General features: G+C 44.3%; 2 protein-coding genes across 4 annotated transcripts in view; both read right to left on the bottom strand.

Moving 5' to 3' along the window:
* ENGASE (endo-beta-N-acetylglucosaminidase) overlaps positions 1-6,112 on the bottom strand; it is a 17,444-nt gene extending 11,332 nt beyond the window's left edge. Inside the window, exons 1-4 of one of the 2 annotated variants that reach the window (XM_083355411.1) lie at positions 5,974-6,112; positions 2,018-2,094; positions 1,722-1,923; positions 509-657 (exon numbers count right to left, since the gene is read on the bottom strand). In XM_083355411.1, coding sequence (XP_083211537.1) covers positions 509-657; positions 1,722-1,923; positions 2,018-2,094; positions 5,974-6,092 — 547 coding nt within the window. In that variant the 5' untranslated portion in view covers positions 6,093-6,112. The remainder of the gene's footprint in view (positions 1-508; positions 658-1,721; positions 1,924-2,017; positions 2,095-5,973) is intronic. The other variant, XM_083355412.1, reaches the window with a different exon arrangement.
* Positions 6,113-30,648: 24,536 nt separating this feature from the next.
* On the bottom strand, positions 30,649-48,264 carry C1QTNF1 (C1q and TNF related 1; the record flags this gene model as incomplete). Of its 2 annotated transcripts, XM_083357316.1 has the most annotated exons (4): positions 30,649-30,713; positions 32,203-32,765; positions 38,199-38,326; positions 48,134-48,264. In XM_083357316.1, 3 exons carry the CDS (start codon positions 48,262-48,264, stop codon positions 32,215-32,217), a joined length of 810 nt encoding a protein of 269 aa, XP_083213442.1. In that variant the 3' UTR covers positions 30,649-30,713; positions 32,203-32,214. The 2 variants fall into 2 exon arrangements, with proteins under 2 accessions (XP_083213442.1, XP_083213441.1); XM_083357315.1 differs by lacking the exon at positions 30,649-30,713 and having other exon boundaries at positions 31,381-32,765.
* Between the last annotated feature and the right edge of the window lie 23,825 nt (positions 48,265-72,089).

The raw sequence follows: 72,089 nt of genomic DNA, 5'->3' as shown, positions 1-72,089 counted from the left end.
CAATTTGCCTCTATTATTTTTTAAAATTGCATAAATAATAATTATAGATACAAAATGAGAGCTTTTTTTTCCCCTGGGAGTTCGAGGTGGGTTACCTAGTTACCTCTTCTCATTTTATCCCAATAACTCTCAGGTTGGGTTGAGAGAATAACAGGTCTTGAGACACCCGGTGAGTTTCTGTGGCTGAAGATGGGCTTGAATTCAGGACTAACCAGACCTAACCCAGGACTTTGACCAGGGCCAATGACAGTTCCTATGCTTTGCAGGAACTTCCAGAAAGAGGAAAGAGTAATAGGAATACAATCATCCAGCAACAGCTAACAGCACAATGCCAAGTACGCAATGAATGGCAGGAGAGCGATTCCATTGTTCCAGAATAGAGCCCTCCATCTCAGAAGGAAGGACACGGAAGGATTCCAGAACATGAGCACTTCCTTATTGCATGTGCTAAATATGTCATTTTCAGAGAAGGGCTCCACTCAGGCCACTCACCATCTCTTAAACCTACCTAGCATGAGGACACCGTTGCGGTGAGCAGCGTTAGTCCACACCACTGGAGGGATGGTGACCAAGTGATGACTGAAGTAAACAAAAATGTCAATGTAGCACCAGTGGTAAAACAAATATGGGTCACGTACCTTTGCACCTTGGATGAACCTGCAGAGGCATTGGGGGTGGGGAAGGGGGAAACAGAGAGAGAAAAACTTAGCAAAAGTCCAAACTTACTCTGAATACTTTATCAGTCTGTTCAGGCTACTCAAAACAGCCAAAGCTGTTTTATCATTTATTTTACTCCACCTGAAGCAAGGGGGAGGGTTAGTTCTCATGCTCCCTTAGGAGATTTTAGATTAACAACTGGATTTCCCCTGATAATTGCAGAAGCCAAATTTAATTCCCTGTTCCCTTTTAATGCAAGCATTCCAAAGCCAATTTCAAGGAGTACAGGAAGCCAATAAAACAGGAGATTGTTTTGAATGACAGATAATACAGCTAACGAAACTGCTTGGGGACCAGATCCCTTGAGTGGAACACAGATGCCAGAAAGCAGACTGGGGAGGGGAAGGGAGGAAGGGAGGGCAAAACTCTTGAATCATTTTAGCATCTCACTGTACCTTTCACCATAGATCACTCCAGACTGGAGAACCCCCACAAATACCTGTTCAAAGTTACAGCCCTGGGGTGGGGTGAGTGTTTCGCAGATTTATTTATTTTTTAATACAAAACCTACTTACTATTTACCTCAGCCATCCCCACAATTGCCTTGCAGATGTATGGACCTCAGCACCTGGAATTCCTAGGCCAACATGACATACCTGAACATTCTTGGAATTGAAATTGAGGATGTGCATAGGAAGATGTCAGGTTGGGAAAGACTAACTGACATCACCACTAGTTTGGTCACACATAGTTTGGTTTTAAAAATGTCATCTGGGAAGGCTTTATTCAAACCTCTACCTGAACACCCCTTCTGCACATTCCATTTTCCATATGAAAGTATTATATTCTGTGGGACCATTGTATCAATTATAAGACTATAATGTTATAAGGCTATATGAAATGTTTTGATGAATCTTGGTTTGAATGCTTCATCTGGCCACCCCAACTAACCAGGAATCCCTGGCAGGTGACATATGAAATCCTATCCAGGATAGCCAGGAGGTATGGAATGGTCCCTGCAACTTTAGCAGAGAATCAGTTACAAAGCCTGCTTCATTCTCCACCTGTCTTCAAGATAGCCTCCCCTCATGTCATGGCAGACCAGTGTACGGGGCCGGGGGCTGTCAAGAGGGGGCTGGCGTTTCGCCAACGGTTCAGTAGACACATTGAAAGCATCGTCCTTGGTGGGTTTCCAAGCAAGCAGCTCTTCCAATCCAGAGAGGTAGAAGCTGATTGGTTCAGTGGTTTGCCTGTCATATTGCCTGGCTGGAAAGAGAGGTTCAGAGGTTATGGCTTCAGGCAGAGAAGTATTCTGGTTCCCTGGGAATGAGGATGCAAGCCACCCAATAGCAAATCATACCAGGGAGTGGATCAGGAGCAAAATTGACCACTCTATGGAGAACAGAAGATCTTTGGCTTTCCACATCCTGTTGCAAACTGAAAAAAAGGGGGAAATATCAGAAGGATCATAGAAATATAGAACTGGAAATAATCTCAGAGGAATCCTTCTTAATACCTAATCTGAATTTACTTCCATGAAGTTTCAACACATTGATTCTGATCCTGCCCTCTAGGCCAGGGGTAGGCAACCTCGGCTCCTTTATGACTCATGGGCTTCAACTCCCAGCTATGCTGACTCCAGAATTCTGGGAGTTGGAAGTCCACGAGTCATAAAAGAGCCGAAGTTGCCTACCCCTGCTCTAGCCCAACAGCAAATAGGGCATCTTCCTCCTTTCTATGACAATTTTTGATTATCTGAAGAATTATCATGATGCTCTTTGTCTTTGCTTCTGTGGACTCCTTCAATCAGCATTCATAAGACTTTGTTTCCAGTTTCCTCTCTAATTTGGCAATTCTCCTCTAAAATTGGTCCAATTCCTCTATGCCTTTTTTGGATTGTGGTACCAAAACTATACACATTTCAAATTGGGCCTAAGGCAGAGTAGTGATTACTTCTTGAGAATTGGATGCTCTGTTCCCATTAATACATCCCAAAAGAGCAATTTGTCTTTCTAAAAGTTCCCTTCCTCGCCCCACAAATATTCCTCATACTGTGGGAAGACAACTTTATTACATAAATGGCCATATTTATTCACTACATTCAATACATTGCGTCCAGACACATGCAATAATATGTGCCTGGGTGCAAACAAAATAGTACAGAATCATTAAACAGAAAAACATGCGCAAACTCCCTTACTAGTTAAAAAACTATTTCTCTCAATACAGAGATATAGAGACAGCCTGTATAAACAAATATTTGATTGTCACTGAGAAGACACCAAAGCAGGCAACTTTCTTGGTGGAGAACTTGATGAACAAAGTATTTCCAGTAAAATGTTATTAAAAACACCGAGTGTCTGCTTAACACCCAGTGATATTCTTATCTGAAGGATTTAAATGAATAGGAACGTATTTTCTTCAGAGATTTAGATTCTGAAAACACTGCAACAGAATTTGGCCTACTAGAGAGACCAATGATAAACCGAGTTCAGTTCTATAGCTATGTGACCCTGTTGTAAGCAAAGATTTTGCCAATAAACTCAGGGCCTTATTTGCGCCTCCAATCTCTAATCAAGGTCACGTCCCTGCTTGCACATAGCCGTGGCACAATCATTCTTGGCTAGAGGAATGAAGAAAACATCATGAACCTGTCCACAAGGTCACCAGGATTCAAGTTCAACCTGAAGAAGACTATGCCACTTTAAAAATATCAACAAGCTGAACTATGATCATAATTACATAGCTTGCTGTATAAACCCATCAAGCAATCTACAAAGTAGCATCAGCAAAAACAATTAGTATATTTTTGCCAGAAAGCAACAAGGGTGTGGTAGCTTTGTGGTCACCATTTCAAACTCAACTGGATGAAGACTTTAGGGTTTTTTTACGGAAATAACAAGTGGGAGGAAAGAGTACCATTCATTAGCACTCAATCAGATTGGCACAACAGCACTTATATTGTAGATGTGTGGCCTTTTCTGCTTTGGTGTAAGGCTGAAATAGCGTAACAGCAAAATGATAGGAAGGAGAGAAATTCTAAACAAAAGTAATCTCTCCCATGAAATCATTCCATGCCTTATCTTGGTTCTGATTCTTCCATGCTTTATTAAACTTGTGTTATAACAGTTATTTAAATAATATAAGTGAATATTAATACAAATATTAAATTATATGTAAAAATATTAAATCACGTACTGATAAAGAATATTTGTAGCTCAGTGTTGAAATGAGGTGTCCTTGGTGCTTTCTGAGCTAGGTTGTTTTCTTGCAGACATTTTAGTGCTAATGAAGCTTCCTAGTTTGGATAATGAAACATCTGTAAGAAACAACCAAGCTCAGAGAGTACCATGGACCCCTCATTAAATTTTATATCAAAAATACAAATGAAGATAATTATTAGAATGAATAAATTTACTAAACTTGTGTTATATTATTAACAGGAGGTACCCAGAGATGACAGATTCTAAGAACAGACTTTCTCCCCTTTCAGCTGTGGTGCTGCCCAGGTTAACTAGGTAAAGAAGTCAAAACATCAAGGAAGGCAGGGCTTTAATTGTGCAATTCTGACACCACATTGATTTTCTTTTCTTTTTTTTTAACTTTTCCCTGCAGATGCCCCTGATGCCATGATTGATACTTTGCTTTGCAGCTGGTAATGTGCTAAAGGAGGAGGGCAGCAGAACTAAACCAATCACTTTGTGGATGCCATAACAGAGTCAGGATAAGAATCAAGAGTAGGAACAGAAGATTTCAGGTCAAAGCTGGTTTCGGCTGACTCAGAATGCTTTAATTTTGTAGTAGGCAAGTCCTACTTCATAATCCCAGGTGTCTGCAATTCCACTATTTCTGGAATGCAATTCCACTTGTTTCCAATGTTGAGATGCTAAGATTATAATCTCTGCACAATTTCCTGCAAAGATGTCCCGCAGGAGTTCATGTAGATCACGCTTTCATCTGTATAAATAATGGTGATACAGGTAGTCCTTGACTTATGATCACAATTGGGACCAGAATTTCTGTTGCTAAGCCGCACAGTGAGTTGTGCCTGATTTTATTACCTTTTTTTTGACAGGGTGTTAAGTGAATCACTGCAGTTGTTAAATAAATCAAGTGGCTGTTAGAGAATCCAGTTTCCTCCACTGATTTTGCTTGTCAGAAGCTGGCTAGGAAGGTCACAAATGGTGATCACATGAACCTGGGATGCAGTAACGGTTATAAATACATTGCCAAATTTTGATCAGGTGACCATAGAGATACTATGATGGTTGTTAAGTGTGAGGGTTGGTCATGAGTACTTCAAATGGTTGCTGAACAAATGTTTGTAAGTTGAGGACTACCTGTATGGACAAATCCTGCTGATTAAGGATATGTAGACTTACTGGTTAAGCCATCCTAGATGTGTGAGGGAGAAGCTCCATTTGATCCTCCTAGCAACAAGGTAAGGCTGCCATTATTACAACATCAAGGTGTCCCTTAATATTGCTTCAAATTCTGAAAAGGATTCAGATCCCTTTGAACCAGGTTAGATCTGGCTTTTCTAGAAACCATAGGATGCTAAGGGCATGGCAAGACTTGATGGGAAATCCATGGTTCATGCGAAGCAGATTCGGACATATTCCCCATCCCCAGGCAAGGCTGCTTTCCTATGGTAGCAAGGCCCTCAGTCTAGATGGGAAAACGAAGGGGCTGGATGCAACACATCAGGAGGTCACCAAGTGAGGGGAAGCAGAGCTATGCCAAGGGACCTGCTCATTCACAGTTCCCATCAAAGCTTGACCTGGAAATTCAGGATTCCCAAGTGACAGGAGTCTGCTTCCAGATATGGGAAACAACATAAAACCAAGAGATGCAGAGTTGAGAGAAACTTCTAAACCATCTCTGAAGACTCCAGGAAGTCTTCAGGCTTGCTTTCAGCTCTGCCTCCGAGAACCCCATTTTCCAGCCCAAAGTCGGAAGGGCTAAAAAGGGAACTTCCAATTAAGCCAGTGAAGCTCGCCATGCAAGCCACCTACTTTTTTGGGGGGGGGTGGGGGGGTGGAGAGAGAAATGCCACGAGGGAGCGTGCAAAATCCACTAAAAATTCCTCCTTGGACTCTTGGGCAGCACCACATTGCCCTTTCCCACTGCTAAGCCAATTCGATCTACAGCATTCGTGCAATCGAGCCGCGGTATACCCTCTGAGCGTGTGCAGAATGTCCTTCAGAGCAACAACCATCATCATTCCGGCGACACGCTTCCAATCAGCACTCGCTTCAGGCTGCCCCGTTATATGCCCCCCACCGCACCCCCGCCCGGCTCCCATTCCTTCCTTACCTCAGCCCGGGCCTGAAGCGCCCCTTGGTGGAAGTCTGGTCCTCTTCCAGCCCGCGCCCGCTCTCTTCCTGGGCGCGCTTGGCTCCTCTCTTCCTCCCGTCCGGCTCAGCGCCTTCCATTGCTGCCTCTGTCTCTCACGGCTTTCTCCTCCTCCTCCTCCTCCTCCTTGTCACATGGAGCCACCTCCAATCCCCAGCCAATCCTCGCAGCCGTTCGACGTCTTTGCCGCGAAAGCAGCAGCAGCAGCAGCTCCGGGGCTGTCCAGTTAACCAGAGCGAGCCGGCAAGCTACGCGGTGGCTATAGTCCAGACTCGCAGGGGTAGGCAACCTCGGCTCTTTTATGACTCATGGACTTCAAGTCCCAGAATTCCTGAGCCAGCTATGCTGGCTCAGGAATTCTGGGAGTTGAAGTCCATGAGTCATAAAAGAGCCGAGGTTGCCTACCCCTGGTCCAGAGCAAGGGTGCTTTTATAGTCAGCTACGGACGACCTTTTTCCCCGGAAAGAGGAAGACGTGGGCCACTCTTGGAGGAAAGGAAACCACACCTTCCCATTAAAATTCCCTCCAGAATTAACTATAAGAGTGGCAATTGGGATGAAGGAAAGCGCACTGTATTATATCTGTAAACAACATTAATATAAGTTAAACAAGTTATTCCAGTTATACGGTGAGGGGAAAAAACAATCTGATAGGAGAACACGTGGGAACTTTGACAGCTGTCAAAGTTCCCCGCACGGCGCAGGCGCAGCCACTGACAGCTCGCGGCTGTCAAAACACCGAGCCATGCGGAAGCCTGAACTGTCAAGAACAGACGGCGCGGATTGGTCCGGTTAGACGCGGCGCCAAAAGGAACGTTCCTGATTGGCCCTCACTGACAGCTGCCGGCTATAAAAGCCGGGTAAGTTATCCTGTTTTTGTCTTGCTCTAAATAAACCTTTAGTTAAGTAGCCTGTCATCCTGAGTGGTCCTTTCGGCTACTTCACTGGCAACGAGGATGGGATCGCTCCTGAGCTGAAGTCATGGCCGAGGAAGAGAGTTCCCGGCCAGAGCTGACACTGGAAGTTTTAACTTCCAACAGAGCGAGACCTAGGACCGGACGACATGGCAAACTTCGGGCGTGTGAGGGAATTCGATACCCGCCATCCCGAGAGGTGGCAATCACACCTGGGACAAGTCGAAGGATTTCTCCTCGTCAGCAAAATCACCGACGACAGAGCAAGGGCCGCCGCTCTCCTATACATCAGCAGACCCCCGGTGTACGACGCTGCCGTCGGGCTGTTTAGCCCGGTACCCATCACCGAAGTCTCCTACGCGGACTTGGTAGACCGGCTTAACAAGCATTATATGCCGGCACGCTCAGAACTGTACTGGCGAGTACAATTCGCCCAGAAGAAACAGCGACCAGACGAACCCGCGAATGACTTCATCGCAGGGGTCAGACACGCCGCGCGGAACTGCTGCTTCCCCGACCTGGAAGACCGCATCAGAGACCAGGTGGTGATTGGGTTAAGGGACGAGCGGCTTCAGAAGAAACTGACATCTAAACCCGACATGGGTCTAGCAGAATTGACCCGAGAAATTATGGCCTACGAGTATAACCACAAGAAGAAATCGACTACCACGACCCCAGAGAGCCCAGCGACCGTATACCAAGAGAGCGCAACTCTCAGTGACAGCGACGAATCGGTGGACTTCACTGACGGGGAAGCCCTTCAGCGCAGGATGGAACGCAGACAACAGAGAAGAAGTGACACATCGGATCGCCGAAGAACCAGGAACCCCCCTCCACCACCACCACCACGTTACGAGCAACGGGCCGCCTGCGCCAGCTGCGGGGGAAATCATGCCCGTGGAAGCTGCCGGTTCAGAAACGCTAAGTGCCACAATTGCGGAAAGACCGGCCACATCAAACCGGTGTGCCGAAGCCGGGGCCGCGACAACGTGAATGATCTGGAGGCCAATTCCCCAGGTAGGCCAGCTACCCGGGCCAACATAGAAAAAACGCCAGGGGCCCTAGTAGAAACAATTGATAAGGTACACTGCCTAAGCTCAAAGGTGAGGATCAGGGTAAAAATTCAGGGAGTCCCCTGCCCCATGGAGGTGGACTCCGGGTCAGCAGTCTCCTTAATTTCATTCAAAACGTATCAGGAGATCTGCCAACAAAGCAAGGGAAAAATTCCTCTGAGGCAAACTCAGGTCCACCTAGCAGATTTCCAAAAAAACCCCATTCCTCTGGAAGGAAGGGCTAGAGTTGCTGTAGAGTACAAAAAATTCAAGGGGCCCCTAGAAGTTCTAGTGACGCCAGGGAACCGCACCAACCTGATAGGGCTGAACTGGTTCGGGCCTTTAGGGATCGCCATTACTGGGGTAAATACAGTCCAATCCTCTAGCCTCGAAGCCGTTTGCAACAAGTATGCAGACGTCTTCGATGGCACGTTAGGGAAATACACCGGTCCCCCCATCTCTTTACAATTAAACCCAGCAATCCAACCCATAAAGATAAGAGCTAGGAGAGTACCATTTGCCCTTAAAGAAAAAATAGAAAATGAACTAGAACGCCTCGTAGGTCTTGGGGTGCTAGAACCTACGGAAGGGGGAAGCTGGGAGACCCCAATAGTCACCCCAGTTAAACCTAACGGTGAAATAAGATTATGCGCGGACTATAAGGCGACCCTCAACCTAGCTCTCAGCCCCCATGCTTACCCGGTGCCAGCGGTAAGGGACGTATTTGCTTCCATCCGCTCCGGCACCATTTTTGCAAAACTTGATCTGACGCAGGCGTATTTGCAACTGCCTGTCACAAATGACACCGCGGAAGCCCAAACAATTGTCACCCACCGCGGTGCCTTTAAAGTGAAAAGGCTCCAATTCGGCATATTGGCAGCCCCGGGTATCTTCCAGGGTATCATGGAGATACCCGGGGTCTGCCCCTATTTTGACGATGTTCTCATCGCCGGAGAAAACGAAGCAAACTTAGCTGACAGACTGTCAGCTGTGCTGAGCCGGCTCAGAGAAGCCGGTCTCAAACTTAAACGGGAAAAGTGCTCCATCGGAGTCACATCCACAGAATTCCTAGGGTACAAAATAGACGGCCAAGGCATCCACCCCACCACAGAAAAACTAAGGGCTATTCAGACAGCGCCTAGCCCAAAGAATAAACAAGAACTCCAAGCCTTTTTAGGATTATTAAACTTTTATCACGCTTTCCTTCCCCACAAAGCCACCATAGCGGAGCCTCTGCATAGGCTCCTGGACAAGGGAACTGCCTGGTCCTGGACCAAAACACATGAAAATAGCTTCCAATCATTAAAAAAGATTATTTGCAACAGTTCAACGATCACCCTTTTCCGAGAAGACACACCAATATGCATCGCTTGCGATGCATCTCCCTATGGGATTGGGGCAGTGTTAAGTCATCTATACAAGGACGGCACCCAAAGACCCATAGCCTTTTATTCACGCACTCTGTCAAAAGCAGAAAGGAATTACGCACAAATAGACAGAGAAGCCCTAGCAATAGTCGCAGGGGTTAAAAAATTCCATGACTACCTCTATGGGAGACCCTTTACCATATTCACAGATCACAAACCCCTATTAGGAATATTCACGTGGAATAAAGCAACACCACAGATTCTCTCACCGAGAATACTACGGTGGTCCACCTTCTTATCTGCCTATTCTTATCAATTAATACATAAACCAGGGAAGGAATTAGGACACGCAGACTGCCTCAGCAGACTGCCAATTCAAAGCAAGGACCCAGACCCAGACCCAGCTGGACTGATTCTAGCAATCTCTCAACTTCCAGACTGCCCCCTCTCTGCAAAGATTATAGCTAACAACTCAGCTAAAGACAAAATACTCAGCAGAATTCTCAGGTGGGCAACAACAGGTTGGCCAGCACAAAACCCACACCCCCAATTCCAGCCATTCTATAACAGGAGAAATGAAATATCTTCACATATGGGATGCCTTCTATGGGGGAATCGAGTCATAATACCTAATAGGAACATAAATCAAACATTAGACATCTTACACGAAGGACATCCAGGCATTGTCAAGATGAAAGCTATGGCCAGAAGTTATGTCTGGTGGCCTGGCATAGATAAAGAGATAGAAAAATATGTAGGAGGGTGCTACACCTGTCAAGCAACACGAAGCGAGCCACCCCAAGCACCAATTCACAAATGGGAAACTACAAAAAACCCATGGTCACGCATACATTTAGATTTCGCAGGACCTATCCAAGAACAAAGTTTCCTAGTAGTAGTGGACAGCTATTCTAAATGGTTAGAAGTCACTCCCCTTAGAAAAACAACGTCAGGAGCCACTATACAGGCCCTAAGGAAAATATTCGCCACACATGGCCTCCCAGACACCATGGTTTCAGACAATGGACCTCAATTCACCTCTCGTGAATTTCAGATGTTCGCTATGAAGAACTGTATTAGGCTGGTCACGTCTGCACCGTTCCACCCATCGACGAACGGGATGGCTGAAGTTATGGTGCGTTCCACAAAAGAAGCTCTGAAAAAATTCGTCAAGGGGAACTGGCAGCGGCGACTCAGCCAGTTCCTAATGTCACAACACGCAACTCCATGTACAACAACGGGCAAATCACCCGCGGAACTAAGATGGGGGAGGAGACTGATAACGCGGCTCGACAGACTACATCCTGACACATACCCGGAAGAAAACGATCACCCCCACCCAAACCGCACCCTCAAACCTGGGCAAATGATATGGGCACGGTCATACACAGACAAAAACAAATGGGTCCAAGGGACAGTGCTAAAACAAACAGGACCCATTTCTTATCTAATATCCACACAAACTCACGGCAATCTACGCCGCCATATTGATCAACTCAGACCAAGACAACCACCACACAACCCAGAACCCCAACACGAGCTGCAAGCCCCCGCAGAAATACTGCCGATACCAAACCAAGAGGAAGAGGGGCAAGAAAACTTACTGCCACCTGAACCAGACATCGCCCCACTTCCAAGACGCTCCAACAGGAACAGAAGAGCCCCCACATACTTACAGGACTACCAGTGGGCAGGTTCCAACGACCAAGGGGGAGGGAACGCTCCAGGGGAGGGGTAAGGGGTGTATTATATCTGTAAACAACATTAATATAAGTTAAACAAGTTATTCCAGTTATACGGTGAGGGAAAAAAACAATCTGACAGGAGAACACGCGGGAACTTTGACAGCTGTCAAAGTTCCCCGCACGGCGCAGGCGCAGCCACTGACAGCTCGCGGCTGTCAAAACACCGAGCCATGCGGAAGCAAGAACTGTCAAGAACAGACGGCGCGGATTGGTCCGGTTAGACGCGGCGCCAAAAGGAACGTTCCTGATTGGCCCTCACTGACAGCTGCCGGCTATAAAAGCCGGGCAAGTTATCCTGTTTTTGTCTTGCTCTAAATAAACCTTTAGTTAAGTAGCCTGTCGTCCCGAGTGGTCCTTTCGGCTACTTCATGCACTCTGCCTATTCTCAGAGGCTCTCTCTCTCTTATCAGACTTGTGAAGTAATTTCAGCGGTTGAGTCTCGGCTGCCGAAAACTTGGGGGAGGGGGGAAGGGAGGGAGGCGTCACATGGGGAACTCTCCTGAGCGTCTGGCTGATGGCTGGCTGTACTTTCCTCTTAATTCTGCTCGACGGACCATCCTTCGGAAAAGCTTTCTACAGCAATGTCCGAATAAAACGCTACGTCTCTGGGACAAGCAGGCAGGCAGGCAGGCAGGCGAGCCTGTCATAGCATCGCTCAGAGCAGCAGGGTCGATAGCCATTTGCGTATGGTTCGAGAAATGTAGTTGTACAGCACTTTAAATATAGATATCAGATGCAAGCATTTAATAAAGTACATAAACATTTAATAAATTAGTGTATTGACAAGTAACAAGGACCTCCGTACTTATATGTAGTAAGTTTCCCCGGGCCTTTGCACTGTTTGCTTAAGAAAAGTTCAACAGCTAGCTCCACAGCCTAAAAAAAATATAAAGCAAATAACAGACCTTGACAAAAAGATCAAGGCAAGAATATTGGATTCCTGAATATGCTCCTTGTCCAACAGAAAAGAAAAATGGTTTTGTAAGTAAGTCACTGTGGAGAAATCACATGAATTTGGGGCAGGCTCTGGAATACAATCTTCCTGAAGCTTTGCAGAGAAGAATTTTAATACAAGAGACAGCATAGTACATGCTGGGTATTTTACTGATGCATAACATATCTCATATTTTCATTGTTTATTAAAATATTTGAAACAGCCACAGACTACTTCCACGAGAGGTGGATAACTTTTTGCCCTATTTTTTGCCCTTTGGGAGGCCCACCAATGATTACTGCAGATTGGCAGCATTGTTGCCTACTACTAAAATGAGAAACACAAGAAAATGTAATCCCTAAAAAAAGCCCTCCTTTCTGTCCTTCCCTAAACCATGCCCTGCATATTGATGTAAGGTGGCTCCAATCCCACTTACCCCCAAATGTGATAAGAGGCCTTTGGCCACCTAGAGCAGGGGTAGGCAACCTCGGCTCTTTTATGACTCATGGACTTCAACTCCCAGAATTCCTGAGTCAGCTGATGAGTCATAAAAGAGCCGAGGTTGCCTACAGCTGACCTAGAGGATAACTCTCAGCTTATTTAGAGGGTATTCCATTAAAACCCACTTGAGTATAGGAAAACGTGTAAAACTGGGGCAGAGACCACAAAATGGGATTGTAAAAGTCTTAAATTGATACAAAATACTTTCACATGCAGCACTAATCTTATCTTACTTTTAATTAAACTTACATCGCTTCCAAACATATGGTCTACTTTTTTGTTTACCTTATTTTTCTTTACAGGTAGTCATCAACTTATGACCTTAGTTGAGCCCAAAATTATTGCCATAAGTTATGCTGATCATTAAGTGGATGGCCGTGCCTGATTTTATGATCTTTTTTGTGGTGGTTAAGCGAACATGATTGCTAGCCGAGCCCCTTGTAACCAATGGGTTTTTTGTTTTGTTTTTTGCTTGAAACCAGAAGTAAATGTGGTTTCCAGGCTGGGGAGGGGGACGAAATGTCATAAATCGTGTTCATGGGACTGCAGGATGCTGCAAACTGCCCTAAATGCAGGCCAATTGTCAAGTGCTCAAAATGTGATCACCTGGCTATCAGAAATTTGAAACTGGGTTGCTAGTAGCTCTGGGGAGGTTTATCATAACTTCAAATGGTTGCTAAATAACCAGCCATAAGTTAAGGACTAGCTGTAATTGTGTTTTAAAATATCTACTAAAATGAACAATCAGAGAGCTGGAGTACTGTACATAACAATCATATAAATCAGATTGAAACAATCAGAGCAAACAATCAAAGAAAAGCAATTGGGAAATAACAAAAAAAACCCAAGAGGCCCACTGGCCACATATTTTCCAACGTGCTCAGTGGGCATCTGTAGGGAAATGCTTCCTGCAGTCAGCAAGTACTGTATGTGTTAGATTTATTGAGGCTACAAAATCCCAGATTTTGAGGCAACATCTGAAGGGTGCTTGGTTGGAGACGTAAAAGGGCTGCTATGGCCATTGGTATGCAGAAGCAATGTGTTGGGTGGGGAGGAGGGTTGCTCCGAAATCCTGTGACGCAGTTGTCATTCCACTGCTATTTCACTCTTAACAAGGTTATTTCAATTGTAATTTTAATAGCTTTGGGTATTGTTAATTTCACTCTCAGTTTATTCTGGGAACGATCTCTGATCTGCATAACATTGTTGCATGGCTTCTCCTCTGTGGATATGGATATTCAGACTTCACTTCTCTCTAGACAATTTACTTGAAGCTGGGAACTGTAATTTCACAAGCCTTCTCTCCTCTTATTCTGTTAATCTAGAAACTGCTATTCCACTTGGTGGATAATAGTTCTTCTTGAGGCAATTCATCTCTATGTTTTCCCCTTGCAATTTCCAGGCTATCTTATTCTACAAAGGCCTCCAAATTTGGATATGTGCATTATTCTTTCATCCAAACATGTTTATTCTCTTTCTGATTTAATCTTCTACAGAGAATACCTTTGATGTTCATCTGTAATAGTATAACTCCATCTCCTGTCATAAAGCATGGTTAGATACCATTTCAAGACAGCACTACATAAGCCATATCCTCCAAAATATGGCTCCTTAAGAGACTCCTGACCTTCTTCAACCTAGCATTCCAGAAAGCCACTATGTAAATCCAATGTGCTCCTCTAACTCTGGCAGATCCTGTGTGCAAAAGGTCTCCTGGCAGCTTCAGAATCTAGACAGAAATGCAGTAGCTAAAATAGAGTCTTCTATGACTTAGGAACAGAGCATCTTCATGGTTGCCAGGGCCCTTCCTGGCTGCAGGAGAAAAAAAAAAGCTTTGTGAATAGTTGCTTCTGATATACTGTCGTTTCTGTAATGAATTGGGAATGCTGCTTAAGGTTGCACAGTTGAGGTGTCTGTGTAACAGTCGTTGACTAGCCAGACATGCAGTCTCCAAGAAGATCATTGGATGATTTGGGGCGGGAATAGGTTCCTTTAAACCTATTGGCTGCCGCCTAGTGGCCAACCGTATAAGTAGCTGTGCAGAAGCCTCTAATTCAGTTCTGTTCCTATTTGCTTCAATAAAGAAATGTTTCTGTTTGAAACCTCTCATCTTGCTTCCTGCCTCCAAAGAACTCACTACACAACACTGGCAACGAAGGTGGGATCCTGCTTTTTCAGAAGAGCTGAAAGTCACTAGGGGGTGAGGCCAGCAAAGCGCCTGGCAGGGAATGCATCCCCCCCCCCCAGTCGGCCTAGCAAGCCACACTAGCGACCACCCCGCCCTGCGGACCAGTCCCACGGCCTACGGAAGAAGCAGGACGAAGCAACGAGAGACCCGAGCCATGAAGACTTCCTGAAAATGGCGAAAGTCGGAAAGCTTGAGGAATTTAATTTTACTCACCCAGAGAGATGGTCATCCTACATCTCAAGAGTAGAAAACAACCTCCGCGCCAACCAAGTCGCCGAAGACGGCCTGAAGGCCGCAACACTCCTCTGTGTCTGCGCGCCTGCAACATTCTACATCGCGTTGAACTTAGTTGCACTGGCGCAGCTGGAGTCCGCTACTTTCGCGGACCTGAAGAAATGGCTCAGCGACCATTTCCAGCCCAAGCTGTCAGTGATCATATGGAGGCACGCCTTCAAACAACGAGTTCAACAACCCGGAGAGACGGCCATGGAATTCATCGCGGCATTGAGAGAAGCTTCGTGCCTGTGCCAATTTTCAGACTTAGAAGAAAGGCTTCGAGACCGACTCATCTGTAGACTACGAAGCAGAGAGGTGAACAGAAACTTTTTGCAAAAGAGACTCTCTCACTCTAGGAAGCCTTAAAAGAAGTCATGGCGGATGAAGCCTCCAGCATAGTCCGGATGAAGGTGGCCAGGGTTAGATAAAGCTATCGAGGGCCAAGTACACGGGTGTTACATGTATCAACAGTCCAGACCAGAAATGCCACATGCTCCTGTCCACAGATGGGAGGAAACTCATACACCATGGTGAAGAATTCACATTGACTTCGCTGGGCCCTTTCAGGGACAGCTATTTTTGATAGTGGTCGACAGCCACTCTCAATGGTTGGAAGTAATTCCTGTTGCAACTATGACTACTGCTAGGACCATCCAGGTGCTTAGAAAGCTTTTTGCCACACACGGGCTACCAAACATCATAGTCTCGGACAACGGGGCCCAGTTCACAGCAACAGAGTTTCAAGCCTTCTTGATCTTGAGGACTAACCTCATAAGGCATGCAACATCGGCTCCCTTTCACCCCTCGACTAATGGGCAGGGCGAACACATGGTGCACACAACAAAGGAGTCACTCGAGTGCATAGTGACCAGAGATTGGCACCTTAGGCTGGCTGATTCCTTGCTTTGCCAGCACACTATGTCTTGTACAGCAACAGGCAAGAGCCCAGGAGAGTTTCACTGGGGAAGAAGGCTCATCACAAAGCTGGACAGGTTGCATCCTGACCGGGTGGCAGTAGACACCTCTCAACCAAAGGCTCCAAGGGGGTTGCAAGTGGATGATGGGATGTGGGCCCAAAACTATGGGCATGTGAACTTGTGGGTGCCAGGTAAAATTGTCAAAATTTTGGGACCTCTTTCCTATGAGGTGGCTCTGGATGGGGGGGGTGAGTTGTTCGCTGCCATATTGATCAGCTGCAGAAGCGTTTTGCAGAATGGCCACTAAGCGAGGACCTCATGGCAGGTCTGCAAATACAGCCAGAAACCGGCAGCCAAGCAGGGCAGTTCACACGCTCTGAGGACTCAACCAGTCAGTACAATTGGGAGGTGGTCGTAGATGGGCAAAGCCTGGGAGTGCAACATGGGTCCCCTGATGGGGAAAGTCAACCCGAACAAGACAGCTGCTGTACTAACTCTGCTTCTTCCTTGGACTTTGGTCTGGGCCAACCTGGAATAGCCAGCCAAAGAGACTCGAGTCAATCTGACTCTCGTGAACTTATGAGTCCTGGTCTACCCAGCCCTGCAGGCAAGCAGGTGGACCGGGATTTGCCTGGATCCCCCAGGCAGTCTGCAAGGTGTTGCAGACCACCACCATATTTGCAAGACTTTATTCTCAAATAATATTAAGAATGTGTGTACATTCTAGGGGGGAGGGGTGTAATGTATTGGGATTTTACTTAAACTGCTTTCACGTGTCTTTTGAATGCTGCTTAAGGTTGCTCAATTGAGGTGTCTGTGTAACAGTCGTTGACTAGCCAGACATGCAGTCTCCAAGAAGATCATTGGATGATTTGGGGTGGGAATAGGTTCCTTTAAACCTATTGGCTGCCACCTAGTGGCCAACCGTATAAGTAGCTGCGCAGAAGCCTCTAATTCAGTTCTGTTCCTATTTGCTTCAATAAAGAAATGTTTCTGTTTGAAACCTCCCATCGCGACCCCATGGATAACATTCCTCCAGGCCTTCCTGTCCTCTACCATCTTCTGGAGTCCATTTAAGCTCATGCCTACTGCTTCAGTGACTCCATCCAGCCACCTCATTCTCTGTCGTCCCCTTCTATTGCCCTCAATCTTTCCCAGCATTAGGCTCTTCTCCAGTGAATCCTTCCTTCTCATTAGGTGGCCAAAGTATTTGAGTTTCAACTTCAGGATCTGGCCTTCTAAGAGCAGGCAGGGTTGATCTCCTCTAGGACTGACCGGTTTGATCGCCTTGGATTCCAAGGGACTTGCAGGAGTCTTCTCCAGCACCATAGTTCAAAGGCCTCAATTCTTTGGTGCTCAGCCTTTCTTATGGTCCAACTTTCACAGCCATACATTAAAACTGAGAAAACCATAGCCTTGACTATACACACTTTTGTTGGCAGGGTGATGTCTCTGCTTTTTAGTATGCTGTCTAGATTTGCCATAGCTTTCCTCCCCAGGAGCCAGCGTCTTCTAATTTCTAGGCTGCAGTCCCCATCTGCGGTGATCTTGAAGTCCAAGAAAATAAAATCTGTCACTACCTCCATTTCTTTCCTATCTATTTGCCAGGAATTGAAAGGGCCAGATCCCATGATCTTGGTTTTCTTAATGTTGAGTTTCAAGCAAACTTTTGCACTCCCCTTCTTCACCCTGGATGAAGCGGATTATCTGGACCCCTACCAATCGGGTTTCAGGCCCGGGTACAGCACGGAGACGGCATTGGTCGCTCTGGTGAATGATCTCTGGAGGGCTCGGGACAGGGGATATTCCTCTGTCCTAGTCCTATTAGACCTCTCGGCGGCTTTCGATACCATCGACCATGGTATCTTGCTGCGGCGTCTCAGGGGATTGGGAGTGGGAGGCACGGTTCTTCGGTGGTTCTCCTCCTATCTCCTGGGACGTTCGCAGTCGGTGTTGGCAGGGGGGCAGAGATCGGCCCCTAGGTCTCTCGTTTGTGGAGTTCCTCAGGGGTCGGTTCTCTCGCCTCTCCTGTTCAACATCTACATGAAACCGCTGGGTGAGATCATTCGTGGTTTTGGAGTTGGGTATCATCAATATGCCGATGATACCCAACTTTTCTTTTCGACCCCAAACCACCCCAGTGATGCCCTCGCTGTGATGTCCCGTTGCCTGGAGGCGGTTCGGGTCTGGATGGGGAGGAACAGACTTCAGCTCAACCCTGACAAGACTGAGTGGCTGTGCATTCCGGCATCCCGGGACATTCAAAATGTTCCATCTCTTTCTATGGGGGGTGAGCTCTTACCCCCCGTGGATAGGGCTCGCAACTTGGGAGTCCTCCTAGATTCACGGCTTACCCTAGAAGATCATGTAGTGGCCGTGACTAGGGGGGCTTTTGCCCAGGTTCGCCTGGTGCGCCAGTTGCGGCCCTATCTGGACCGGGATGCCCTGTGCACGGTCACTCATGCGCTCGTGACCTCTCGCCTTGACTACTGTAATGCTCTCTACATGGGGCTTCCCTTGAAGACCACTCGGAGGCTCCAACTGGTACAGAATGCGGCCGCGAGAGTTGTCTTGGGAGTTTCCCGGTACTCCCATGTTACACCTTTGCTCCGCGAGCTGCATTGGTTGCCAGTTGTCTTCCGGGTGAGGTTCAAGGTCTTGGTTATGATCTTTAAGTCCCTACATGGCATGGGTCCAGGGTACCTCGGGGACCACCTGCTGCCGGCTTCAACTCCCCTCCGCCCTGTGCGTTCCCACAGAGAGGGCCTCCTCAGGGTGCCTCCGGTCAGGGAATGCCGACTGGCGGCCCCCAGGGGGAGAGCCTTCTCTGTGGGTGCCCCGGCTTTGTGGAACCAACTGCCGGTGGAGCTCCGGACGGCATCGGACCTCCGAACTTTCCGTCGTGGTCTGAAGACCCATTTGTTTGAATTGGCCGGTCTGGCCTGATGGGGGAGCTGGGTTTTAAATTGTTATTTTAGATTGTATTATTGTTTTTTAATTGGGCATTGATTTAATCTCTGTTTTAACTTTTGTATAGTATTGTATTTTTATTTATATGCCCTGTGAACCGCCCTGAGTCCCTAGGGAGAAGGGCGGTATATAAATTAAATAAAACGTAAAACGTAAACGTAACCCACATCAAGAGGCTCTTTAGTTCCTTTTCACTTTCTGCCATTAGAATGGTATCATCTGCATATCTTAGGTTGTTGATATTTCTCCAGGCAATCTTAATTCCAAGTTTTGATTCATCTAGCCCTGCCTTTCTCATGATGTGCTCTGCATATAAGTTAAATAGGCAGGGCGACAGAATACAGCCTTGCCGGACTCCTTTCCCAATTTTGAAGCAATCGGTGGTTCTGTGTCCAGTTCTCACTCTTGCTTCTTGACCCGCATATAGGTTTCTCAAGAGACAAATAAGATGGTCTGGTACACCCATCTCTTTAAGAACTTGCCACAATTTGTTGTGATCCACACAATCAAAGGCTTTAGCATAATCAATGAAGCAGAAGTAGATGTTTTTCTGGAACTCCCTAGCTTTCTCCATGATTCAGCGTATGTTGGCAATTTGACCTCTAGTTCCTCTGCCTCTTCGAAATCCTGCCTGTACTTCTGGTAGTTCTCGATCCACATCCTGCTGGAGTCTAGCATGTAGGATTTTAACCATAACTTTACTAGCATGAGAAATGAGTGCAATGGTGTGATAGTTTGAACATTCTTTGGCACTGCCTTTATTTGGAATTGGAATGTAAACTGATCTTTTCCAATCCTGTGGCCACTATTGAGTTTTCCAAATTTGCTGACAAATTGAGTGTAGCACTTTTACTGCATCGTCTTTTAAGATTTTGAATAGCTCAGCTGGAATACTCACTAGCTTTGTTGTTGCTCAGGTTTCCTAAGGCCCATTTCATTTCACATTCTAGGATGTCTGGCTTGAGGTCAGTGACCACCCCATAGTGGTTATCAGGGATCACCTCATTGTGATTATCAGGGACATTAAGCTCATTCTTGTATAGTTCTTCTGTGTAATTTTGCCACCTCTTCTTAATCTCTTCTGCCTCCGTTAGGTCCCTGCCATTTTGGTCCTTTATCATGCCCATCTTTGCATGAAACGTTCCCTTCATATCTCCAATTTTCTTGAAGAGATCTCTGGTCTTCCCTATTCTATTGTTTTCTTCTATTTCTTTGCATTGTTCATTTAAGAAGGCATTCTTATCTCTTCTAGCTATTCTCTGGAATTCTGCATTCAATTGGGCGTATCTTTCTCTTCCTCCCTTGCCTTTTGTTTCCCTTCTTTACTCAGCTATTTGCAAAGCTTCCTCAGACAGCCATTTTGCTTTCTTGCATTTCTTTTTCTTTGGGGTGGTTTTAGTTGCGACCTCTTGTACAATGTTGCGAACCTCCATCCATAGTTCTTCAGGCACTCTGTCTATCAGATCTAATTCCTTAAATCTATTTGTCACCTCTACTGTGTATTCATCAAGGATATAATTTAGTTCATATCTGAGTGGCCTAGTGTTTTTCCCTATATTCTTCAATTTAAGCCTAAATTTTGCAATGAGAAGCTCATCATCTGAGCCAAAGTCAACTCCTGGTCTTGTTTTTACTGACTGTATAGAGCTTCTCCATCTGCAGAGCACATAGTCAATCTGATTTCTGTGTTGACCGTCTGGTGATGTTTATGTGTAGAGCCATCGCTTGGGTTGTTGGAAAAGAGTGCTTGCTATGACCATCGTATTCTCTTGACAAAATTCTATCAGCCTGTGCTCTGCTTCATTTTGTACTCCAAGGCCAAACTTGCCTGTCATTCTGGTTATCTTTTGAATCCCTACTTTAGCATTCCAATCCCCCATGATGATAAGGACATCGTTTTTTGGTGTTGATTGTGTAAGGTGCTGTAGGGCTTCACAGAACCGATCTATTTCAGCACCGGTGGTTGGGGCGTAGACTTGGACTACTGTGATATTGAATGGTTTGCCTTGGATTCACACTGAGATCATTCTGTCATTTTGGGAATTGTATCCCAGTATTGCTTTTCCTACTCTTTTATTGACTATGAAGGCTACTCCATTTCTTCTGAGGGATTCTTGCCCGCAGTAGTATGCCTGATGGTCCTCTGAGTTAAATTCACCCATTCCTGTCCATTTTAGTTAGCTGATTCCTAAGATTCTTCAGCCCTTATTTAAGTGAATATGGGGGAGGCAGAGAGAGCTGACTGCTCTTTGTCCTTGCTTTAACTCAACCTGGTTTAGGGAACAAAAATGGAGTGTAGTTCCTTAGCCCATTGCCGAGCTCCATTCCACGGTTGAAGTTGGCATGCAAATTGCAGTTTTTCCCATTAGGGCTTTGGAGGCTGCCTCAGATAAAAGAAATGAAAAGAAAGCAGTTCTGCAAAAGCAAAACACTTGTGTTTTATGAGTGCTGGAGCTCTCTGCATGTGCAGTAATCACTACAACCAAGTTAATGCTGGACTTGGAGATTAGCTCATAGAGGAGTAGAAACTTAATTTCTTCCAAATTATAGAGGAGTAGAACCTTAATTTCTTCCAAATTATTTTTGCCACACTGTTTATATTTGCCTTCCAAACTTGGAAATCTACAGAAACGCCAGGCCTCAATCTGAAACTGTAATTCAACACACCTGGAGGACCCAAGGAAAAAAAAGCCGATTAGTTGACAAAACATTCCACATATTCTTAGGACCACGTTTTTAGTCTCAAGCTGCTCCTGCCTGCTTCTCTCATTATAAAGTACATTGTTTTATTCTTTCAGCTTAATCCAATAGAAGGACTCAATAGCCCCAAAGTTTGGGTTACCCTCAGATTTCAAATTTCCAATAATTTTTCAAGCCTTCAGCAATTACTCTTCCATTGCTGCAGATAGAATAAATGTATCAAGCTGTTCCATTTTTAAGGGTATAAGACTCCAGTCTTTATTTTACATGCCCCATTCCATTCATGACAAGATGTCCTGGGAAGGCTTGGCTGATGATTTTGGGTAATGTTCCACAGCTGTATTGTGAACCGATCTTTTGTAGTTACAAATGAGCTGGTGTCAAGAGGACACACAAGTACAATCTCATCTGTGCCCTAGATTATTTGTGGCTTTGAATCAGACATGCTCTTCCAGCCGCTGTTCCCTTCATTAAAATGTGAATAATGGTGACCTACATCTCTAGTTCTTAAGTGCTTGAAAATTCTGGAGTATTACAGAAAGGCTCTTGTCATCATTCAAGTCTAACAAGACCCAAGCACTTGGTTAACTCTTTTTCTTAATGCCATCTCTGATCAATGCTTCTTTTATTCTCCCCTTTCTGTGCGTTCAGCAAGTAGAAATGAGAGAGAAAAACACCTCTGAATCATTAGCACCCCAAGTGGCTACAAACCCTTCTGGGAATCTTCTTTCAGGAAAAGAATTTCTCTTTGCTGGACTACAGGAAGGCAAAATGTGGCAAGGCATCTGGATAAAAACCCTAAGCAATATTTGGCCCTCTTGGCAAAGAAAAATTGTTTGCAACATGATAAACAGGAAGCCAGGAGCAATTTGCAGTATAGCCAAGCGTCCTTCTGAGATTGCCTCGGCTGAAAGAAAAATCAGCACCCATCAGGAAAAAAAACACACACACGAAAACTTGTTTCCCTGATGCCAAGCTGAAAGAGCTGCAAAATAGACTTCACTTAGTACCTTCTTGAAATGAGAATTGGCACCGCTATTACTCAATTTAGAGTTCTCACTCAAGGCACTAATGACCAGGCTCTAATTATCCTACTTCAGACACGTTTTGCAAAAACCTAGCTTTCTGGAAAAAGCTCTGATGCTGGGAAAGGTGGAAGAAAAGAGAAGAAGAGGACAACCAGCAGCAAGGTGGATGGACTCAGTTTTACAACTGTGTAATTGCACCTTTGGAAAACGGGACCAGGTTAAAGACAAATCATCATGGGGAAAAAAAGCAATCTATGTGGTTACTAAGAGGCAACACAGAACCTATGGCACATAAGCAATCACCACTGTTATGGAAGGAACAGGGGAAGCAGTAAGGACAGAAAAATGGCTCCTTGTCTCTATTTATCTTGATATGATGGTCAGGATGACAGACATCCTAACCTGGATTGGGAGCACCTGGGTTATGTGGAGGTCTTCATTGTTAATTCTGAGAATAATTTCCAGGGACCGTAAGTGTTACAAGAACAACATACCGTATTGCAATATATATTAAGGCACGAGAGTAGAATAACAGAGTTGGAAGGGCCCTTGGAAGTTTTCTAGTTTAACCCTCTGGTCAACCAGGAGACCCCATACCATTTCAGACAAATGGTTGTCCAATCTCTTCTTCTACACATTAGAAAATCTGTAATGAATTCAGCTTCGAAATCTGGCTCGTGAAAATATAGCTGAAATAGAAATAACCTCTAACATCAACCAGAAAGATTTTCCTTCCTTGTTTATTGTTCTGTCACCAACAAAAATGTGCTGAAAAGCTGTAATAAACTTGAAAAGCTTGCAACTATAACTATGATTGGCTCCACAGAGGAAATAGTGTGTTTTGTATTGTTGCTATTTTCCCCATGATCATCATGGTAACAAATATGTTTTAAGAAAAAGGAAATGGAACCTTAGGTTCAACTGCGGGAAGATGCTCAGAAAAATGTTGAAGTGGAAAGATAGTAACAACAGATAGTGTTGCAGCTGAAAGTTGTAAATTCAGTTTTGAGCATCAAAGTTGTTCTTGTTTACCTCCTTATCCCACTGGTGGAAAAAAAGGAATTCTTTGTTTTCAGGATCAAAGGGCTGCCCCTCCCCTCTTGAAATTTTAAAGGGAAGGGAATAATCAAACTAGCAAGCAATTAAAAAACTTCAGTCTCAAGAGTGACTTGGACTGCCATGTGCATGAGATGATTGGTGCTATTGAAAGCTGGCTAATTTCAGCTACACCAAATGTAATGTCACAATCTTAATTTAACTTCAGCTGAATTTAACAGGACATATTTCCAACTTTCCACGTATAGTTTTGTCTATTAATGTATTATGAGTTTTACTTTTGATGGCATTTGGATTTTCCATCTGGCCAATTCCATGGAAAGACTTGGCATTGATTCAATAGCAGGTCTGAACTTTGCTGACCCCACAATATTGCCTGAATTCAGAAGCTGAGCTGTGTGTAGTCTAAATCACACCAAAGCAATTTTTCTCTATGCATCAGTGATGTCCTGCAAAACTTGTGAACTGTCCATTTTCTCTTTGGAGGGATCTCCTGTCTCACCCATCCTCTCTTCTAACTTTCAGCCGTTCTAACAGGTTCTCTAAGAGGAATGCTAGTTTGGTTTTAACAGTAATTAAATTGGCAAGAGTCCATCCTCCATCCACATGCTTTCCACAAGGACCTATGTATAAGTTTAGTACCTGTTTGCTTCTATTTTTTATTTCCCCCCCCCCTTTTGCATGGTATGTAGTATGGGACATGAGGAAATATTGTTCACTGCAGTGCATAGAACAGCCTATAGAACTCTCTTTACAAGAAATTTATGGTTTCTGCAGTGTGTTTGGTTTAGAACATTTAATTTTTCCTTCTCTTTTCTTACTTACTTTGCTTATATGCCTCCCATTCCTTGAGGTTTTGGGTGGCTAAAACATCAGCATAAACTACTACCCAGAAACCCCAAGGACATATAAAAATAGCCCAATCAGAAAATATAAAAGCCAGGAAATCACAGTGCAATGCTCCTGTGAATCTCAACTTCAGTTGTAAAACACCCTCTTCCTGTGCAAGAAGGAAAAGGACTTTAATATTTCCCCGAAACTGCTAAAAAGGGTAAAACTGATAGAAACTCTTCTAGGAGAAAGTTTTATAAGAATAGGAGGAAAGGAATGGAATTTCTCACTTTCAACATCCCATCATGTAACAATCCCACAGTGGAAAAGTCCTGGAGGGAATTGCCCCTGTTTGACCAGATTAGAGTGGCAGATAAATACGGGAGAAGGCAGTCCTTCAGATAACCCATCATGCCCAGGCGGCTGCATTTTGTTCTAATTATAGCTTCCAAATGTCCAGGCACAGTCTCATCTGCAGCACCTGACTGCCAAGGATCCAATAATTAGTTTCCTCTAGGACCCTTTACAGTTGCAGGGCCACTTTTTCCCTCCTCATTTTGGCCTTTACCACAACCAAGGTTAGAAGCATCAGAGAAAGCCCTTGTTGCCACACTGAGGATGTGCTGCCTTCATGGTTATCTATGGGGTTTTACTAGAAGAAAAATAATGGCTTTGGAGATCAGGAAGTGTAATGATATGTGGGAAGTCAGGGCAAAGTGACACAGCCAAGGGAATAATCAGATAAAAGGCAACAGAGCCCTCAGCAGGAATGTGGGAGGGCAAGAGATTCATAAGAGACCCTCCTTAGTTTCTTAGGCTGTAAAGGAGATATAGGGCAGTAAGGTAAAAGGTAAAGGTTCCCCCGCACATGCGTGCTAGTCGTTTCCGACTCTAGGGGCTGGTGCTCATCTCCGTTTCAAAGCCGAAGAGCCAGCGGTTGTCCGAGGACGTCTCCGTGGTCATGTGGCCGGCATGACTAGACACCAAAGGCGCACGGAACGCTGTTACCTTCCCACCGTAGTGGTCCCTATTTTTCTACTTGCATTTTTATGTGCTTTCGAACTGCTAGGTTGGCAGAAGCTGGGACAAGTAACAGGCGCTCACTCTGTTACACGGCACTCGGGATTGGACCCGCCAAACTGCCGACCTTCTGATCGACAAGCTCAGCATCCTAACCCACTTGCAAATGTAGCATTTACAATACTTATCTAATATGATTGGTCTACCTCATAAGGCTGACAGGCAGTTCCAACTATTATAAATTTTTGGGCAATCATGGTGGTACCGAGCTGGCAATTTAACTCCTTTTTTGTGTTATTTCAGGACTAGCAGTAGTTTGCGTGGGGTACTGACCAAATGACACACCCCTGTTAGGTGAAAGGAGAGAACCAACTGACTGCATCTTTGTTGTGTTCTTAGCATTTCAAAGTTGACAAGAATAAAAAGAATCAGCCAGGCCGGTTCAGTGGTCAGAAGAGTACACTGGGGCTGTGCAAAGATTTCAAAAGGGGCTTCACAGAGTATGTTACTACAAGTGGAGCAACCTTCACCAAAGCTTGGTGACAACTGCTCCAGAAGGCTCAAAATAGCTGCTTTGAGAACTTTCCTAGATTGCCTCTGTAAGTTTGCCTGGGGTGGAGATGCACAAAGAAATGGGACATGGCTGCCTTGGCATCCATAGGCATAGGTTCCCCCTTGTCGCAGATCAAGAATAAATTTAGTCTTGCGGATAAGGCCACAGATGAATTATAATATAGCAGTAATGTGGGAGAAGGAAAGAAAGGGAGGTGCCATCACTTCTCTCTCCTCCCCATTCCTCTACCCCCAAAATTGCTTCAGGGCACTCAGAGTCTGAACTCTCTCCCCGCTGAGGACCTCCATTGCCTTGTGGTTCAGAGATCTTTCTTAATACTCCTGAGGTATGTGCATGCACAACTATGTCTCTTAGGCTCAGCTTCTTCTCCAGAGGAATGCTGTAAATGATTGTTTCACAATGCCTCTTTGGAGCTGGAGGACATGGAGACTTTCCACTATTGAGAACTGCTTCTCTCACTCTCATCTTTGACAATTCCCCATCTACAGAAACCAAGATGCCATATTGTCTTCACTTCAAAAATAACATGATTATTATGAGAGGGATGGAAGCTGGCAGTTCTGTGGGAGAAGTATCAGATATATAGCAGTACTTGCAAAAAGTGCTTCAAGCAAATTCATAGCTTGCTTTCCCAGCCCACAGAATAACCTAACTTGTACAGTTGCCATAGGATAAGACTTTTTATTCCCACTTAAAACTATCCTAATACTATACTGAAACACATCAAAAAGTAGCCTACTGAGTATTGACTTGCACATACCCAGATAAGCACAAGCAAACAGGAAATGCAGCACTGCTTCAAATTACAATTATATAGTTTAAGAGTTCTGTTCAAAAATGTTTGCTGATAACAATTTGCTTAGAGAAATTCACACAGACTTTTAAACACATTTTTATAAAGCAGATTTCGTAGTATAAGAAAGTACAATGTAACATTGGTTGCATTTATATTTAAAGTTTTTAAATACAAAGTTTCAAATGCAAAATTTTGTTTGATCCTATTAATTTATTTGCTGAACAAGAATGTATCTTTTAAATTGGACAGTTAAAAAGAAACAAAAATAATTTTACTTTACATGTCCCTTATCTGTCTATCATTTGCACATTGTATTTTTTATTACCGTATTTTGGTTTTTTGCCCCTATTTTTTGGAAACTGAAGATCTTAGTTGTTGAATTAAATCTTATACAATTATCCTAGAAAATTAACTTTATCCTTTTGTTGTTAACAAATTAAACATACAAAATAGCTGAAACAATGCTAATAATATATCAGTATGTATACTTCTTAACCTTAATTCTTGTCTGGTGTTCCATTCTAACAGATTCCCACTTCTACTAAATTTTTCCTTAGATTAGATTGCATGTCTTCCCACAATGAGATTTGGATTCACATGAGCCTCTAAAAGATGAATTATTATGACTGCATTTTTGTATACTGCAGAATTATCATATCTGTACACATATTGCAACCATTTCTGGACGTGATGTAGGCTGAAATATGAAAATCTAACATAGAACAAAGTTTTTACATATAACTTGAGAGTTAGAAGATTATGCATAGGAATATACATATACTCACTTATTCACAACAAACCAGCCATCTGCGCCTTATAGTTTCTTATAGGGAATTGAGTGTTCAGATACATGGCCCTGTTTGGCTCCCCTATTGGAAAACTTTCTTTCTAAAACTATCTTTCCCCCCTGCAGATTTAATTGTTTTCCAAAAGACAGCCTAGCTCTGAGTTGGCCAGATCTCTTGAAATGCAAGCAATGCTCCCAGAGGGAGGCTTATTTGTTTTTTCAATCAGTCCTAGCGGATCCTTCATTACTGGGTGGAGTAAGTTGAAAGAGGAGCATTATAAGAAGATGAAACACATTCAAATATTATGAGGAAACAAATTATCAGAGCTCCATGAATCTCCCAAGACCTTGCTTTGATCCAATGCTTATACAGACCTTCGGGGAGAAAACATCCTTTGCAGCCACTTCCAGTTACTAATCCACCAACGTTTTGTGCTTTACTAATAACTATTTTCCTTCTTTAAACATAAATAATTAGCTGCTTGTTTTTGAAAATGTGCTATGTTTTTACAACAGCCTCCCCAAAACTGGTGCCTTTCATTTACATTGGACCAACTGATTGGGACTAAGAATCCTTAAGTACAAAACATCTGGAGAGCAGTAGGGGTTTAGGGAAGGCAAAAGCAAGCATTCATTTTTTTTGATTGGCATGCTCTAAAATATAACTTGAAAGACTGAAGAAGCACAAAAGATCCCTACCCCACCTGATTTTAATTTATTTTTAGATCATAAGGAAAAAAGGGGGACAGGGCAACTGTGATGCTGAGCACCAGCCTCCACCATCATTTGTACCACAGGAATGCCACTGAGTCCACGTAAGCCTCACATATATTCTTGGGAAATAAAAGTTAGAGGTAGAAGTATGTACTGGTAGCTGTCTAGAAAAAAATGATAAAGGAAAACTGAGATAAGGGAAAGTAAGATGGGAAGCTGAAGCATAGTGAGAGAACTTCAACAGCTTGTCTTCTAGTAAAAAGGTGCTGCGTGAATGACGATGACAACAATGGCAGCCATTTGGTAAATAGGCAAACACCCACTGGGCCATCCCACAACCACAATTTAAGGAGAGCAAGCAAAATGTTTGCCTACATGAAGGAGGCTATAATGACCTGCTAAAGAGTTTATTTAATGAGAGGCGATTGGATAGTAGATGTTTTTATTTCCCCTATGTTGTCAGCTAACAGAAATATACAAAACCTTTAAAGTATATACCTGGTCATGGTATGGTTATGCAGGTACAAACATGGATTCCATGATTTACAATGATTTTTTTTAACATGGCGCCATGAGCCATCTCAACTCATTGTTTCAAACCAACAATGTAGGCAAAAGAACCTGTACAAGCAGATGACTTCAGACATTTTCTGAAGCTGCTGGTAGCCAACTCATAGCAAGCAATTGTTTCATGCATGAAACAATATAATGTGTTATCTGGAGACGGTGAAACCTGCTCTCACCTGTTGATTTGGGAGATTTTCATACACCCTTTATAGAACAAGAAAATAGGAGCACATCCATCAAAAGAAATAACAAAGACAATAGTTTTAGTGTCCATATAATGCATCTCCACTGTAGTTGTTATGTTTATGTGTGTTGTAAAGCTGATTTCTCTCCTCTGGAAACTGAAAAGTGACTAGGTCCAGTACAGGTGATCCTCGAGTTGCGACCACAATTAAGCCCAAAATTTATGTTGCTAAGTGAAACATTTGCTAAGTGAGTTTTGCCCCATTTTACAATCTTTCTTGCCACACTTGTTAAGTGAAACTGGAATTATTAAGTTAGTAACGTTGTTGTTAAGTGAATCTGGCTTCCCTATTGACTTTGTTTGTCAGAAGGTTGCAAAAGCTGAACACATGACCCCAGGACATTGCAACCGTCATAAACGTGAAGCAGTTGCCAAGAATCCCAATTCTGACCACGTGACCATGGGGATGCTGCATTAGTCATAAGTGTGAAGAATGGTCATAAGTCACTTTTTCCAATGCCGTTGTGATTTTGAATGGTCACTAAATGAACTGTTCTAAGTCGAGGACTACCTGTGCTGATGGTCACTGGCACAAATTAAGAATGACTCATGCCCTTTACTAGATGAGTCAAGCCTTTCACAAAACCGTCTTTTCCTGATAGAAAATTTGATGTCCATTAGAAGAAATGAGCTATTTCAGCAACAATGGTGAACAAGGGACTCAGCAGACTGGAATACAGTATCTAGCCTTGAAGTGAGACTCAAACCAGTCATTTCAGCCTTTCTTTGTCCTGCATCATCTCAGCCATTACAGTTCTGCTCATTAGTATCCCTCTTTGTTTCCCAGGTTTTCCCTCTCTCAGTTTCAAAAACTATCTTCCAAAATGGGCGCCCAAAAGCGCTGAGTTGTATGGTGCATTTGGAGACTGGATGAAGGCATAACAAAGGCTGAGTCTGTTATATCTCAGGATATATACTGTGCTGTTCCAATCCTTCAGCCAGCAGAAACGTCCTATAATTTGTCTCTATAACATCACACTAAGAGAGAAAATTGGGGACTCCAGATGGGGGGGAATGAATACACTTCAAAAGAATGGAGAATGGAGAAGAGTGGGGTAATATTTTGGAATGTGTAACATCTGTGGAAACTGTGGCATTCTCAGGAAAAAAAATGCAAGCAGCAGAAGATGGGAAGCAGAGCTGGCTGAAAAGACTGCATGTGAGAACGGCACAAAAAAGACAGCGAACTTGAAAGGCAGTTAAAACATTACCAAAAAAATCCATAGGAAAAGTGTATGTATTTACTTGGTATAAAGGGGTTTCCACGTGGAAAGGGGGCTGTAGTGCTTCTGTGCCATCAGGCATTCTCTCTGCAAATCAGAGTGGGCAAAGGAGGAGGCAAAAGAGTGGTCTTTAAAAATGGAAATACCCTTGCAACACCTCCCTCTTCTCAGCCACTCTGAATGATTCACACTCATTGCGGTCCTAACTCACCTGCCCCAATCCTTGGCATATAGGCTTAAGAATGTGGAGTTCTTGCTGTCTTCCCAGACACAGGAGCAGCCAATCATATTTCTCTGCCTGTGGGTTGAAAGTGGATCCATTCATGACCACCTTGGAGTTCTATGCCAGGACTCCCAAATAAAAGGAAAAACAGGAATTTTCTTCCACTCCCCAGCCCTCTCCAGCGCCAAAAGTGGGGAAAGATTCAATGCCACCATCATTATTGTCATCCCTGTCGTCATGATCATTACATGGAAAGTGGGAAACTGCTGAAGATTTCTGCCTCTTCATAATATACACGGGGTCTGCATTGACCCAGCACAGCAGGAAACGTATAATTAAATTGACCTTCTGTGCAGCAGGGGACTAACCTACTCTCTTAAGAGTGCTAAACCCATTTATAGCAAAAGCCTGTGTTACACCCAACAAGCACTTTAAAAAGATGTTACACAGATACCTCTGACTGAAGCCAGGAATTCAGTCTTAATTCTTCCCTGCAACCCAAGTCAAAATTACCACGGTGGGCAGTGCCCAAGAACTGTAGGAGAGGGAACATGCTTGCAATAGGTAGTGGTTTGTGGAACCAGTGCTTTAGCATTACGCTTTTTAATGCATCTCCATCAAACAGCAGTTTCTGAATGAAAAGGTCAGTTAACAAGGCCTTCCAAAAGAAAGAAAAGGTGTCGCTTTTTCAACTAATGTTAAACTGAATAATAACAATGTTTCTTTTATTATTATTAGGTGGTATTAACACAATGTCCAGCTAGGGGACAGAAGAAGGCATAGGTGCATTGCAGAGAACTCAAATATCTAAGAGATTAAATGAAAAAGAGAGCCTGAAGGACAGAAGTCAATGAGAAACAGGCATTTAAATCACATACATAGAGGGGATCATCTGACTGTTCAAATGGGGGCAAAGAAACACAAGCAGTAGTGGTATCTAGCACTATCTCTCTCAAGGAGCACAACTGAGCCAGCTGGAGAAAGTTTGGAAATCAATACAAATGAATGGTGGAGGTTAAAGTCAATATGGACATGAATTAGAGGTAGTGCAATTTCATAGCTGTGAGGGAGGAGATTCCATCAGGACAGATGAAGTTCAATGCTGGGCAAGGGAAAGACCAGAAATCAGATAATTGATACAACAGAAAGACTTCTAGCTTCGGGCGGGCCTATCAGGATCAACATTAAGTTATAATCTGGGAAGATATGATGTTTGATCAATGAGATTCAAGATAAGATGATAAGAGTCAATCTCCAATTTGGGATCCTCAAGGTATGTTGGATGACACCTTTCCAAAGTCTCAGTCATAACTAGACTGAAAACTGTAACTGGATAATTCTAGCATCTTGGAAGATCTAGTCCATCCCATTAGGAGAACACCAGGTAAGGCTAATGTAGTAGAAAAGCCATGTTTATCAAAAAGAGATATCCTAGTTTAGAATATCTCGAGGTCTGAGTTCTGTGGGTGCTTTCAGTGCAAGTGAGTGCCTCCCCCACAGCGAGTAGTGCTAGAGATCAGCAGAAAAGGGGACAAGCCAAAGCTGATAGGAACAAGCTGTCCACCTGCTAGTTGATTCAAGGATCTGAGCTGGGCTTAACCAGATACCCACTGAAGGTGACGTAGGTGTCATATTCATCACTGAACACAGCATTGTCACGTTCACCCTTGAAGAGCCGTATCCAGATTTCATCCTGGTCCTGCAGTTCTATCATGAGGCTCTGGCTCTGCATGATGCTTCGGTCACTAGCCTGTGCGTATAAGATGGCTGCTTCATTTGTGTTGTGCATGATGTGAAGGTAAGTCTCCTTCTGGTTCCAAGTATGCACATTAAGACTGAAGAAATATACGCCTGGGACGTAGCAGTAGAACTTGCCCATAAACATATTGAAATGGCCATAGAGGTTCACAAATTCAGTGTCAAAGACGAGTATCTGGTAATAGTCATTGCTGTGCAAGGGTTTCCGCCGACCCACCGAAAAGGCAGCATAGTTGGTCTTGCAGCTCTCTCCTGGTGACCCCATGTTGCCCTTTTGACCCTTGAAGCCCGTCTCGCCCTTCTTGCCTGCTGCACCGGCTTTTCCCACCTTTCCTTGGAAGCCACGATCACCACGGTCCCCTTTCTCACCTGAGAAATAAAGATGTCATGATAGATTGCAGTTTTCTCCAGCTGGTCTGCCTCCCTCCCCGGAGACGTATGGGAGTTTTACTCTGGCTGAGGATTAAGGGTACTAATGTCCAATCCATCTGGAGGGAAGCAATTGGTGAAGGCATATTTTAGGAACAATTGAAGAGAGGTAACTGCAAGGATAGTTGTAGTTTATAGAACCACCAAAGTAGGAGAACAGATCTCATAAAGTACAGTGACTTTCTGGCTTCAAACCAGACAGCAGAAAATGCCCTTAATGTGGAAAGTATCCAAAATGCTTTGGGCAACAAATATTGATCTGAATCCTATTATTTTCTTGGCACTTTATAATACTTCCTCTTCGCTATTTACATCTTATTTCTATTACTGTGGTAAAAAAAGATGGCTGATTTCTTGGCTAAACATCTATTTATACATTTTAATACAACAGGGAGATAAATAAAGAATCCATGCATCCCACTTGTGGCAGAAAACCTTGAACAGAAATGGCGCCAGTCGATCCACTGCTATTCCTTGCTGGCTCACCCTTTAATAAAACTATATACCATCTCCAATCTTGTGGCAGGGAAAAACCACTACATAGGGTGTCCTTCCTGGCCTAGATTTCAGGCACATACATATGTGGTAAAATACTTTCTCTTGCATAAACAAAAATATGTCTGCTCTGCAAAGTTATCAAAGTGATGAGTATTTTTTCTGTATTAGACTTGCCCCTGAATTTTATGCTAAATCAGTTTAAATATTAAATATGGAGCAGTAGTTTCTTTTATTCATTAGATAAAATGTATAGCACACTCACGTAATCTGAATATTGAAAATAATTGAATATTGAAAATAAATGTTCAAAAAAAGGTGAAAATTTTCATTTTTGAATCTAGAATGATCAAAAGACTTGGACTGGAAGAAGAGAGAGAACTGTACAATAAATTTACAGTATACTTATAGCATAACTCAGGTGAAGAACCTCTGGCTCATAGGCCAGATGCAACCTGCAGAGTCTCCCCATTTGATTTGGTTGGCCTCTCTTCACTACTCCCCAGTCCTGCTAGGAGCACTTATATTTGATTTCAAATGAATGCTTTCCCCAAATGAATCTGGAGTCAGCAGGGAAGAATAACTGCAGTGGCCAAAGGGGTGGAATTGTGTTATGCATATATGAATGTTATAAACAATACGTGCATCCCCATGTGAGAGAACTAAAGAGTTGGACTGGAAAATCTTCCATTAATTCAGTTTAAAGATTTTATCAAACTTATTTGCACAGCAAGGGGGTGGGGGTACAGATTTATGTGGACAAAGGTATGGACATAGACATAGTTATTAAGCCAGGCTTAACCCAGTCCTTAAATGAAATAGCTAACTTTCAGTCTTGCTTAGCCTAATTTTATAGGCTTGTTTTATTTTTATAATAGTGGACGCCTACTGTGTATGCTGCTTTGAGACCCTGGAGGAGTAACATGATATAAATTGCAAAGTAAGTAGAGGAAATACAAATATGAGTTACTGATAGAAGATAGAAGAGAAACTGTGTGTAGGATGGAATGTGAATAAAAGCTTGGTGGGGCTATGAAAGAGTGTGAGCACAAAGGTTTCTGCCTATTGCCAATGTTGCCCAACCCAATGTTGGTTTCTGGGGTTTATTTTTCCTTTGAAATCCCAGGATTCAGCAGTCCCAGGGCCTTTTCTGATGATCTCCACCCTCTAAATCAAGCCATGTCCTAATGCAACCTCTGGTGTCCTAAGTCTGACTCAAAACTAATTGTTGGTTTCCTTTGGTCTCTTTTAAGGAAGGAACTTAGATAAAATTGTCATAACAGCCAAGGAATTTACTTAACCCACACAACTTCTCCCTAACCTAACTGTCTAGATTCTGCAAATCCCAAAGTTTTGTTCAAAGACAGCCTCTCCACACTGTGGTTAAAACTTAGGAGGGACAGGACTCCAAAAGCCAATTCTCCATGGCTTCTGGAAGCCTGTTCCATTTCTGCTCCAAACTGGCAGCTAACTGACTTGGGTCAGATGGGCAGGGATTTCAAAGCATGATCTGAGCTGCCGATGCCAACTAATAAGTTGTGATTCTGTCCCTTATGAAGTGGTGGAACTTAGAAATATGAGGGCATATCCTAGAGCTCTCTGAAATTTATGCACTTTGAAATTCCCTCATGAATTAAGAGATGAGGCAGCTGCAATATTGTTAGCTTATTCGCCCTCTGGCTGCGCACCATGCTCCCTCCCCATCTGCTTCCATAGGCAGAACTGATGTAATAATCTAAGACAGAGTGGAGGGAGGCCACCTTATAGATGGAACAAATTCTGAAAACCAGGTGAAAATGGATGGAGAAACCCTGGCTGTCCTGCCCCCTGGTGTGAAAGATTTCCAAGTATAGAACTGATTTTAACATGAGGCATTTTATGTCCTCTTCTCTCCTCTGTTCCAAAGTTGATGAAACAGCTGTGTTCATTACCTCAGAATGTAATGCTGCTGCTGAGTTAAATATCTTAAAGGGGATTCAGCAAATTAATGGGGATGTGGCTATCCATGCCTACTAGTCATGATAGCTCTACTACCTCCCTGATCAGAGCAGCTTCTCAATCCTGCAAAAACCAACTGCAGGAGAACAGAAGTGGGAAAATCTCATTTGTGTATGAATCAAAAATATTGGATAGGAACAGAGTCCCAGCTCAATATGCCTTACTTAGATCCAGTACAGCTATATTTATGTTCTCATTTCTCTGAGCTGGTGTTTTAACTTCTCATAATGCTCCAGGGCAATGTTATGCTGGGGATATTGTAGGAAATGTAAATGATGTTCCCTCAGGCTGCCCCAACCAACTCACCACACAGCCTTGGGACAAATCTACACAACTGCCTTATACCCGGGTGAGGAGAGCCTACTAACTACTTCTAGAGGGCGTGTCCACATGCCCCTCCTGTATCTCACCATTCACAGGAGGCGGCTCAAATATGCTTTTCAGTGCTTTGTTCTGGTGTTTTTCTCTTATTCTGTCTCCAAATGCTGTATGTGGAAAATAAAGGGAATATGGATGCACATGGGGGAGGTAGCCTGAAATTAGGTATCCTGTATCGACAAACTGGAGACTCCAGTTGGTTCTGCTGGCTTCCTGTCCATGATGATTTCTTCTACCCCTCAACCCTCTTTCGGCTACATGGGACACCAGAACCCCAACTACTATAACCTCTTTTTTTAGTGGGTTGGGCCACCAGTGGATTGGTTGATTTAGTGAGTGTGAAACCTTAACTAATCCCTGGCATAAGAGAGATTACTCAAAGTATTATTGAAAGGACTCATTTTTTTGTACTTCCAGAGCTTGGATGGTAGGGAATTAAGCACTTGCTCCTAATTTCCTTTCTTCATACAATTTTCTTAGAGTGTTTTTTATTAAACATTTTATTAAGATATAAAGTAAAATACAAAGCAAATAGTAAGATACAATGGGGAGGAAAAAGGGAGAAGGAAGGGAGGGAAAGGGAGGAATAAGAAAAAAAGAGAGATTGACTTCTGATTTCCCCTGTTGCAGTAGAATAAAGCATTAACGTCAAGCCTCAACTTTTTAGTTTTTCACAATAGTAAAAACTAGCCATTTCTGTAATAACAAATCAAATCAATCTAATCAATGAAACCCAAAATCAAAGTTTCATTTTTTTTCCACCTCAAGTACAAAGTCCAGAAGCGGTCTTCATGTAGAAATGAAGGTACTTGTATGTGGTGGGTCTTATTACAGGTGGGGATGAGACAGCATATAGGGCGGAGGTACAAAAACTATCCATATGGTGTAGTAACAACAACTTGCACCTAAACATGGGCAAGACGAAAGAGATGGTGTTAGACTTCCAGAGAAAAAAGGAGGAACCTGCCCCACTTTACATTGGAGAGAACTGTGTAGAGAGAGTTTCCTCCTTTAAATTTCTGGGAGTCTACCTCTGTGAAGATCTGACCTGGAAAGTTAACACAGCTCAGGTGGCTAGAAAGGCCCAACAGAGGCTTCACTTTCTCAGGGTCTTGCGGAAGAACAGGGTAGAACAACAGCTAATGACCCTCTTTTACCGGTCTACTATAGAGAGCGTCCTCTCGTATGGTATTGTGGTTTGGTATGCTGGTCTGACAGCCGCGGATAGGAAAGTATTACAGAGGGTAGTGAGCACAGCACAAGACATTGTGGGCTGTTCCCTGACACCACTGGATGACATCGCCAGGGCTTGTTGCCTTGGAAGAGTGAGGAAGATTCTCAGGGATGACTCACACCCTGGACGGTATCTCTTTACTCTCCTACCATCTGGTAGGAGATATAGGAATATAGCCAGCCGTACCAACAGGCTGAAAAATAGCTTTTATCCGTGGGCTGTTAGGCTTTTAAATGGGACATAATCTTATGCAGAATTGACTTGGGAGGCCGGTGTGTGGTGTAGTTGGTTCACATAGTGTGGTGGGATGGAGGGTTTGTTGTCACTGTGTGTTGGGGGGAGAGAGCATGGGGTGAGGCTCAGCTAATCTCAATGTACACATGTACCTTGACAATAAAGGTTTATTATTATTCTTTTCTTTAATCAAAACCGTCAATTTTGCCATCTCTGCCAGCTGGCAGAGATTTTCTTAGAGTAATTTATAGCTTTCACACCAATCCCCATAGCTAATCCCCTTTCTCAAACTCCAATTCTTCAACAGCATTTATCCAACAACTGCATTTTCATTGTAGGACCCTGAATGATCACTATATGGCAAACAAGAGAGAGACAAAAACTATTTGCTGCCCTCTAGTGGTTGATATGTCAGTCAACTGGTTGATTTGTACTTTCAAGTAATTTTTAAAAATCAGTCAATAATACCACAGGAAAGAAATAGGGAGGAATGTATGGAGTACAGTAATCAGAGTGTTGTGCATATCCATTGGAGGAGGCTTTTCATAGGATGGATGATGTTGGGCAAGCTTGGATGTCAATCAAGAAAACAGCCTATCACAGGATGTTGCTGATTAAAGCTGTATGGACAGCAGTTCCATAAGCGCATGTGTGGGGGCAGCAGATTTAGCACAGCATGATTTCCTGCTGGCTCAGGGACAGGAATACAGCAAAACAATTGGGTGGATGTGGCCTTGGAATTGGAGAGAGTTTAGTCAGAGGACATTGCCAATTTAAAGACTTGAAATAACTAATAGCAGGAACAATAAATGTTTTTCCAGGATGACAAAAAAAAAGCCCAAATCTTAGAAGGGCAAGCAGAACATCTCCGGTCCAACTGATCATGGATAAATGTACATGATACTCTAATATCCATGATAACTTTCATGTTGTCCACAGAGGTATGTTTGTGATGCATGTTGCTGATGGATAAATGAATGGCCAAATCTCACATTTTGAATCCAAAAGAGCACAACTGGCCCAGTGGCTCTTACCTTTCAGGATGGTCATGTTGATCTGAGGCACGGGGTAATACATGGGATGTGCTGCAGGAGGATCACAGCAACGAACACACTCCGACCTTCCTGGCTGCTTGCTGTGTCTCTGATAGCCATATTCAGTTCTGGGAGGCAGGAACAGCATAGACAGAGCGGTCAAAGGGCCAGAACTGGGAAAGGAGACTCATCCCCTGAGTTTTACTACTATAAGTCCATCCTATTCCCCAATAGCACTGTTTTACAAAATATGAAAAGTTAAATGTAGTTGACAGGAATTATTGAGAGCCCTGCCTGCACAACTTATGGGCAGCAATCAGCAAATCCAATCCCAAGAAATCAGGACCTAGCACAGTTGTCTTCCCCAATCCTGAAAACCTGAACCCAGATTTAAGTCAAGATATAATAATTAAATGTGCGAGTAGGTCCTGCCTCCAACTTAAGCACCTGAGCGCAAAATGGAATATTATGTGAAAAAATACCTTGGGAGTAACGCAAAATGGAATATTATGTGAAAAAATACCTTGGGAGTAGAAGTATGTATGGATTATAATTCAATCCAAACTGTGGCAGGTGTCCTTTAGTCTGTATTCATTTAACTATTATTATTTTATATATATATATATATATATATATATATATATATATATATATATATATATATATATATATATATATATATATATATATATATATGGATCTTTGGTTATTCGGGTTTTTCCCCGCATAGAACTAAAGGTGTAGGGGCAACTTTTCGACGGAATCCCATCCGTCATCATCAGGCTGGTGGCTTTAGCTTCCTTCTTCTGGGAGAAGGGTTTTAGGGGAACTCCAACCTCGGGGCTGGCCAAATGGCTATATGGCAGATTAAGATATCTAGTAATGAACAATGACACCACTGTGAACTCCTCTAGTGAATTTTTAGAGAAAATTAGATCCGTCAGCATAGAGGAGGGGGAGATCAAGATTTCCTATGATGTCACCTCCCTATTCACCTCAATTCCACAAAACTTAGCACTTGCTGTAATTGGGGACTGCTTGCAACAGCAGGGAGTGGGGCAACATCAAGATTCACTTAGCAACGAAGATCTGCTTCAGCTTACGTCCCTATGCCTGAAAACGTTTTTTACATTTCAAGGCACCATTTATGAACAGGTGAAGGGCACCCCTATGGGGTCCCCCATCTCTGGTATCATTGCAGAAGCAGTCCTGCAACAGCTAGAGACCCGCATGATGTCCACGTGTCGGCCCAAGCTTTGGGTGAGATACGTGGATGACACCTTTGTGATTGTCAAAAAGCAGGACAAGGACAGGCTGATGAGGAAGCTCAATTCCATCTATTCTGATATCCGCTTCACTGCAGAAGAAGAGACCAATGGGGCTTTGCCCTTCTTAGATGTGTTAGTTAGGCGTCAACCTGATGGCTCGTTACACACATCGGTCTACCGTAAATCCACCCATACGGACAGGATACTTCATTACGAAAGTAATCACCCCACAACCCATAAGGCCAGCTGTATCAGAACCCTCTTTAGACGTATAGATACGCATTGCAGCACGAATAAGGCAAAAAGGGAAGAAAGATGCCACCTTTATCGTGTCTGCAAAAACAACGGGTACCCGTCTAACTTCATCAGACAATACAGCAGGCCAAGTGAACCTACCCGCCATGAATGTGACCACGCCTTAACATCACGGATAACACTGCCTTATATCCATGGTGTATCCGAGGCCACAGCGCGCATACTAACCCCTCACAAAGTCGGTGTTGCCCACAGACCTGATCGGACCTTACGAGCTTGTGTCATGCGCCCTAAAGATCCACTCCCCAATGAAGAAAAAGCCTCGGTCGTATACAAGATATCATGCCAGAATTGCAATTGCAATTACATTGGGGAGACAGCAAAATGACTGAGGACTAGGGTGCATGAACACAAGCTTGCTATTAGAAGACAAGAACAATGTTCACAGGTGTGGACACACATGGCTACACACAACCATGCCTTTAATCTAGCAGGGACTGAGGCAATTGCCAGTGACAACACTAAAGGCGGCCGCTTGTTTAAGGAAGCTTGGTTTTCAAACCATTCCTCCATCAACCGGCATATAGACCTCCCCCCTGCATACCAGGCACTAAAAAATTGGGAAGAGCAACGACATGCACGACATGAAGACAAACAGCACAAGAATTCACAAATTACCTCATTGCATCAAATCCAAGGTTGCACCAGCACACAGCCACTCTGCAATGTCGAACACAAGGAAGAAGAGCAACAACCATTTAAGATCCCTGGCATGAGAACACGGACAATGACCAGGGTTATGGCTACAACACATGGAGCTATAAACAATTCACTTATAACAACAGATACCCAGAGACAAATACATCCCAAAAACGGATGCGCGACAACTCAAAGAAATACGGCAGACCTCAACAAACAGATCTGAGCGTGCTCCATGAGCAGAGTGCAGACACCAACAGTATAAACGGAATCTCCCCACCCCAGCATCTCCATCCTGATGACGTTGGCAGTTGGCCAACGAAAGCTTGATTTTTCAGCAATAAAAACTGTTTTAGTTTTTAATTCTATCCCAGTGTTCATTTGTTTGTTAATTTTAGCATGCCTGGGATTCGTATTTTTAATCTTATCAAGGAATATATATATGTGTGTATGTGTATGTGTATGTGTATGTGCATGTATATGTATATGTATATGTATATGTAACTTTTAAAATACATTTTTAAAACATATACCCCATCCACCCCATCCCTCTCCCCATCCCTCCCATCCCAACACACACACACCCGACTTCCCAGAGCCGAATACAGGGTATTACATCACACAATCTTACTCTAAAATAATCTAATTACTATAATTACACTTTGAACCCTATCGCACTTTAACTCTCCTTAACCATAGAAAAGAAAAATAATATAGCCTCTAATTACAATAACTAATAACTATTCAAATGCTAAATGATACTTTGTAGTCCCATATTTGTTCTGAATAAAATCAATCCATCTTTTCCATTCCACTATATATCTCTGTTGCGAATGATCTTTCACATATGCCGAGATTTTAGCCATTTCTGCCAAGTTCGAAACTTTCGAAGTCCATTCTTCAATAGTAGGTAGGTCCTCCTTCTTCCAGTATTGCACTACCAAAAGTCTATTCATTTAACTATTAAAACATCCATGGAATAAGTCTTTGTTGAAATGGTCGAGGTACTTGTACTTCAAAACTCTGATACCTAGTGTATCTTGGAATCCTGACTTTTTATGAAACTATAAGTGCTTAGTACCAGTTTTTGATCCAGGATTGCATGATTACAGCTTTTGAACTGTCATTTGAAAACTGGGATAGTTTTTTTATCACTCCAATTCAAGACAAAGCCAGCTTTCAACTGACTTGATCAGTTTAAAGTGAGATTCAAAATCATTTATATCATTTTTTTCTATTATAGTTACCATGATTCCAGTCCCAATCATTTAATTTGTTATGACTGAGAAACATATTTGTATCCTATAGACCAGGGCTTTTCAACCGGTGGTACGCATACCACTGGTGGTACTTTAGCACCTGGCAGGTGGTACGCAACCCCTAGCCAAGTGAAGCAGGGAAAGAATGAGCTAAAGCGGCACCGCGAAGGCCTGGAGAAGATCAGCTGGAGCCACAGGGCTTGGCAGAAGCCCCAGGATCTGCGTGCGCAGCTGCATGCTGGTTGGAGTTTCCAGTGCACCTAGAAGAGAAATGGAGGAGGAGAAGGGGGAAGAGAGGAGAAGCTATAAAAGGAGCAGGTTTTGGTGGGAGAGAAAAAAACACACAGAATAGAAGAGGCTTTTGTTAGCAAAGTGGTGAGGAGAGAGCAAGTGAGTGGCCTTTGCAGCAAAGGGTGAGTGAAAGAGCGAGGAAGAAATTTGTGTGAGCAACATGTGAGTAAATGAGAGCGAGAGAGAAGCTTTTGTGAGCAAAGTGTGAGTGAATGAGAGCAATCGAGAGGCTTTTGCTAGGAAAGGGTGAGGGGGGGTTGTGAGCAAAGGGTGGGAGAAAAAGGGAAAAGTTAGGGGGAAGAAGGGAAAAAGAAAAGAAAAGGCATTGACTTCTGAGTTCCACTGTTGCAGTAGGAAGGAAGCATTAACATTGAACCTCAACTTTTTACTTTTCCATATTATAAACTAGCCATTTCTATAACAACAAATGAATCTAATCAGTAAAATCCAAAATCCCCCTTTTTTTTAGTCATCATTTTTGACACCTTGCTAAGCACTGGTGGTACTCGAATATTGTCATGTCCTAAAAGGGACGCGTGGCTCAGTGGGTTAGGACGCTGAGCTTGTCAATCAGAAGGTCGGCAGTTTGGTGGGTCGAATCCTGAATGCCTCGTTACTCGTCCCAGCTTCTGCCAACCTAGCAGTTCGAAAGCACATAAAAATGCAAGTAGAAAAATAGGGACCACTACGGTGGGAAGGTAACAGCGTTCCGTGTGCCTTTGGCATCTAGTCATGCCGGCCACATGACCACGGAGACGTCCTCGGACAAGCGCTGGCTCTTCGGCTTTGAAACGGAGATGAGCACCGGCTCCTAGAGTCAGAAACGACTAGCACATATGTGCGGGGGAACCTTTACCTTTACCTTTAAAAGTGGTACAATCTGTGAAAAGGTTGAAAAGTCCTTGTCTATAGTATAAACAAAATCTACAGTCACTTCCAGAATGATATGTATGAGGATGCCATAGGATTGCCTAATAGACACAAGGCTACACATTCATTTAATTAAACAAGAAAGCCATTTTGGTGTGGTGGTTAAAGTACTGGAGTAGAAACCAGAAGATCAAGTCCTCACTTAGGCATGGAAACTGGATGGGTGATTTTGGGCCAGTTGCTCCCTCTCTCAGCCCAACCCACCAAATAGGGTTGTTTTTGGGAAAAATGGGAGGCAGGAACATTACGTTGGCTCTCTGGAATTGTACAAAATAAAGGTGGAATAATAATAAAGAAAAGATTGTCACAATGTACCTTCTTATAGGTGTAATTTAATACATTTAGCAATAATTTATTAGCTGGAAAGATATTTAAGCATGGCAAACAAACAAACAAAAACCCTTGCAACCTTCCCATCATTTTCCTCATCTTTTTTTTCTTATAAAAACAACAATCTATTAAGGATGAGAAAAACGGAAAAAGTGGACAAAAAGAAAAATGAGAGGGGACGATTGTAAATTAAAGCCATCGACACATCGCCTCCTTTCAATAAATTTCTTATCTATAATAACTGCACCACAGAAGTTCATCTACCTACCTTTTTTCATTAATGAACTTTAGGGAAATTTAGCCCCTGCTATAGAAATACAAAAGGTTGTGGTATTAATAAATTTGTTTGGGTAGGGAAAAGGCCACGAGTTAAAGTTAAGATTATGCAGGATATGTGTGAGAGAGGTAGTCTTAAAATGCCTAATTTTAAACTATATTATGAAGCTGCTGCCTTGTCAGTGATAAGTGATTGGATTAATTTAACACAAATGAGATTATTAAATTTTGAAGGTTGACGCCTAACTAACACATCTAAGAAGGGCAAAGCCCCATTGGTCTCTTCTTCTGCAGTGAAGCGGATATCAGGATAGATGGAATTGAGCTTCCTCATCAGCCTGTCCTTGTCCTGCTTTTTGACAATCACAAAGGTGTCATCCACGTATCTCATCCAAAGCTTGGGCCGACACGTGGACATCACGCGGGTCTCTAGCTGTTGCAGGACTGCTTCTGCAATGATACCAGAGATGGGGGACCCCATAGGGGTGCCCTTCACCTGTTCATAAATGGTGCCTTGAAATGTAAAAAACGTTTTCAGGCATAGGGACATAAGCTGAAGCAGATCTTCGTTGCTAAGTGAATCTTGATGTTGCCCCACTCCCTGCTGTTGCAAGCAGTCCCCAATTACAGCAAGTGCTAAGTTTTGTGGAATTGAGGTGAATAGGGAGGTGACGTCATAGGAAATCTTGATCTCCCCCTCCTCTATGCTAACGGATCTAATTTTCTCTAAAAATTCACTAGAGGAGTTCACAGTGGTGTCATTGTTCATTACTAGATATCTTAATCTGCCATATAGCCATTTGGCCAGCCCCGAGGTTGGAGTTCCCCTAAAAGACACAATGGCTCGTTACACACATCGGTCTACCGTAAATCCACCCATACGGACAGGATACTTCATTATGAAAGTAATCACCCCACAACCCATAAGGCCAGCTGTATCAGAACCCTCTTTAGACGTATAGATACGCATTGCAGCACGAATAAGGCAAAAAGGGAAGAAAGATGCCACCTTTATCGTGTCTGCAAAAACAACGGGTACCCGTCTAACTTCATCAGACAATACAGGAGGCCAAGTGAACCTACCCGCCATGAATGTGACAACGCCTTAACATCACGGATAACACTGCCTTATATCCACGGTGTATCCAAGGCCACAGCGCGCATACTAACCCCTCACAAAACCCCTCACAAAACATTTTTTGAAGGTTATGATTTGTTATTTGGCTGGTATGCATATTTATTGTATGAAGGTGGATAATGTGTTTAAGGTACATATTTTAAGACATGCTCTGTTGCGAGTTTGGGAAAAGTATAGATATAAGTTAAATTGTAAGATACCTATATGGACAATATCGAAACACGCAATAGAAAATATAAGTGTTGGGGTTAAATATGATGTGATTACATATAAGGAAATTTTAAGTTTGGAAAGGAATGTATGGCATTTGCAGCTGTATAATATTTTAAGAGAAGAAAAGATTGTAAGATCTCAGCGTACCTGAAAGGCTATTCGCAACAGAGATATAATGGATGGACAAAATGGATTGATTATATTCTAAATATGGGACTAAAAAGTTTCATTTAGCATTTGAATAAGTACTGATGTGATATTTATACTGCTTGTAGTTATTTTATAAGATTTAAAGTGCGATAGATTTAATAGTTTATTGTTGTTTGCATAAGGTTGATTATGATTGTTTGTATTCTTACACCCTGTATTTAGCTCTGGGAAGTCGGGGAGGGGGGAGGGGGAGGGGAGGGAGGTGTTGGGGAGGGTTGGGGAGGGGGGAGGGGGTTGGGAGGTGTTGTGTTTTGTTAAAAATAAAATGTATTGTGAAACTTTTTAATTAAAAAAAGAAATACAAAAGGTTGCCAGCATGACTATACATTTTCCCAATTCTCTGTTCTATATATTTTGTTGCAAGGTAAAAACCAGGATGTGGCATTGGAAATCATGGCCTCGGATAAGACGTGGCCAGTGACCTGAACATAAAGGCTCCTAAGGATGTGGCTTCCATGACTAATCCATGTGTATCAGTGGGGGGTATATGTGTGCATATCCAGCAATCTATTACGTTCAAAAGCTTAACCCACGCTTGCATATTCTGTATATGGGTATTGGAGCCCCAAATTCCTAAACTGAGAAATTGGGGACCATCTTGGCCTTCTATTTTACTGAGAAAGACGTGGAATGATGTTTGTAATTCCCCAGACTGTTCAGGCACAGACTTAGGATCCCCAGAATCAGAAGGAGGTGGCTGTTGTGCCAAGATATGATCAACCGAAAACGGCAGAACCCCCTCTTGATGTCTGGTTTCACCCGGAGGCAGCATATCAGATGCCTTACTTTGGACTTTAGATAAGAAGAAAGAAAGCAGAAGTAACTAGAAATGTTCCCTTTTGGGTGTTCCCCCAAGACACCATATGTTCCCTTTTGGGTGGTTTAGGTGTTTCCCTAAGACACCATATGCTTCCGGGTGGGTTAGGATATTGGGTGTTTCCTTTTATGACCTTGCATTCATGGTTCTGCAAGTGGCCAGAGAGAGCAGGGCCATCTGCACGTATTCACAATTGATATTGTCCCCTAAGTCAAGGTCAACAATTCTAGCTACTGTATACATTATAACAATCAAATAAAGAAATTCTAGCTCTCAGTGCCTCCCCAGATTCATTAAAAATGAAACAGAATAGACATTTTATGGAGGTGGGAAAGACGACTTATATGAGGGAATTGAAGGGGAACTTATCAAATTTGCAGATGATACTAAGCTGGCAGGAATAGCCAACACCCTAGATCAGTGATGGCGAACCTTTTAGAGACTGAGTGCCCAAACTGCAACCCAAACTCCACTTATTTATCGTCAGGTGCCAGGTGGGCATGGCCCACTGGGTGGGTGTGGCTGCAGTGGTAATGGAAGACTGGGTGGGCGTGGCTGGGGTGGGGTGGGTGTGGCCACATCGATGTTGCTCGTGGGCAGGGATGTCTGTGGGGGCCGGGCAGGGTTGGGGGAGATCCAGGGGGTCTCTGGCAGGTGGGCAGGAGGCTCATCCTGCAGGGTGAGATGAGGCGAGGCAGGGGGCAGGGCAGGGGTGCCATTGCTGCAGGGCAAGCCAAGGTGAGGCAGGGGCCGGGGCAGCTGCTGCCTGACACCATTGGCCCCCACACACAGCAAGCACATGGGGGCCAACTGTGCCTGCCGGCCCCTCGACCGTCACACTCTGGGGCTCTGCAGCCCACTGCGAATACCAGGCCAGCCCTCCAGCAACAGGCAGAGAAGGGGAGAGGGGATCTGGTATACCGGTTTCTTACCGCTGCCCGGCTTGTTCCGCGGCCTCATGGCAGCAGCATTGGGCAGAAGGTGGCAAACTGCTGGTTCGGGCGCAACGTGGCTGTTTGCTGCCTCGCGTATTGCACCAAGTGCCATTGCCATAAGGCTGCAGAACAAGCCAATATACCGGTTCCTTACCTCCACCCGGCTTGTTCCATGGCCTCATGGCAGCGGCATTGGGCAGGAGGTGGCAAACGGCTGGTTTTGGTGAAACACAGCTGTTTGCTGCCTCGCGTATGACACCCAATGCCGCTGCAATGCAGCTTGGCCGTGGAACAAGCGGGGTAGTTTCCTCCCTCACCTGCCCATTCAGCAACAACTTTGATGGCTCTGTAGGCAGAGCTGCGAAGTTCTCTTCTTTGACAGAGAAGAGAACTTTGCAGCTCTGCCTACAGAGCCACCAAAGCAGCAGGTGGAGCACCAGAGGCTCCTGGAGGGAGGGTGCTGAAGTGGGTGGTCAGGCCATTGGCAAGAGCAACGCAGTTGAGTAGAAAGCAGCCTCGGAACAAGTGGGGCAGGTAAGGAAAGAAATCCTCTCTCCACCCAGAAATCGCCTTTCTTTCCTTATCTGACTCCCAGCCCCGTGCCGTTTCTCTTTCGCGATCCGCTGCTGCCATGTGAAAGGAAATAAAGGAAGGTTTTTTTGGGGAAAAAAAGGTCAATCAATTCCAACTTCTCGTGAAAGATCGAGAAGTTGGAATTGATTGATTGACCTTACCTGCCCCACTTGTCCTGAGGCCATTTTCCGCTCAAAGAATACAGAGGCACTCAACATTTCTGTACCATTTTCTAGGAATGATCAGGCCAAATTAAGACTGGATGGAGGCTGGTCAGCAAAGGAGTTCATTGGTGTGGATGCTAGCATAAACAAACATGGCCCTTTCCAGTACAGAGAGGCCTAGAGAATGTTCACTCTGATTAAACAGGATCCTTAATTGTGTTCCTATGATTCAACCTTTAAGGATATTTGCAGTCATTTGTACCTCCTCCAGAGCCATTTGCACCCAGCAGCCTCTGGCTTAATTTAAAGTGGGACAGAGTGAGTTAATTGTGCATAAACTGCACATAGAAGATGCACATTAATGAAGTTAATTGGGCATTGAAGTACAACCATGAAGTGTTTTCTTCAACTGTCAGCAGTTCTGGTTAAAAGTTTTACAGTTCTGAACAGCTGACCAGATATGCGGTCTGTTTAAACATGGTCCCTTGAGATCAGCTTCCACTATTCAAGAGAACAGGCATGTGTGTGTGTTTGTGTGTGTTATTTATGACATGTTGGTTTTATTGTAATAACTCACCTAGACGTCTGATCCCAGAGTGGTGGCCGTGTGGGCACTCCGGGCCTCTCTTCCACCTCTTTCTCATTTCCAGAAGCCTGGAATAGTAGGCAGATAAGCCAAAAAGTACTGTGTGCCAGCGGTCCCTTCATGGTTGTTGTGTCCTGTTGGAGAAAACAGGCCGATAAAACTGCAGTAGATGCTCAACAGGCAGGAAATTAACTTCCTTGCTCATCAGTCATTTCTTGCTAGTTCTCTGCCAGTGCATAGGAAATGGAGCCTCCCTCCCAGTGCGATATTCAATCAAAAGCACTAGACATACCAGTTGTGAAGCTTTGTTTGTACTGTTGCACTCAAAGGATAACGGAAGATTCTTGTTATTGTACTATCCCAAATTGTCTGATTATCACAGGGCTGGTGGTGGAATTCTCTGGACTTCTGATGCTGGGGGATTTCAATCTGTCTTCTTCAAATGAAGGGTCAGAGATAGACTAGTAATTCATGGCCACCATGCGAATGCCCCAGATCACTGAGGACCTGGCTCATAAAGCAGAGGGAAGACCTATACGATCACTCTAGGTGTCTAACAGAAGCATTCAGTTTCCAGAATGCAGTTGGGGAGTTTCCTGAGATTCTGATTGGTAGTTCTGTTGAAGTCACCTGCTGGAAGGAGGCAGATAAAATCTTGGAAAGGATTGTGCCTATGCAGTCTCTCCCAGTTTGTCAATCCAGGGGGAAATCCTTAGTTTACTGAAGAGCTCTGGGAGATGAACTGACTTAGAGGAAGCCTAGCACATTACTGGCAGAAGACTGAGTGAATCTGACCAAACATTTTTTTTTTAAATTCCATTTATATCCCGCCCTTCTCCGAAGACTCAGGGCGGCTTACAAGCTTAGCAGTAGCCTTCATTCTATGTATATGCCTGCTTATTAGGGCTTTCACACACACCCAAGCGGCATTATTACAAAGTCAGCTTATTGCCCCCAACAATCTGGGTCCTCATTTTACCTACCTCGAAGGATGGAAGGCTGAGTCAACCTTGAGCCTGGTGGGATGCGAACCTGCACTAATTGCAGGCAGCTGGTGTTACTTAAGGAGGCATTAGCCCACTGCTCCAACGTGGATAGCAACCGGCATTCAAACCTACACTGCAATACACTGCTTGTATTATCATACAGCAACCACTCTCAAAATAATATGGACTCTTTTAGGGAAAGATTAGTAGAAGACCATCTGCAAAAACACTGTGAATAATTTTCTAGACTTCTGCTGGACAAAACCAGTCTGAGGGCTCAAATACCAGCTGGACAACTGCTCCCGAGGTGAGACTATGTCTTGTGAGGTTATGAGTTTAAATCTACTGGTCTAGAGAAAGCAGATAAGATTCTCTGCTATATCAACTCTGCCATTTAGAGTCTGGATCCCTATTCTTTCTAGTTGTGGATGCTTCCAAACTGGTGGCAGGAGGCTGAGTCAGGGTGAATCCAACTTTTGAAGGGGAAAAAAATACTACCAGAGCTAGTGATAGAACTTATTTTCAAGAAATCATCACTTGACCAAATAATATTGCATAGCCATCATTGAGTCTCCAAGCTTTCTTTCATGGATAAAATTGTTGAGAAGGGTAGTAGGAAAAATAAGCTGAGAGGTTAAAATATGACTGGGGTGGGGCAGAGGGATGGTTCAACCCACTTCCTCATCATCCATTCTTTTCCTCCTGCAAATTGCTTTTTCCCTACCTCTTTGCTGTGGAAAAATGGAAGTTGGACATTCCAGACACATGCTTCCTAAATAACTTTCCTACAAAACGAGGAAAAAAAACTCCAGAGAAAATTGAGATGGGTATTTTTCTCCCACACATTGTTCTGCTCTAAAAATCTGTTAGAAAATCTGTGTCTGGGACATTTCAATGCAATAATGAAATTCACTCCCTCTTAATTGCCTTTCATCCGAGTCTTTCAAGACAAAATATATAGCAATGTACATAGCAGTAGACAAATGTGCAGAGATTGAAAGCTTGCCTACCCTTAATCTATAATAAACCAAGACAAAATAGTACCAGACAAAATTGACATTTCCTAAACTCTGTGGTCAAAAGGCCCCAAGAAATACAGAATAACGGAGTTGGAAGGGACCTTAGAGGTCTTCTAGTTCAACCTACTGTTCAGGCAGGAAACCCTATACCATTTCAGACAAATGGTTGTCCAATCGCTTCTTAAAAACCTCAAAGTGTTGGCATACCGACAACTTCTGGAGGCAAGTCATTCCATCATGATTGTTTTAACTGTCAGGAAATTCCTCCTTTGTTCTAGGTTAGATCTCTCTTTGATAAGTATCCATCCATTGTCTCTTGTCCTGCCTTCAGTGCTTTCGAGAATAGGTTGAGTCCCTCTTCTTTGTCTCAGCCCCTTAGATATTGGAACACTGGTATCATGTCACCCCTAGTGCTTCTTTTCATTAAACTAGACCACAGGTCTGCAACCCGCGGCTCTGGAGCTGCATGCGGCTCTTTCAGCCGTCTCCTGCGGCTCCCAGTCCTCTGCCATGTGCAGTCCAAAAAAAAGGGACTAAAAAAGTTCAACCAATCAATTAAAATATGCAGGGTAGGTGCATATCTCGCCTTGTCTCCACTCTTCAGTCAAACCCTGTTCTGCGCATGCACACATGTACGCGCATGCGCACACATTTTTTGTAGCTCCCAGTTTTTCCTTTTGTGAGGGAACCGGTTCCGAGTGGCTCTTTCACTGTTTCAGGTTGCTGACCCCTGAACTAGACATACCCAATTCCTGCAACCGTTCTTCATGTTTTAGCCTCCAGTCTCCTAATCTTTTTTGCTCATCTCTGCACTCTATCTAGAGGCTCAATATATTTTTTATACCACACAGCTAGCTCAAGATCTGGATCTACCAGATTCTCATGGAAATAGTGGTATCTCTTAAGGAAAAGAATAACATGGTATGTTGTCAAAGGAACACAACTGTAGTCCACTGCAAGTAGAAGTCACACTTTTATAGGCCCTATTTAGACAACACACAAGCAAGTTCAGGCATACTTCAGTCATCAATATATAAATGTGTAAATACACTCATATTGATTAAGGAACACACCATTAACTGTACACAGTAACACATTGATGATCAGAGTTAGCAATAACTGTTGTTTTGAAAGTTGTCTCCTAAGAATTTCCCAAAATTGAGTCTTTGAGGATAATGAAATGTTAGCCTCGATATAAAACTAGTTTTTTCTGGCTGCTTATATGGACATCAGATAAACTAACTCATCATAAAATATTAACATACATTCTCATGCAGTTTAAATGCTACTGTTCAGCTACTATGCACACTTGGTGTACTTTGCACACACATATCCATTTATGCCCTTACAGTGCAAAACATCACAAATGTTTTTTAAAGGTGCACTACAGTTTAATCATTGTATAGCTTAGAACATTTTTTCTTACACATATCCTTACAGTATAACTAATCTTACACATGGGCACTGCATACTATGCGAAAATGCAGATAGGCATACGAACTGCAACCAGGAAATCAAGTCACCAACAGAAAGAAAAAGTAAGTAAAAGTAATCCGAAAGTGCATGCTTGTAAGATAAGGAAAATCCTGGCCATGAAATGGACTTGCAGAGGAAAGCAGGTGCCATTTATGCAAAGCCCTGATATGTGAGTAAGGTTTTCACATATTTAATTAACACCATTACTTCTTCTTGTATTTCACCATGAAATTCAAAGAAGCAAAGAGTAGGTTCCCAGGGAGTTAGTTCTCATTAGTTTCAATAGGGAGGCTTCACCTGATGCCCCGAGAGCAGCATATATTAATTGGTGCAATTGAAAAACATCTGCATATAGGCTTACAAGCTTCCATATACGGTAGCATCCTACACAGAGGGGGAACCAGTTTCTTAGTAGCTTCTCCAAATTTCTCTTTCTCCGGACTGACCCCAGCATTATGAGATGTGCTGTAAGAACTTCTTTGCTTGGCAGATGTTGTGGCAATGGTTATGACTGAGAAAGAGCTCTTGTTTGACCACCTTTCATAATTAATGGGATTATATTCTACTTTCATTGTACTTTCCTAAAGCCACTTGTCCCAAAGCCTTGGAATGCTGAAAACAAGAAACCTGAATATACTGTTTCCATCCCTCATTCTGCCCTCAAAGTCTCCCCCAAAATGTATGCAAGCAGTACTGCAGCAAATGGAATATCTAATTGATCTTGGAGAAAGAGAAAATCGTCCCCATAAATATATGCTTGTCAAATAGCTGCTGTCTATTAAAAAGATCTGTATACATGCAAAGAGAGACAAGATGGGACAGGACAGCACACAACAGGCCTGACCAATGTTGACTTGCATGGAGAGAAGTCCAGAAGTGCATACAAGGATGTGTTCTCAGACTGTGTTTTGTTTTTCCCAGTTCACTCTGGCAACTTGCTATCTCCCAAGGGTCTGCTATAGCAGCCAGTAGTGCCTGGGAATATAAAGTCATCACGGCCTGCAAGAAAAATCTTCTCAGCCTTAGTAACTTTTAATACTCTGGCAAACACAGAAAGGACATTTGGGGTAAAGGAGCTAAATTTCAGGAACTGTGTTGATAGGCACCAAATTCAAAGGGACAATTACTGTATCCCTTTCCCATGGCAGGGCATCTATGACGCATCCATGACTGCCCCAGCTGGTCCTCAGTTGACAATTCCTCAAAAGTATAATTTGTATAAAACTAGAGGATGAGACTTGTCTGCTGTAAATGTGAATCTTGAATCATTCTGTACATCTACCTTACATAGAGATCTCTGACCAACAAAGTTATATAGTAGAATGGAGAGAGAGAAAAGCAACCTACCGGTGTCTGTTATTGTAACAGAAGGCAGGCACTCCAGGCAGATCCCAGGCCATTTCCACCCTCTGGAGCATTTAAAGCATCACTGCCCAAGCTTTGCAGTGCATTCCATAAGAAGGACTCTGAAGAAATACTCCAGGCAGAGTTGGCCATTCATCACACCCCCGTTCAGATTAATGTTGTTCCTTTACCTGCACAGTTTCAAACAGTTTTAAGTACCTACCCTTGGCACTGTCCAACTTGCTGGCACCTACCTTGGGGATAGGATGATAGGCTGCCACAGCCACTGCTTGTGTTTGTCTTTGGACGTCTACAGCATCCCCCTCCACATAAATACTGCCCCTCCCTGTGAGAAGGCAGAGAAGAGTCGAGCAGTTCCGCCTCTAGTCTTCAGATCTCAGGCGCCAAACAGAAAGATGTTTTCTGGAAAACGGGGGGGGGGGGGAGAGAGGGGGGGGAGAGAGAGAAAGGGAAAGAAAGGGGCAGACACCGCAAGCTGCCAGCCCTCCTCCCTCAGTTGTGATCACAGCTGCCATTAACCATATGTATACCCAGCACCCACAGCTGAGAGAAAACAGACAGGTTTCCTCTGCCAGAAAATATCTCCAGATGTTAGGGATCCAGAGCCAAGAAGTGAAACATGGAAAGAAAGGAAAGATAGTGTCACTGTTCACAGAAGTGGGGAAAAGGCACTTCTGAAGCCAAGGAGTCAGATACTATGATTCCTTTAGTGCTGTCTCTCTATATTATTACATAATCACTACTTTTCCCTGTTTTTCTAATGTGTCTGGCTTATTTGCTACAAGCAACAGCATGTAAGTGGAGATAAGTGACATGCATCTCTACCAAGCAGATTCCTAGCAAGATCTCTGTATGCTTCAAGTTGCCAGCTCAGAACTCTTTCTCCCTTCTCTCCTGTTGATCCCAAATTTGCTTCTTTTACATACTGAATATAAATGTGAGTCAATGACCGATAAACATCCGCTGAATAATAAACTTGTACATCATGATGAGGTTGGAAACTGTCCCTGTAGAAGTTTTGCTTCTTTTGACTAGTTAACTTCAGACAGTCAATGCTTTCTTGGTCTCAGGGTCTATATAAATTACCCCAATACTAATACTTATAGCTAATTTAGTTGAAAGACTTTGTACAAATGGATAAAAAACCATAAATCTACGGAGACACAGTAGGAAGAGACATCACATCAGCTCTGCTATCAGCTAGCTCCTCCTACCCTTGACTTGTTCTCATTCCAGCTGGTCATAATTGAGACTCCTGTATGGTTTTTAAGAACGGTTGGCCTGGATTTAGTTATTTTGTTTGTTTTCCCTCCTCAACCTTTTTTTCTTTTGGTGTCATGACTTTTACATTATAAGCCTGAAGGGCGGAACACTTTATTTTATAAATCACATGCAAGGAACTCTGGGAGACTTTTCCGCAGACATGAAGGGGGTGAGGGGAATATGAAAAGTAAGTCAGAAAATGTACTGGGAACCAAAATTAGGATAATATAGGAAAACACTAGAAAAACAGAATGTCAGAATCTGGTGGAGGGTCACATTGGTTGTCCTCAATCTGCCAGGAAAAATATAAAAAGCAAGGAATCCTCTGCAAGCAGCCAGCCTCAACTAACCCAGTCTGAGAGAAGGAAACAACCTCCTAATTGCTTCCTTTTGGTCTTGGGCACAAATATACCAAGAAAGAGGAAACGAAGCTAGGAGAACATTCAGCCAGCATCTTCTTCACCCAGTCCTCATTTCCTCATCTTGTTTTCATTTCCAAGGTCTCAGCCCATTGACTAAAGATGCTTTTAGCACAGCTTCTATGAGCCTAGTTATTTCCTCTCACCTCCACCCCCCCAAAAAAAAACAGGAGCATTTTTAAAAAATGCCTTACTACCTCTTAGCCACTTAGTCCAGCATTGCCTATTGAAGTTAATGATGGTTTTAGCTGGTGGCAGGAATTTCCCCTTATCGCCTTAACTACTTCCAGGCTTCTTCTAAGACAGTGTTTCTTAAAGTGTGGTCCTAGGAGCTCTGGGGAATCCCCCAAGACCTTCTCAAGGGTCTACAAAATCAAATTATTTGCCAGTCTAAGTTGAAAAATAGTACAATGTTAAAATCCAATTAAATAATTGTGAGGTGTGCTGTGCAGGTTCTGAGGTTTTGCTTGATAAAAAGCACAGGAAACCAGAAGTTGCCTTCAAGCTTTTCATTTTTATTCAGTTGAACAAAAACGGGCTTCTCTAAAAAAGAGAAAAAGCCCCAAATATCAGAAAAGCCTTATTTTTATAACTTCTTTGATTAGCTAAGCAATTCACCCAGCAAAGCTGACACACATAAGATAAAGACTCCCACCTTTAAGGCTGGCACACTGTAGATAAGAAAGCAGAAGAAACTAGAAATGTTCCCTTTTGGGTGGTTTAGGTGTTTCCCTAAGACACCATATGCTTCCGGGTGGGTTAGAATATTGGGTGTTTCCTTTGCTGTCCTTTTATGACCTTGCATTCATGGTTCTGCAAGTGGCCAGAGAGAGCGGGGCTGTTATGTACATAGGGGATGTCACACAAAGATAAGCCACTGACACCACCAGGTGGCAGGGTGCTCTGTCAGGATTGGCAGGGCATCCTTTGGCGGGAAATCCGGATATTGGGATTGGTTCAAAGTATACCTGGCTAGTTATATAAAAGGGGCAGTTGCCCTTTGTTAGGGTCAGTCTGTGCTGAAGCAATAAAGTGTACTTTGTTGAACCCTGTTGTCCTGAGTCATCCATCTTGGCCCTGCGGTCCAGAACTCATGATCCAACACTGGCGACGAAGGTGGGATGCTGTTTCAAATAGCGCAGAAGTCTAGGAAGGAGGGAAAGGCAAATCTTTCCCAGGGAAACCTCCTAACGCTGCAGACGCGTGGAGCAGTAGAAAAAAAATCTTCCGAACATCCCTAACGAAGCAGCATTCAAGGACCAGCAACATGGCCAAATTCGGGACCACTGAATTCTGCTTCAACATCGATGAACCCGAGCAATGGGAAGCACATCTTGGACAAATCTAAGGGTTCTTAATGCTCAACAAGATCACAGAAGACAAGATGAAAGTGGCGGCGCTTCTGTGTCTCAGCGGTCAAGATGCATATGATGCAGCTGTGGATCTGTGCTCACCGACGCCGGTCGAGAACATCTCATATAATGACCTCAAGGCCAAATTGTTTGAGCATTTCAGGCCAGAGAGAGCCCCGATGTATTGGAGGTATCAATTCGTCCAGCGCATCCAGCAGCCCGGTGAGTCGACTTCGCACTTTGTCGCGGCACTGAGATTGGCTGCCCACCAGTGTGAATTCCCGGATCTCAATGATAGAGTAAGAGACCGGATGATGTTCGGGCTGAGGGACCACCAGTGCCGACGGACACTGCTCGCCAAACCATGGATGACTCTAAAGGAGGTTTTGGCCGAGGTGAGGGCTTACGAGGCAGTCATGGAACCTGGCAAGCCCGCACACCGCTCCAGCGGCAGCTCAGGTGCGACGATACATCATGAAGGCGTTTCAAGCAGCGGAAGCAGCGACATGGATGGAGAGGCTGAGCTAGATGAGGTACAGCAAAGATCGGTGAAACATCCATCGCAGCGAGAGAACGACGGAGGTCACAGAAGACATGCACTGACCAGCAGTGGCTCAGCGGGCAGTTACAGCAGCAAGGAACAAAAGAGAGCCAACTCTCCCAACCAGAAGTGTGCCAGCTGTGGGGGAAATCATCCGTGGGCGACTTGCAGGTTCAGATCCGCAAAGTGTCGCTCCTGTGGCAAAACGGGTCACATCGCAGCCGTCTGCCGGAACCGAAGCTGGGACAGCCTGAACGAGTTACAAGCGATGGCATCAGCACTCAAAGGTACTGTTACCCCTCGGCGCAAAAGCCGGCTCAACCCCCCCAATCCTGGAAAGAGCATGCAGTCCGTGTTTCACACGGACGTCCATCAGCTACTCAAGCCAAAAATAACAATACAGGTCCATCTGCAAGGGGTACCTTGCACAATGGAGCTGGACTCCGGTTCCGTAGTCTCAATCATTTCTTATGAGACATTTAAAGAAATTTGCGATAGGAGCAGAAGAGGGTTCCTTTGAAGCCCATAACATTAAAACTGTCAGATTTCCAACATGCTCCCATTAAACTCAGGGGAATGGCCACCGTGTCCATGGGGTTTAAGGATTTTCAGGGTCCCTTGGACATCTTGGTGACTGACGGGTGGAGAACTAGTTTAGTGGGGTTGGATTGGTTTGATGCCCTGGGTATTTGCTTGGGGGGAGTGAATAGCATCCAGCCCAAGCGTCTCGAATCCATCTGCAATGAATTTGCAGACGTGTTCGATGACAGGCTGGGAAAGTACACGGGTCCCATCAAGTTGAAATTAAATCCAACGGTCTCACCGGCGCGTATCAAGCCTCGGAGAGTTCCGTTCGCTCTCAAGCAGAGGATTGAGCGTGAATTAGACAAGCTGGTGGAACAAGGAGTTTTAGAGCCTGTGGATGGGGGAAACTGGGAAACCCCTATCGTGACGCCATTAAAGGCAAATGGGGAAATTAGAATATGTGCTGATTATAAGGCTACAATCAACCAAGCCTTGAACCCGCATGCTTACCTGGTTCCGACAGTCCGGCAGTTTCTCTCTGCTGTCCAAGGTGGCGGGGTTTTTGATAAGCTTGATTTGGCGCAAGCGTACCAGCAGCTGACTGTCTCGAAAGAAACAGCGGACGCTTAAACTATAGTGACACATAGAGGAGCTTTTCGCGTTAACTGTTTACAGTTTGGAGTTTCAGTAGCTCCTGGAATTTTCCAAGAAGTCATGGAGGGGACTTTGAAGGGTATTCCTGGTGTGTGTCCTTATTTTGATGATGTCCTCATTGCTAGGGAATCTGAGGAGATCCTGGCTGACAGTGTTCTGTACCAGCCTGCTACCGGCCCTGCAGAAAAGGCAGGGACAACCCCTTTACAAACGGCAAGAGGCTGGAATTAAGCCTGCCAAATTTATTAAGATAAAACAGAGCAAAACAAGACACCAACCATGAAACAGGAGCTATGAAACAGAAACTAATCAAGCGGTTGCCTTCAGCAAACCAGCCCTCCTACGCATTCCCCTTTTATACAGTTCAGGGCGTGGCTTCTCTCTGCCTCCTTCCAAGGTGCCCCATTGCCTTCCTCTGTTTACTCCTGATTGACTGCCTCCTGCGTCGGGCGTCCTTGAACAGGGCCAGCTGTGGGTCATCTTCATCCACGCTGTCAGGCTCATACAGCTGGGTCTCCATCGTGACCAGGTGGGAGGGGCCTGGCTGAGGGCTCTCATCAGCAAGATCTTCAACCCCCTCAGCAAGGTCTTCAACACCCCCCTCCTCCTCTGAGTCGTCCGACCCAACTGCCGAACCTACAGGCTGACCCTGAATCACAACAGACAGGTTGCATGCTGTTTTAAGCAGATTTCACGCTGCTGGGCTCAAGCTTAAAAAAAGTAAGTGCAGTATTGGAGTTGCCTCTACCGAATTTTGAGGTTCAGGATTGATGCCAAGGGAATTCACCCTACTGACTCCAAGGTAAAGGCAATTAAAATGGCTCCCACACCCACCAACAGGGCAGAATTGCAGGCTTTCCTGGAGTTACTTAATTTTTATCATGCATTTTTGCCCCACAAAGCTGCAATCGCAGAACCTTTACACAGACTGTTAGATTAAAAAAAAACCATGGAATTGGACCAAGGTCCACGAACAGAGTTTTACTAGCCTCAAACTACTACTGTCCAGTGACTCAACCAACACACATTTTATTGAGGATAAGCCCATTTGCATCACGTGTGATGCATCCCCTTATGGAGTGGGCGCAGTATTAAGTCACATTGAGGACAATGGGGAACAAAGACCAATTGCATACTACTCCCGGACACTGTCAAAAGCAAAAAGAAATTATGCACAAATTGACAAGGAAGCCCTGGCAATTGTGTCAGGAGTCAAAAAATCCCATGACTACCTGTATGGTAGAGAGTTCACAATTTTTACTGACCACAAACCATTGCTGGGGTTGTTCACCACTGATAAACAAACACCACAAATTCTTTCCCCAAGAATGCTCAGGTGGTCCATCTTCCTATCCGCCTATGCTTGTAAACTGGTACACAGACCGGGGAAGGACATGGGCCATGCTGATGCATTAAGTAGATTGCCTTTAATGAGCATTGATCCTGACCCAGCACCGGTGGAGCAGATCCTACTCATCCAAGATCTTCCAGAATGCCCACTCCAGGTGAGAGATATTGCTGCTGGCACCACTGCGGACAAGGTACTGAGCAGGGTCACCACTTGGGTAGTGTCTGGGTGGCAGGATAAGAGCCCGGGTCTGGAATTCCAGGCATATTTTTATGAGGAGACATGAGTTGTCTTCCCATAAAGGATGTATGTTGTGGGGTAGTAGGGTCATTATTCCTGAGAAATTGAGGGAAAGGGTTTTGCAGTCTTTGCATGAGGGTCACCCAGGCATTGTAAGGATGAAGGCACTAGCTAGAAGCTATTTATGGTGGCCTGGTCTGGACAAAGCCATAGAGGAGCAGGTAGCGGGGTGTTACATGTGTCAGAGAACAAGGCCAGATCAGCCTCAGACCCCCATTCACAAATGGGAAGCAACACACACCCCATGGTCTAGGTTGCATATTGACTTTGCTGGACCTTTTCAGGGACAATGGTTCCTAGTGGTAGTTGACAGTCATTCTAAATGGCTAGAAGTAGTTCCAGTCTCTAGCATGACTACTGCAAAGACTGTTCAAGTGCTGAGGAGGCTATTTGCCACTCATGGGTTGCCTGATGTGCTGGTCTCTGACAATGGCCCACAATTCACATCTGCTGATTTCCAGGCATTCACCAAGGCCAACTTGATTAGACATGTCACATCAGTGCCCTTCCATCCGTCATCTAATGGGATGGCAGAATGAATGGTGAGAACAAAGGACGCACTGAGGTGCATCATCGATGGCGACTGGCATCAAAGGTTGGCTCAGTTTCTTTTAGCACAACATACTACACCTTGCACATCGACAGCAAAGAGTCCTGCGGAATTACATTGGGGTCGGCAACTCATAACTAAGTTGGACAGACTTCACCCTGACAGAGTGGCAGGACAAGAGGACCAAACCCAAATGAACACCACCAGAGAGCTGCACATCGGTGATATGGTTTGGGTTCGGAACTATAGTCATGGACACCGCTGGGTTCAGAGGGTGGTAGTTGACAAGACGGGTCCTGTATCATACATTGTAGAGGTGGAGGAGGGCCGTGAGGTGAGAAGACACATTGACCAGTTGAGGAAGCGTCAACCGAAAAAGCCACAAACGGTGTCCTCAGGCCAGAATCAGGCAGGGAAAAACAATGATAGGAATCAGGACCTAGCTGGCCACCCAATTGATGACTTCTTGTTAGCAGGCGACCCAATTGATGACTCTACGACTGACCCAGGGGACCTGGACACAGAGCTAGTTGTGAGAAGGTCAACTAGAGAACATAGGCCTCCCGGGTACCTCAAGGATTATGTAAGGTCTTGAGGTTAGGGTTATTAAAGGTAAAGGTAAAGGTTCCCCCGCACATGCATGCTAGTTGTTTCCGACTCTAGGGGCTGGTGCTCATCTCCGTTTCAAAGCCGAAGAGGCAGCGCTTGTCCGAGGACGTCTCCGTGGTCATGTGGCCGGCATGACTAGATGCCAAAGGCGCACGGAACGCTGTTACCTTCCCACCGCAGTGGTCCCTATTTTTCTACTTGCATTTTTACGTGCTTTCGAACTGCTAGGTTGGCAGAAGCTGGGACGAGTAACAGGCGCTCACTCTGCTACGCGGCACTCGGGATTCGACCCGCCAAACTGCCGACCTTCTGATCGACAAGCTCAGCATCCTAACCCACTGAGCCACCGCGTCCCTTTTAGGGTTATTATTGCATAACAAATCAAGCCTCACACTATGGGTGTTTGTATTTGTTTATTTGTTTATTTTTTATTATTATTTTTTGTTTATTATTTTTAGTTTCTTGTATGGGGGAAGGGGTGTTATGTACATAGGAGATGTCACACAAAGATAAGCCACTGACACCACCAGGTGGCAGGGTGCTCTGTCAGGATTGGCAGGGCATCCTTTGGCAGGAAATCCGTATATTGGGATTGGTTCGAAGTATACCTGGCTAGATATATAAAAGGGGCAGTTGCCCTTTGTTAGGGTCAGTCTGTGCTGAAGCTATAAAGTGTACTTTGTTGAACCCTGTTGTCCTGAGTCGCCCATCTTGGCCATGCGGTCCAGAACTCACGATCCAACAGGGGCCATCTGCACATATTCACAATTAATACTGTCCCCTAAGTCTGGGTCAACAAGTGCTGTGGCAGTGTATACATTAATTTTAAGTTTCAGTATGGTAAGTATTGATAAATACTGTATATCAAAAGTTATTTGGGGATCCTCCAGTTTTTAAAAGTGGGAATAAGCCCTGAAAGAAAAGAGTTTTAAAAATACTGCTCTAGAAAATGTGCCCTTATATTTCCCACATCTTACTATTTATTATTATATCCATCACTTTTCACAGAACAGAAATGCCTTTTCTGTTTGACAAGGAACTTCTGAAGATCGCAAGGAAGACTATTGACCTATTTTTTCCATTGCTCCTTTGCCAGTCAAGAAATACACTGCACTGTTCATTATGCTCAGATACCAAATTGCTAATACGATCATTATCAATAGAAATCTGCATTTGTATTTTCAGTAACAGTCCAATCCCCTCACTTGACTGTTAGGAAAAGGCTTAATAGACAATAGAAAAGGCAGACCTGCTTATATCACTACTCTCCTATATATTGTCATTATTTTACCAGCCTCACCACTGTCTGTGGAAAATAAATACATAAGCAGGGGGGACCTTACCAAAATTATATTTGCTAAACACAAAGTTAATTAACTCAGTTCAAAGCTAATTAACAGCAACACAATAATCTGGAGAAAAACTCTCTTTTCTATATCCAGGAAATTGTGGTTTTTGAACTGAGATTTTCTACTCCACTTCCTTAATCAGTTTATCTCATCTCAAGCATCTATTCTAGGATTTATTTATTTTTACCAGAATACAGACCTTTGTACTTCAGACACATTTTCTTTCTCTCTTGTAACATTAGAAACTTGAGTTCATTTGATGAAACTCATTTGGCAGAGATTCAGATCAGATAAAATATAATGTCTTGGTATATAGCATACATTCCAGTTAGGTCATAGATTCCCTATCACCAGATGTGGTTGTGATTACAAATTCATGTTAAGCAGAGCCATTAAGTAATACTAATGACGGCTAAGTGGACTTCCAAGATCAGAGGTGGTATGCACTTAGTACCAGTTCCTTGAATACATAAAAGACAGCACTGGCTATAAGTATTTGTTTCAGGGTTTTTCATCTATAGTTTAGTCTACTGGACTTAAGGAATTGCCAATACTGACAAACAACTTATCAAACTGTAACACTTTCCACACTTAGATTACTCATCTGTATTAATGAGCATGGTGACCTGGGGGGCAGGGGGAATGTTGCCACAATGTCTAATGAGCAGGAAAAGTTCAAAATTTTTCAAAGGGTGAATCTTCCTACACTTGCCAACTGGCAAGTTGCTCATCTGCATTTATCTTTGTCTTAATTAGGGTAGCAAATCGTTATACTGTGGATTCTTTGGGGTTTTTTTTCCTCAGTGGCAACTACACGTTTGACAAAATCCTTTAGGCCAGTCAATCAATCTAGGTCCACCTCATCTTCCAGGGCTGTTGTAGGGAAAATAGGAGGAGGAAGGAGTAGTAGGTATGTTCGCTGCCTTGAATTATTTATAAAGATAATAAAGGTATTAGAAATGCTTCCATTGAGCTCCCTCAGTATCCATCTTTTTAGCTTGTCATTGGCTATTTGCTTGCCTCTCTTGATTGCAATCTGCAACTCAGAGGGAAAGTATGGCCCTGTGAAAATACTACTAATCCTCTCACTATCTGCTTGCTTAGAGCAGGCTAGGAGACAGGGAAACAACAATATTATGGTGGGAGAAATACAAGAGTCAGATACTGCTGGGATTGGCAGTTGGCCCCCAGCTGCAGCACAGACCTCAGCACAATTCCAGCCTCAAATTCCAAAATCCATCCTGTTGGGAATATATTGGAGAAGGGATATGCCAAAATTTGAAATAAACAAACCAAAAAGAGGAAGGAGGAAAACTGAATCTCTCTTTTAGAATTGAACAGAATGCTTGACAAGGGACAGCTGCTCTTTGAAAAATTAGCTATTTATATAACTGATTTACACTGAATCACATTACTGATTCTCTTATCTCAGTGTTTGGTGGTGTTTCCTTAAACTCTGAGTTTTACTCCAACTTACTTACCAAAGTGTATTTTCAGGAAGGATGCTAATAACTGCTGTCTGCCTACTCTCTAATGTTCACCCTCCAATTATCTTTCACATAAGCAGGTGCACCATATCTAGTAAGTTACAAGAAAGTCAATGTTTGACTCAGCGTAGATCTGGAGAAAGCCAGTTTTATCTATCTCTTTGTCACTAGCTGCAGGGGATTCACCATACAAAGACTGCAAAATGATAGCTTCATTATTTCTGTTGCAGTATAAGCCAAGCACTTATAATATCCCTTACAAACATGCTAGAACAACATGCTCCAAGGATGTATTTTTTTACCAGCAGAAGTAAAAATGAAACAACAAAAAAGACCCATAGTAAGACTCAAACCCTGAAATAATCCATCAAGTAAAATCATCTTTGCGAAAATCTTACACATGCCAAACTCTCTATGCCTCTTGAAGCAGACCAGGGGGAAAAATAAACAATTAGTATTTCCTTTCGACAAGCACAAAATAATTATAACAGCCTAAAACAATGACTCTGTGTCCTTCTTAATGTTTGGCATGATGAAGTTCTGGGGAGATCAAAGGTTTACACATTCACTGTTTTTTTAATGTTCATAAAGGTAATACCTACTTGTACAACACCATAGGAGTCATTCTACAATCTCAAGGCAGGTGGCAGAACAGTCAAATTTGACTCATTTTCAAAAATTAAGAAGGGCTGGGCCTAGTGAGTAGTAAAATGGAAGACTGCCAGGAAATCCCAGGCTTGGGGTGATCCTGGAAGGTTAACATGAAAACATCCTGGAAGAAACAAACAGGAAATTGCTTTTGTACCATTGCCAAGTAAGCTCGATGGGTGTGTTCATGAACATATTAGGAAACATACAGTATTTAAGTGAAAGGAGTCTTTACCTTTTCTATTAGTGTCTCAGAAGTAACAGATCAATGTGGAAAGGCAGTATCAGGTATACAGCAACATTTTATACTAAAAATATATTTTATTCTGGACATTGTCCTGGTTGCTTTTGGAATATCTTAGTTTTTCATTTATTTATTTATTTATTCGGTTTATATACCGCCCTACTCCCAAAGGACTCAGGGCGGTTTACAAGGCAAAATTTAAAAACAATACAATATAAAATTAAAATAAAATTAAATTAAGTCTAGCCGCAAAAAATTAAAATCACAATTTAAAAATAATTAAACCCCTCAGTCCAGACCAGATAGCAAAAGGAGCCAGGTTTTTAGGTCCCGGCGAAATGAACGAAGGTCGGGGGCAGTCCGGAGTTCCATTGGCAGTTGATTCCATAGGGCAGGCGTGCCCACAGAGAACGCCCTCCCCCTGGGGATCGCCCGTCGGCAATCCTTGACCGGCGGTACCCTGAGGAGGCCCTCCCTGTGGGAGCGCACAGGACGATGGGAAATTGATGCTGGCAGCAGGTGCTCCCTCAGATAATCCGGGCCCATGCCATTTAGGGCTTTATAGGTCATCACCAGCACCTTGAATCTCACCCGGAGGGCAACTGGAAGCCAATGCAGCTCGCAGAGAAGAGGTGTTACATGGGAGTATCGGGAGACTCCCATCACAACTCGCGCGGCTGCATTCTGCACCAGCTGAAGCCTCTGAGTGGTCCTCAGGGGCAGCCCCATGTAGAGAGCATTGCAGTAGTCTAGCCGGGAGGTCACGAGTGCATGGGTGACTGTTCGTAGGACATCTCGGTCCAGATAGGGCCATAACTAGCGCACCAGGCGAACCTGGGCAAAAGCCCCCCTGGCCACGGCTCCTATATGATTTGCCAAACTGAGCCGTGAATCTAGGAGGACGCCCAAGTTGCGGGCCCTATCAACACCTCACCCCCCATAGTTAACGATGGAAAAGATTGGTTAGTCTGAGATGCCGGTATGCACAGCCACTCAGTCTTGGCAGGATTGAGACGAAGCCTGTTTCTCCCCATCCAAACCCGGACCGCCTCCAGGCAACGGGACATCACGTCAAGGGCATCACTGGGTTGGTTCGGGGTGGAAAGAAAAAGCTGGGTATCATCAGCATACTGATGATACCCCACCCCGAAACCACGAATGAGCTCACCCAGAAGCTTCATATAGATGTTGAACAAGACGGGAGAGAGGACCGACCTGAGGAACTCCACAAACAAGAGGCCTCGGGGCAGAGCCCTCCCGTCAACACCGACTGTGAGCAGCCCAGGAGGTAGGAGGAGAACCACTGTAAAACAGTGCCCCCCCTCCCAACCCCCTGAGACGCCGCAGTAGGATACCATGGTCGATGGTATCAAAAGCCGCTGAGAGGTCTAATAGGACTAGGACAGAGGAACAACCCCTGTCCCGAGCCCGGCAGAGATCATTCACCAGTGCAACCAATGCCGTCTCCGTGCTGTACCCGGGCCTGAAACCCGATTGGTATGGGTCCAGATAATCAGTTTCCTCCAGGAACAGAGGGAGCTGAAGTGCCACCATGCTCTCAACCACCTTCGCAAGAAAGCGAAGGTTGGAGACTGGACGATAGTTGTTCAAAATAGCCAAGTCCAGGGCAGGCTTCTTGAGGAGGGGCCTCACCACCGCCTCCTTCAAGGCGGCAGGGAAGGTACCCTCCCTCAAAGAAGCAGTTATTACTGCCTGGAACCAGTAAGGTACTTAATCCCATTCATGCTAAATTGGAAGCCAAATGGACATAAGTCTATTAAGATGGTCACGTTGACACCTTCTGGGCTTATCTGGGAGGTTTTTGAGCCTGTGGATCCCAAAGAAATAAAGAGTCCTGTCATCTTAGCTCTGTCACTTATGGATTGGACTCCTTCCCTAGTGAGGTAATAAAGGTGACCAGAAGAGAATTATAAGCCAGATTGGGCTTTAATCAATGCCACCTTGAGGGACAATGAGATACCATTAAAAAGGCCTCCTCAACTGGTCTCCATCCAATAAAATGGGACAACTACTGTCCTATCTCTAAGCCTTCCTTTTTTGGGAAAAGCTATTGACTAAGTGATGAGGATGTACTGGTATGTGCAGAGAGCTCTGGAGGATAGCTATGGCCTGGTCATTGAGCAGCCTGGGTTCAGACCTGGATATCAGATGGAAACTGCATTGGTAACTTTCCTGGGTGACCAGGAAATGAGAGTGGTTCAACCATCATGTTCCTCCTAGACCAGACATGTCAAACTCGTGATATCACACGATGTATTAGAACTTTTCCCCCCATTGCCAGAAATGGGGTGGGTGCAGTTTCCTTGTGACACATCCGGCCTGTGGACTGGCAGTTTGACACCCCTGTCCTAGACCATTCAGTGATCCTCAATACTGTCAACCACAAGTATCCTTCAGGACTGCAAGAGTTAGAACAACATTTGACTTTTACCTGAACAAATGAATTCAAATGATGATTATGGGAGAAAGTTTGACCCATGGATACTGTTAGACACAAAAATAGTCACAAATTGAAATCCACTCTGTTTGAGTTACAAATATTTATTTATTTATTTATTTTATTTTATTACATTTATATACCGCCCTTTCCCGAAGGACTCAGGGCGGTTTACAGGGTGATTAAAAAGCCAAAATACAAAAGTTAAAAACAAATTTTTAAAAAAATTATATGTGTCCCTGCCTAAATAAAACCCCAGTTAAAATAAGATGAATCCTCAGCCTGGGCCAGAGAGCTCGAAGAGCCAGGTCTTCAGGCCCCGGCGGAATGAACAGAGGTCGGGGGCAGTCCTCAGCTCCATTGGCAACTGGTTCCAAAGGGCAGGCGCCCCCACTGAGAAGGCCCTATCCCTGGGTGTTACCCGCCGGCAATCTCTTACCAGTGGCACCCTGAGAAGACCCTCCCTGTGGGAGCGCACTGGACGAAGGGAGCTTGATGCTGGCAGCAGGTGTTCCCTCAGATATCCCGGACCCAAGCCATTTAGGGCTTTATAGGTCATCACCAGCACCTTGAATCTCACCCGGAGGGCAACCGGAAGCCAATGCAGCTCGCGGAGTAGAGGTGTTACATGGGAGTATCGGGAAACCCCCATCACAACTCGCACGGCCGCATTCTGCACCAGCTGAAGCCTCCGAGTGGTCTTCAAGGGCAGCCCCATGTAGAGAGCGTTGCAGTAGTCTAAACGGGAGGTCACGAGCGCATGAGTGACTGTGCGTAGGGCATCTCGGTCGAGATAGGGGCGCAACTGGCGCACCAGGCGAACCTGGGCAAAAGCCCCCCTGGTCACGGCTCCTATATGGTCTTCAAAATTGAGTCGTGGATCCAGGAGGACGCCCAAGTTGCGAGCCCTATTAACGGGGGGTAACACCTCACCCCCCATCGTTAGAGATGGAATAGTCTGGTTGACCCGAGATGCCGATATGCACAGCCACTCAGTCTTGGCGGGATTGAGACGAAGCCTGTTTCTCCCCATCCAGACCTGGACCGCCTCCAGGCACCGGGACATCACAGCGAGGGCATCACTGGGTTGGTTCGGGGTGGAAAGAAAAAGTTGGGTATCATCAGCGTACTGATGATACCCCACCCCGAAACCACGAATGATCTCACCCAGCGGCTTCATATAGATGTTGAACAGGAGGGGCGAGAGAACTGACCCCTGAGGGACTCCACAAATGAGAGGCCTCAGGGCAGATCTCTGCCCTCCCGTCAACACCGACTGCGAACGGCCCAGGAGATAGGAGGAGAACCACCGTAAAACGGTGCCTCCCACTCCCAACCCCCTGAGACGCCGCAGTAGGATACCATGGTCGATGGTATCAAAAGCCGCTGAGAGATCTAATAGGACCAGGACAGAGGAACAACCCCTGTCCCGAACCCGGCAGAGATCATTCACCAGCGCGACCAATGCCGTCTCCGTGCTGTATCCGGGCCTGAAACCCGATTGATACGGGTCCAGATAATCAGTTTCCTCCAGGAACAGAGGAAGCTGATGCGCCACCACACTCTCAACAACCTTCGCCAAAAAACGAAAGTTGGAGACTGGACAATAGTTATTTAAAACAGCCGGGTCCAGGGCAGGCTTCTTGAGGAGGGGTCTCACTACCGCCTCCTTCAAGGCAGCAGGGAAGACACCCTCCTTCAAAGAAGCAGTTATTACTGCGTGGAACCAGCCTCGTGTCCCCTCCCGGGCCGCATAAGCTAGCCAGGAGGGGCACGGATGCAACAAACAGATGGTGGTGCTCAGCCTCCCCATGATCCTGTCCACATCATCAGGGGAAAAAGGATCGAACTCAGTCCAGATAACATGCTCAAGACCATCCGATTCCTCCACATCAGACTCTGCCCAGTCAGAGTCCAGACCGGTCCGGATCTGAGCGATTTTGTCCGCCAGATGATGACTAAACTCCTCGGCTCGTCCCCATAAGGGATCCTCCCTCACCTCCTGATTAAGGAGGGAGCGAGTTACCCTAAACAGGGCGGCCGGGCGATTATCTGCGGACGCGATAAGGGCAGCAAAGTAGTTAGACTTCGCCGTCCTTATCGCCGCAAGATAAGACCTTATAAAGGTTCTTAGCTGCAATCGGTCAGATTCGGACCTCCAACCGCTGTCTAGACCCTGTCTCCGACGCTTCATCTCCCGGAGCTCCGCAGAGAACCATGGAGCCCAACGGGATCTGCGCCGGGTCAGAGATCGCAAGGGTACAACACAGTCGTGCCCCGGCGGCCGCCCTTTCCCAGGCATCCACCAGGACATCGACTGGGCTGTGGGTAAGGGTGATGGGTATAGGCCCAAGCGCCCTCTGGAAACGTTCCGGGTCCATTAGGCGCCTGGGGCGGAACCACCTGGTCGGTTCCGCAGCCCAGCAGCGGGGGGTGGCATAACGGAAGGCCAGCCGCAGGAGGTAATGATCTGACCATGACAGGGGGGAAATGGTTGGTGAACCCCCTCCCAGATCATCCAGCCACTGTCCAGATAGGAACACCAGGTCGAGAGTATGATCCCCCACATGAGTCGGGCCCTCAATAACTTGGGTCAGGCCCATGGCCGTCATGGAGGCCATGAACTCCCGAGCTAACTCAGACGACCCTCCCAGTGAAGGCAGGTTGAAGTCACCCAGAACTATAAGCCTGGGGAACTCCACCGCCAACCCTGAGAGAGTGTCGAGCAGCTCGGGCAGGGCTGTTGCCACACAGCTGGGCGCCAGGTATGTGAGCAACAAGCCCGAGCCCGAGGACCACATCTCAAGAGGAGGGATTCACTCCCGGCCATCTGGACTATGGTGGCCTCCCGCGGGCATAGAGTCTCCCGGACAACAATAGAAAAGAAGTTTATTAGACTTCACAACAAAGTCTAAAAAAATAACGGTTTGCAAAGCGTGGTGGATTCAGGAAGGCAAACAATGCAGCCAAGCACTGAACCACACCCCAAATTCCAAAATCACATATTATTATACATCCTATCGCGACGCCCCATTCCCTCCCCCATGGGAGCTTAGGCTTAGGCTTTGGAGGTTACAATCTATCAGAAGCGCCTAAACAAAACACATTATCTCTGCCCCTGTTTGCTTACAGGTCTGCAACTTGCGGCTCCGGAGCCGCATGCAGCTCTTTCAGCTGTCTCCTGCGGCTCCCAGTCCTCTGCCATGTGCAGTCCAAAAAAAAAAGTGGGACTAAAAAAGTTCAACCAATCAATTCAAATATGCAGGGTAGGTGCATATCTCGCCTTGGCTCCACTCTTCAGTCAAACCCTGTTCTGCACATGTGCGCATGTACACGCATGTGCACACATTTTTTGCGGCTCCCAGTTTTTCCTTTTGTGAGGGAACCAGTTCCGAGTGGCTCTTTCACTGTTTCAGGTTGCTGACCCCTGCATTATACCAATAAGATCCCTCCCCTACTATCCTGTTTGTAGAGGAGAGATGTCTCCCATCTTCTACACCTGCCCGGGGTACCAGGCACAAGAAAGTACTTAAAAACAATTCCTAGATGGTGACTCACACTGGGCCCCATGGTAACTCCTGTTCTCCCCCTCCCTCCATTTGAGGCCTGTATTTTTCCCCATATACTCAAAGCATCTACTCAGGCAATTGATTATAAAATGATTATTATAAAATATAAAATATGATTACATGATAATACTAAAAGCATATATATTTTTATTTTTAAATTTCCTTACTACTTTCAGTTATTTTCCACAATACCTTGTTATGTGCCTCAGGATTCAGTCATTTTTATTACTCTGGTCTATGTGAAACCATTGCGAGAGGCCATTTCTTGGTTTGAGGCATCATCAATATGCAGATGTCAATTGTCATGCATTTCTATCCTAGGCCATAGAGAAATATGGTAGAAATCACAACTGTTAGGAGGCTTTCAGGATCTGGATGGGGAAAAACAATCTCAAAGCCAACTTGAACAAAATAGAATGGCTGTTGACTCAGAGTCTGCCTGATTCCAAAACTGCACTACCCTTAATTTTTAATGGGAGTGTGCTTCCCCACAAAAAAGCAGACTCACAATCTGAAGATCCTCTGGGACTCAGTCTCTTGCTCGTAGAGCAGATGGCAATTGCACCCAGAATGGCTTTTGCAGTTTTGTCTGGTATACCAATTGTGGCCTTATCTATAATAGGATACGTTATCATCTCTAAATTGTTGTAACTTACTCCACGAGGCTGCCCAACACCTGGAAACTTCAGATAGTCCAGAACAGTGGCAGTGGTCAGTCACAATATGGCCATATTATATCTCTCGTGCAGAAGATGCATTGGTTACCAGTAGGTTTGTGAACATAGTTCAAATTGCTTTATAAGAATTTAGATCAGTATCTATAAAACCCCATATGGCTCAGGGCCTTGTAACTTAGGAACCACCATTTCCTTAGTTTCTGCTTTCTACACCCGAACAGTTAGAGAACAACTAAGTCCCCATCAATCAGGAGATATGGGGCATGGGGGCACGGTAGCAGGCATTTGTTATAGCAGCTCCCTTCAATAGATTGCCCTGAGGTAAAGGATGGCCTCCACACTTTAGCCTTCCAAAAGCAGGTGAACACATGGCTGTTTTGGCAGGCTTTAGGAAATTAATTATATCCAGCAGTGCCAAATTCAATACATTTTAGCTTATTACTTTTAGTGTTAATTTAAAATGAGATTTAATTAGATTACTGTTTTAATTATACTGACTTTACTGCATTTTATAAGTAAACTCTACATACTGCCTTTAGAGTCCTTTAGGTTTTAGGCAGTAGGCAAATCTCATTATTAAATTTTTAAAAAGTATTCATACGAGCAGATATTAAATAAAAAACAATTAAGCCAAAAGAAATTATTTTAAGTAAAAAATAAGCCTTTTTAGAATAAGAGTTGGAAGGGACCTCGGAGAACTTCTAGTCCAGCTCACTGCTCAAGCATACCATTTCAGACAAGTGATTGTCTTGTCTCTTCTTAAAAGCCTCCAGTGATGGAGTACCCACAATCTCTCAAGGCAAACTGTTCCACTAGTACTAGTTAATTTTTCCCACTGTTAGAAAGTTTCTCCTTAATTTCAGATTGCTTTTCGCTTTGGTCAGTTTCCATCCATCATTTCTTGTCTTGCCTTCTGGTGAGATAGAAGGTAAATAAGCTGACCCTCTTCTTTGTCGCAGCCCCTCACATATTGGAAAGCTGCTGTCATGCCACCCCCCACCCCAGGCCTTCTTTTCATTAGGCTAGTCATACCCAATACTTGGAACTGCTCCTCATATGTTTAGTCTCCAGGCCCCTAATCATCTTTGTTGTTCTTCTCTGCACTTTT

The sequence above is a fragment of the Vipera ursinii genome (genome assembly GCF_947247035.1).
Source record: "Vipera ursinii genome assembly, chromosome: 2".
Classification (NCBI taxonomy): Eukaryota; Metazoa; Chordata; class Lepidosauria; order Squamata; family Viperidae; genus Vipera; species Vipera ursinii.
This window is presented reverse-complemented; position numbering and strand designations above follow the sequence as displayed.